This window comes from Gymnogyps californianus, chromosome 3 (assembly GCF_018139145.2).
Source record: "Gymnogyps californianus isolate 813 chromosome 3, ASM1813914v2, whole genome shotgun sequence".
Lineage (NCBI taxonomy): Eukaryota > Metazoa > Chordata > Aves > Accipitriformes > Cathartidae > Gymnogyps > Gymnogyps californianus.
Window position 1 is genome coordinate 65,108,793 of NC_059473.1, and position 72,089 is coordinate 65,180,881.

The 72,089-nt window shown below is 38.7% G+C and overlaps 1 protein-coding gene across 1 annotated transcript; it reads right to left on the reverse strand.

Annotated features, from left to right (window-relative positions):
- Positions 1 to 8,005: 8,005 nt before the first annotated feature.
- Positions 8,006 to 57,941, reverse strand: EYA4 (EYA transcriptional coactivator and phosphatase 4). The gene is given in 18 exon segments (XM_050893554.1): positions 8,006 to 8,104; positions 9,730 to 9,830; positions 12,153 to 12,274; positions 14,065 to 14,179; positions 16,625 to 16,785; positions 16,893 to 16,951; positions 23,234 to 23,323; positions 32,256 to 32,339; positions 33,924 to 33,946; positions 33,949 to 34,059; positions 41,226 to 41,409; positions 41,789 to 41,868; positions 42,860 to 43,003; positions 43,146 to 43,288; positions 44,319 to 44,321; positions 45,217 to 45,283; positions 51,201 to 51,278; positions 57,821 to 57,941. Coding segments are annotated over 18 exon segments (1,767 nt in total). The 3' UTR covers positions 8,006 to 8,023.
- Between the last annotated feature and the right edge of the window lie 14,148 nt (positions 57,942 to 72,089).

The window sequence follows — 72,089 nt, forward strand, 5'->3', positions numbered from 1 at the left end:
TGCTACTAAGTGCCAGGAGTTTGCTTGGCTATCCAGGAGGCTCACAATACTAGACACAATCTCCTACACTAACCCAGCAAGCTGTACTCAATGCGTCACCCCCAACTCCGTCAAGGGACACATTCATTCTGTGTGCTTCTTCCACAAACCCTTTATGTTTATCTTTGTGCACAAGCCTTTGCTGCCAGTTTTCTGCTTCTGCTCCCACCTTGGAAGGACAACTCTGCTTGCCTTGCATCTTGCTGCTCTGCAAAAGCACATGGTATCTCCTGCCTGCCTGCTCTTACAAGAGTGACAGTTGCTCCCTATCGTGCTGGCAGAAGGAAGCATTTGCAGCCCTGCCCACCAAGGGAAGAGTGGCACGTCTGGCTGCGCTGCTGCTTATGGCTGGTCCTGTGTGTGCACCTTGTTCTCCTACAACCCCATTATCCCATGTGGGCAGGGAGGCAGGGCTGCAGAGACTTGCTTGTCTCTGTGGCCCATGTAGCATAACACGGCTGGAGCCCTCTTTCTTTTTCCTGCAAAAGCTGTAAGGAGCTGCTACACTTGAAAGGCTATTTGGGATCCTAGCAAATTCACAGACAGTGAAGGGCTGCAGCTGCAATGAGGTAACAAAAGTGTCAAACCAGAAAGAAACAAGGAAGCAAAGGGATCAGCCTGCAAAAACCCATGGACCAGAGTTGGTGGGACAGTTGGAGGGGGTAGCTGTACGGGGTAGGAGTTCAGAGCACAAAGAACACAAATGAGGCTGTGTTGTAAAACAGGAGAGATCCACACACACTGTCCAGGGAAAATGCCCTTTCTGATTGCTGGTCTTTTCCCATGTCTTGTCTGCCTCTCCTCACCCTGCAGCCAACTGACCAACTAACCACAGCTTCTCAGTTGCTAAATCCTTTACGGGAAGATATCTTTTTCCAGAACCCTTCACAATGGGCATAGTGGTTTTAGTGCTGGGTAAGGGGGGAGATTTTTTTTTTTTTCATTTATTCTTCCCTTATCTTTCACTCTCATTTTTTTTCTATTTTCAGAAACATTCCTCTTCACTATTGGACCAAACTAGGACCTGTTCGAGTCAGAAAGCTGGAAACCAAGATCCTAATCCAGACAAGCTGAAAGCAAAGAACAGGGGCTTGATATGCCAGCTGATATACCAGACTCCTGCAATGGCTCAGACTTTTTTTCTGGCTGATCTGGTGGGCTCCTGATTCACCCTTTCTCTAAACAGGACTAGAAATGTTCCATTCATTGACATTGGTGTGCACAGTCCCAAAACACATTTTGGTTTCAATGAGTCAACAATTTCTAATATTTTCTAAATAGCTCCAGTTGTTTTTTTTCACGTAGAAAAAGTGTGCTTCTTGGTGAAGGGCACAGTAGGTTGTATAGTAGCCTAGGAAACATGAAGCACTTCCCATTTGCCACTCCTCCGCAGCACTTAATTTTCCCAGACACTGAGAGCACAGCAGAAGAATCAAGTCTAATTAACCTCCATTCTCAGCCTGACTCCTTGATATGATATAGTTCATTTAAATCCTGTCTGTCGTGGTTTAACCCCAGCCAGCAGCTAAGCACCACACAGCCGCTTCCCCGTTCCCCCTCCCAGTGGGGTGAGGAGGAGGAAAGCAAAGGAAAAAAAAAGTAAAACTCATGGGTTGAGATAAGAACAGTTTAATAACTAAAGTAAAATATAATACTAACAATAGTAATAATGAAATATAATAATAATAATACTAATGAAAAGGAATATAACAAAAAAAGGAGGGGGAGGAAGGGAAAAAAAAACCCAACCAACAAACAAAAAAACCCAACCACCAGTGATGCACAATGCAATTGCTCACCACCCGCTGACCGATGCCCAGTTAGTTCCTGAGCCACGATCCGCGCTGCCCGGCCAACTCCCCCCTGTTTATATACTGGGCATGACGTTCCATGGTATGGAATACCCCTTTGGCTAGTTCAAGTCAGCTGCCCCGGCTGTGCTCCCTCCCAGCTTCTTGCACACCTGCTTGCTGGCAGAGCACAGGAAACTGAAAAGTCCTTGGCTTAAGATAAGCGCTACTTAGCAACAACTAAAACATCAGAGTGTTATCAACATCATTCTCACACTAAATCCAAAACACAGCACTGTACCAGCTACTAAGAAGAAAATTAACTCTGTCCCAGCCGAAACTAGGACACTGTCCTTCATGCTTCTCTGCTCTCTTGCTTCATCTTTATTGAAGTGTATATGTGAATTTCTAATAACCCATGTTTAGATGGATGTTTGACGACTAATTCATCCAGCAAATTTGAGAAATGGTGCTTTGTGCAACAAAGGATTTTCTTTGGTTATCCACTTAAAAATCAATTTGTGAAACTTTCGGGTGTTTTCTCCTTTCTCCCTTTTCTTCCCAACCAGAAAAAAAAAAAAAAATTCCTTCTTCATTTTTTATTAGTGGTTTCAAATCAGAGATTCAGTTCTTGGAAAATCAAGCCTTGAAATTGGTAAAGAAACTAACATGCAAAAACAAACTATTGAGATGTTTTGACTTTCTCAGCATTCCTCCTACTACCTGGGCTTTTGGCAACTGAAACAATTCCCCCAAATTTATAAACATTTGCAAAATGTTTCTGAATCCATTTTTTGTTTGGAAAAAGAAAATGGATCAAACAAGTCAACCCATGTGCATCCCCTAGAGATAATAATACATCAGCAAACAACGGAAGAGAAACATAAATAATTCCATTCTGAATTTTTGCTTGGTTTTCCTTGGGGATTCTGTATAGGTAATGGATAAGGAGGAAGAGGTGTTTTTGCACCCAAATGAGGAAGAGTTATTTCTCCACCCATAAATGCTCTCAGTATAATGTTTTTACTTTCATTCAGTGCTGTTAATTGTCATGTGCAGGACATATTGACAGCCATTTAGAGCACTGAGTTTCTCAGCAATCAGAAATGAAGCTAACGCTGTGCTATAACTCAGACAAAAGCTTTTAAATAAAAGCCCCCAATATCTCATTTTTATCCTGATGTGAAAAGGGAAAAGTTCTGAAATGGGGAAGAAAACCGTTTTCTGACTACCTTTTATCTCACTCTCCTGAAATGGTACTGAATGGTTCCTCTTCTCTAGAGTCACATGCAAACTCATCTGTGAGACAATGTTAAAACCACTGTTTACTATGGGTCCGTCTGCTCAGTAGATGGGCCTCCTTTATATTTTGTCCACGCTAATTCTAATATATCTTCCTTTTCGTTCCTAAAATTGGAGTAGAAGGCAGATGTACATACAGAACAGTTATATTTGTAACAGACGTGCTTTAATCTCACTCCTGGGAAAAAAAACCCACTATTTACAAACTATCTCTTGTGGTTGAAGCACTGTGGTTACCAAGGCTCTGCCACTTGCTATGTTGTTCCCAAGATCATCATGTCACGTCTAAGTGTGCTGGTAGTCCTGCGGTCCCACTTTTGCCTTAAAGCCTGTGCAAGCAGACTGGGGGGGACTGCCTCCTTCAAACCAAGGTCAGCACCTCAGTAAGACATGAAGCACTGCTCCCAAAGACGTTTAAAAAGTTTCATGAGGCTGGGCTTCAACTGGAATGGCTGCTTGCCCTTCAGTAGCCCAGTCTGTCTCCTGAACAACCCATGTCCATAAAAAGGATATTAGCATAACATTAGTAAGTGAATTGGTATGGGAATTTAAATGAATACTCTATGTGTCTACACGATCAAATTGGTTTGTTCTGTATTTTTCCCCAAGGACACCGCAACAAAGGTGTTAGTGGTCACTCAGGCTGCATCTGGAGGCACCTGGAGTTCTTTGCGAGGAAACCTCAGTGCAGAGCAGAGGGATGTTCCCTCTAGAGGCTGCACCCTGCAAACAGTATGCAGGTGAGCCAGTCTCTACCAGACGACATGGGCACAGGGTTGCTCCAGGCATGAACCACAAAGGCAGCACGGACATACTTAAAAAGAGTCCAAGGTCACACTCAGTTGCTCTAAGAGACAGTGTGTATGGAGGGTTTCAACCACAAACCACAAATCTTACAACGTCATATAGTGCAGAAAATGACATTTCCAGGTGTATTTATTGAGAAATGGTAAAGATGTACATAATTTTACAAGCTTTTAATTTTAATTTACATTTTCTTAAATTATGTAGGCCCTAATAAACTATAATCTGCTAATACATGACAGAGACCCTTGGCTTCAATTATACTTCCAAAATGCTGCTATTGCTGGGATTTTGGCTTATGTCACTTCAGCTCCTCTTCAGAGATACTAAATACCATATTCATTTAGAGCATATGCCTGGTGTCAATCCTGTAAAGCAGAGATGACTTGAACCGAAACCCTGGATCCAGATACAACCTCACAGCTAAAATCTAGTCTTCCTATCATGGGCCAAGTCCATATTCTCTGTAAACTCTGCAATTCCAATTGGTGGCAGGTTTTCATCTGCCCCGAGATGAAGTGTGCTTGTACACAGGATTTTGATTTGGCCTCATCTCCCTTGTCAGTGCTGACACTGGAACATACTCCACATCTGCTTTAGATGCAAACACTGCTGCTCACACGGGATTCTAATGAAAACACATCTGGGAGCTAGCTGCCACCTATCTCTTTGTGCACAATCTCCATAGGCATCTAAAAATAAGCATCATTTTTAGTTTTTCCTGTCCTCCTTTACTGATATACTGAACTGCACAGTTATATCTATTTAAGATACTATCTTGTGACTGCAATCACACAGTATTTGTATTCTGCAAGCTGACTACTCAAATGCCTAATGAATGTTCAAGTTCTGTACTGACTGAGAACTGCTAGAGTATCAGCAAAAGGCATTATATTCTATACTTCATTTGCCCCAAATACTTGCAAACATGACATCGTGCTCAATCTTGGTTGTTGAGGAGAGGCTGAAGGGAAGGCAGTTTCTGATTAATATGCTGTTGAATTAAAATGCACTCAATGTCAAAATGACCAGCCTTCAGCTTAATCTACTTAGGCCCATCGGGAACAGTCTGGCGTGACTATGTCTCTGCCTTGGTTATTTTCTCCTCTGTATTGTTCATGCAGGAAAATGTATCAGAGTAATTTCTCTCTACAAGGCAGGCATGTACTACACACTTTTTATTTAAAGATAGATAACAATTTTTGCTTAGCAAGAGAGTATTTGTGCTTTGAAATTTTGTTTTAGAATTTTAGTATTGCGAAGGCTTTTGAGCTAAATCTTTCAATTTTCTTTGGATGTACATTTTTGTGGATTATTTATTTTTATAATTAACTTCTACTGTGGTAGCACACAGAATCCAAGTTAAAATCAGAACTTTGTCATGCTCTGTAAAACTTCCCTCCTTTTGCCTCCGTCTCCTCTCTAGAAGTCCAGTATATTAATTGAGCCATACCTGCCACAGAGAGCTAAGCACAACTCCAATGAAGGCACTGCAAACCTTTTATAAGAACCGATGGTTGTTGCTGGGCTATTTTTTGTTCTTATGTCTGATCAGGAAAAGAACACTGAAAAGCTGAACAAATAACTTGAGAAATAATATTGCTTCATGCATTTAAATAACACTATGACTTGTCCAAAAAAAAAAAAAAAAGAAAAGAAAAAGAAGCTAGTTCACCATACCAATTTTTTGTTTTATAAAGGCTTTTACGTTGAGATTCTCATGCAATGTTATGATGCTGGAACTTGAGAAGGGCTTTGTTTGAACTTTTTTCCTATTCCGGTAGAAACACTTTTTTCCCATCTGAAAAACTACAGAAAGCTGGTACTACAGCTTTTTATGAAAAATGTACTTCCAGGCCAAATTTGACTAGACAGGTACTGTAAATATAAAGAAGGTATGCATCATTTTTACTTTTTGGACACACAAATCTATCACCCAAATAGCTAGTGTATAATGATTTCATATGTGGCAAGTCTCATGTGATAACTTTAAACTGCCCAGTGATAACAAATTATCATTAGTTTGTTGTGTGGTGACTTGTATATCCAATTCCAACACAGCAAAGAAATCCCATTTTTATGAATTTATTATAGAGGATTTTTGCCTTGGACTTTTAGTGGCTCCAGGCTTTCACCTACCAACTAACTTCCATATAACACAAAGTTTAAATCAACGAAGTTACTACCTGGTAACTAGACATATGGTGGCTTCATAGCACAGAGAGGGGAAGATCTTCACCTCAGTGCTGACTACTGTGTTTGTGTAGGCATCCTGGAGTTTACATTTAACATCTTCTTTTGCAAACACCTCTTCACGCAGTCAGAGCACAGGCAACCTCAGGTGTCTCCATGTACAGTGTTAAAAATCAAAAAGCAGTTTCCATCTTCTGCCATGAGAGATGAACCACTTGCTGTTGTTTCAGAGTGCTCAAGCTGCACATGGAGTGCTAGGGACCTTGTGTGCAATATGGACCTTGCTCATTTTCCAAAGCTGAAAGGTAGCATGTTCAAAACTTGCAAGGTAATTATCACTGTATGGACCGTAATTTTTAATAGAAATGATGAAAATTAAGGTAATCTATTTCTCAATATTTCTTCATAAAAATCCCCTCCTTATCCTCTTCTCAGATGCCTGACATGCTATTGAAATTTCTGATTCAAAAACATTTAGGGTTGTTCCTGTTTAATATTGTTGTGAAATAAAAAATGGGTGACGAAAATCATGTTGACCCAAAACAGAAGACACATAAATGTGGAACAGAATGGAAAAGCTACCAAAATGCTGTTATATTTACCAAAGTGGACTGTGTTCCTGAAATGGCCAATGTCATCATGCCAGCAATTTCAGCAGCTTGTGTTGATTCTGAATATGCTAAATGTAGCATCATTTGTGCATCTGACTGGTGAGAGATTCTTTAGTAATTTTCACTCCTAACGAACTTGTGTTTTATTCCCCATCTAGGCTTAACTCCACATTTTCACCTTCCAGTAATGCGACCTGCACACTTTGTCTGCTGGGTGGAAATTTGTTCTTTTATACACAGCAGATGCACTCACTGTATGGCTTTCAGTGGACTAAGTAATTCATGAATATGGCTCTTAGTTCTCTTGTTGGAGAATCAAGAAATGATGCTGAAGGTGTTAAACACTTTTTTTTTAGCTTTCAAGGTAGCGGTCCCCAGTATCAACCTCCCAACATACTCTTTAACTTTCCTCAAACAATCAGTGGAATTATTCAGAATCCAAATAAAAACACAAACTTTCCTTTATTATTTTTTCTTACTGCAACAAATACTTAAATGCTTTGGTGCAGCCCTGCTCTTTGATTTCTTTGAATTTCAAATTTGGTCATGTCAAAAATTATCACAAAGGTTTTTTTGTTTATCTACATAGTTTTTAACCAAAATTACATTATAACACACGAACACAGTCTTCTCTTTAAGGCACAACACATCATTATGCACATTCTGTTTGCCAAACTTATAAAAGAGACAATATTATATAACCCTCTCCCTCCCCTGCCCCCCCAAAAGAAAGAAAAATTGCATCCACTTCCAAAATCAGCTGCTAATAAAGTCACAGTAAATTATTTTCATCAATAATTTACACAAATTACAGGTCTAGACAGGATTGTCATTATACAGTCTGAGTGCATTCCAATTCAGATTTTCTGGGTTAGGTAGGCTAAAGTCTGGTTCAAACCTCAGTGCTGAGAATATATCCCACTTTGAGGAATGTTGTTGAACACCACCTTGTCGGCTGGAAAACGCGTGTTGGTGCTTTGCCAGTTCGAGTCCTTTGTTCACTCCTGTCAGGGCTCACTCGGTGTGTACCAGCAACCTCCACAGTTTTAATTCATTTAAAAACGTTGCATATATAAGACCATAGAGCTTCCTTACGTAGCACTAACGTTTTAACTCCATTCAGCAATCTGAATTCTTCAATTTGGAATTTTTAATTCCAAATATTTCTTCCCTTCTTAAGACAATTCATATGTGTAAAGCCAGAGGCATTGAATCACACATAAAAATTCAGTGTACTTGAAATATATATATAAAAAAAAAAGGATCGCCAACTTTAGAACACAGTTACAAATACTCTAGTTCCAGTGCTTGATGGAGAGCCAAGAGGTCCGAATGACTGGATATCCTCCAGAAAGGCATGTTGTGCTGTGTTTGTTAGAGGGGGGAAAAGGTCAGGAAAGATGAACACTGTGACACAGGGCGGTACATGACACACGAGGCTAGGCAGACTACCACCACGGATTTTATACCACTGTGTTTCTGGATTGATTTTTGCTAGTGAAGTACTGACAAAAATCAGACCAAAATAGATCTGAGCTTAATAGTTCAACTGAAGTTAAAATAATTAGACAGTCTTTCTTAATAGTTTCTTTGGAAAGAGCCTGTTACTTAGTAAGGGCTATTTGCTTATTGTTAGCATGCAAACCCATACAAAGGAGCATTAACAGGAAATCCCTTTCTGCTCCACTTAGTAGACTTTGCAAAATACTGAATGACCATTTAAAGGCCTATAAGACTTTCATTAGAAGAGGCTTCACACACAACACTTTGAAACAGAGTTGAATTACATTTTTTTCCATCTAGGGGGAAAAAAGAGATCTTTTTGGATACGAAAATAAGACATTTCTGGTTTAAAAAAAGGTAATTTGTGTTGCAGAAAGCATCAGTGTCTGTGAGAGATGCAGATATATGCACTATTCTCCTTCAGTAATGCATCAGAATAGAAAAAAACCCATACTTTCATGTTGTGTTCAGATCTATTTGTAATGTGCTATATTCATCCATCTCTCTGAATTCTGTATCTATCCATGCAATATAGCCAACGTTAAGAAAAAAGCATGCCAAACTGGAAAGTACACAATCCAACCACCTTTGTTTAGCACAAACTATAAAAGACCCATCACCAGTACTGCACCTATATTAAGGAACCATTTGGAACGAGCATTTTGGTTATTTTCATTCTGTTTCCATTCCAGCTACAAAACTAAAAGGGCACTTTATTTTGCTGCTCCTAGCACAATGATACTTACATCACTTGTCCTGTGATGGCAAAAATTGTGAGGCAAAAATTTTCAGTTTCTGCATACTTCCAAGGTTATACTGGGAAGTATGGTGCAAATTAGCAAATTTGATCTGTTTCTGAACAGTGCAAACTTATCTGGTGAAGTTTAGATTCAAATTATTGTCATGATAAAATTGAGTATTTCTAAAGAAACAGTTCTCTTTTAGAAACAGATTTGGTGCACAATCTCTATGTTGTGTTTTTTTTTTCCTTTTGCAGATATGTCTCTCTTGAAGCAAATTATATGTTCATCATATTTGCTCCAGTAAACTACAGACTTCATCTATGTTAGCAAAAAATTTGCACAGTCCTTTAGAAGTTTTTCCACATTCTCTGTAACACTTGAAACCTTGCTGATTTCACCATTTAAAGAAAACCACCACCCAACCATCATGTCATAGCCCTTTCTATCTCTTCTGTTTATCTTTGATTTGCTTGAAGCTAGTCAGACATTTTTGCTGCAATAATTTTTCATTTATTTTTAAAATAATTTTGCATTTTTTTTCTTTCCAAACTGAAGTGAAACAAATGCTAGAATCCAAATGGTTCATTTTATTCTAAGTTTTGATCTCATCATGCTCTTGTCGCCTTGCATCTGTGGACTGAAATTATTTGTCATTCTGCCATTGCGCAACACTGACAGAAATGCAAACAGAAAGGCTTGCATTAGTCGCTATGTATCACACCAACATTTCAGGAGACAGGTTACCTTTTTTGCTGCCTGTTCTTCTTCTACACCATCCCCAATTACAACATATACTACTTTTCTGCCAAACCTTTGCATTATTCGTTCAAAGCAACTTTCTTTTCCTGGAAGATAAATGAGATAAGAGTTCAGAGTGAAGTTACCTGATTAGCTGCATGTTCCTCATCTCGGCCATCTCCAATCACAACATAAGTTATGTTAGTGCCAAATCTGGACACTATACGCTCAAAACAGCTCTCTTTGCCTGAAAAACAATGCACTACTTATTCAAGCTATCATGTGAGTTATGGTGAAACCCTACAAAGGATAATTGCAGTGGTAAGACATTGTTACTACAAGTTCCCAGCCTTGGGATTTAGAGCTAAAACTGGTGAGAAGCAATTAATTCTCTTAGTGACATTAAGCTGCTCCAGGTAAAACTAAAAGAGTTACAGGAAAGCCACTAAGATAAAGGAATTAGCAGTGCTGCAAAAATGAATAGGTCAGTGAATTAATAATTGAATTTAAACATTTCCCTATTATTGTAATAATTTTTTTTTTTCAAGGAAAGCAGCAATTTTAATTCTAATGTATCTGCAACAATGAGTGATGTAGCAATGGAAAAAGTGTTCACAGAACAATGGACAAGCAAAATAAAATTAGACGAGAGGTTCCTGGGAGAACTTCCATGAAGCATTTGGCTCTTTTGAAGAAATGTGGAAGCAAGCAGGCTAAGCCAGTAACAACAACAAACAGGATCGAAAAGCACCAAGCAAAGTCATCTACCGATCTTCTCATTGTACTGCGGGTTCAGTTTTACCAACAAATGCCTGTGCTATCGATCCTAAAACTGTCCTAATATGATGATTTCACTGTTTCCACAGGTAATCTCCATATTTAATTAACCCTTTCCATTAGCAAGTTTCTCTTTGACATGCAACCTACATGTGCCCTATTGCAAAGAATCATCACCTATTGTCATACCTCCCATCAACGTAGAGAAAGATTATTTCTTTGCTCTCCGCAATAGCTTTTTACCTTGTTTGTTATTATGTCTATCCCCACCCTAGGTTTTTCAGTGTCTTCTCACAAGCTCATGATTTCTAGATTTCTGATTCTTACTGCTCTCCTCTCATTTTTTTTCAGCTGGCCCACAAAAAAGGGCTTATGATTAGGAAAAGCATCGTGTGTACTAACTGTTGAGTGAGGACCAGATTTCAGTGTGTGCAAGCAAAAGCTGCAATTATAGTCCTGTGCTCAGCACAGTGCAGGGATCATTGAGATGAAAAGTAGAGACGGATCTTGTACCCAACAGAGTTTGCTGTGCTCCTGACAGAGGTGTTAACAGCGGCCACACTGTTCCCAGAAGGAATTCCTGGTGCAGAATTACTTCGACAGAGCCTCCAGAGACTGTGCTTCACTTCACCACCCCCTTCTGTGCTGTCAGCACAATTTCTTAATGAGCCTTCCTTTGGTCCGAGTGCAATCTCAGTGACTGAATCCAACATGTACAGGCTGTATGACAGATGACATTCATTCCAGAGGCTGCTCAGTACCATGCGGTATTTGGGATACTTTGTGCCTTGACTTAAGTTTTTAAAGTATTTGAAGCATTTCTCTCTAGAGGACAGCTACAGCTAATTAAAGGATGACTGAGGTAATATTTTTTCCCGACACTGTTAGAATATGCATTGTTTTTTCACTTGTGAAAATCATTTAGGAAATATATTGTAATGCTTTTGTCAATGAAGTGTCACACTCCCTGTTATATAAGGTGTCATAGGTATAGAAATTAAGCATTCCTGAATTAATAATTGGTAAATCATGAAATCTGCCAAAATTATCAGTCATTGTAGGCTGTGTCACATTTCACAGGAATGATAACTTGTCTTGGTTTACAAGAACGAACATTTTGGATGCCATTTCCAAAACCCATGAATTTCCAAACTGTAATACACAAGAGGTACACAGTTATCAACAGAATAGGGAAGTGCCCTTGTGGCATCCATCAACACCGCTTCTGTTGGTAACAGTTGTCATTACCATTGCTGATGTACTATGCTTCCAGAAAAAGCTTGTGAAGCAGTGGCCTAACTTACATAGAGCTGGAGGTCGGAGCAGAGACTATTTTAACACAAGTTCTGCTTAGATGCGAATTCACAAAACACTTTTCTTCATTCTTTTCTGCACATTTTATGTTTTCTGCACGATACTTAGGAGTTTCTGATGCTCTTAATCAGTATGGGGACCTTTATTCCTTCAGGCATCATTGAAAATAAGCTGAATTTGGAATTTATTGACATAAACACATCTAAAAATATGCAATGCCTAACTCTTATAACTAACACTGTAAGTGTCAGGGAAATGGCGTAGAATCCATCCACTATTGGCAAAAAAATATTGGTAATTCAGTGTAGTCAGAATGGATGAAAGAATAATTTTCTTACCTATTTTGGTTGCACTGTAAATATTTTCAATAGGAAAAGCTCCTCCTAAGCTGTATAGCAGAACTTTTGCAAGTGCTGGGATAAGCTGGGTTGTTGTTACCAACACGTTTACACAGTTACTCCTAAAATGAGAGAAATAGTTTAAGTTTAAATAGCTTAAAACCATTACCCAAACGCTGATGAGGTGAACCAGCTGTGGAGAGCATATTCAAGATTCCTCATCATTTACTTTCACTCACACAGCAGTGCTGCTCAGCACCATCACTGCCAGAAAAATGCACATAAACCTTTTGGCAAAATCCTTTTAAAAAAAAATGCAGGCCTGATTTGTAGGAAATATTCCACACTGGTTTATAAAAAACAGGTCCTTGAAGATGCATTCACTAAAATACAGACGTTTAAGATCACCAACTACCTCCAAAAATAGGCATTCTAATGCTTTGAAAGCATCATTTTCATGCAGGCAATTACTTGGCAGTAGCTACCAGCCACATAGAAGTGTTAGGAGAAAGCGAAAACATCATTTGTTACTCCTGTCTTGAGGGGAAATAAACAGCCAATACACATTTCTGCACAATGACATCACTTTCTTCATGTTTCAAGAGTAAGAATATTTCTGAGAAGAGGGAGAGATAAGAATAATCATGTTAATGAGCTAGCATCGAATGGTGAGGATGAAAACTTGAATGGAGAAGTTGTGCTAGCAGTTACACAACAGAAAACTCAGAGCCAGGCTACTTTAGGCTGGAACATGAGCATGACCGTGTGAACATGGAGCTGAGAGCAAATAGTTGTGATTTTTCCTCCTGGTTCTTCCACAAACTCCAAGCAAGACCTTAGACTACTATTTCTGCCTTAATGTGTCTCAATTTCCTGTCAGCAACATATAGGTGACGTTTAGCTGCCTCACGGGTAGCTTCTGAAGATTTATAGCTGTACAGTTCTTTGAAGACAAGACAAAAGACTATTATTTAACAGTCCTGAGTAACTGATAACAGTTTTCCAGACTCATCCACCAATGCTCAACTGGCCTTCATTACCAAATGTCTTTTTGAAGACTAGCAATTTGGAAAGAAATGCAGAGCTAAACACAATGGCTTATACAATTTTTTAACTTTTCTTCTCTTGAAGTGCTTAAGACACTGTTAAATAAACAATTAAGAGATAAACATATTGCAAAAGTTGTTACATTTAAAATAAGTTTTTCACATCTTTCCAAGTTTGTTCTTTCCACCTGATGCTGAATCTTTTCCCAGACATGTTCAGAAGGTGAGATGGCTTAACATGGTTCTTTTTCATGGTTTAAAACCAGAATTTTTGAGGATTTCTGATAAGATACATATTGCAGGGCTGACTAAGCAGCAGCAGTGTTCGCAGTTTTATTATTTCAAAGGAACAAGACATTTTATGTCTCATTACTGGGAACCCAAACTTTTAACTCAGTTAAAACAGATTTTTGCTCTTCTGAAAACTTAGATATATGCTTAAGCATACTGATTTGTCTGGAAGGACAGATGGAAAATGTTTTTGTGTTCTGGGATCTATACAGTATTTAGATAGCACTGTGAATAGGCACAAACATTGAAGGACAGAACAGAGAGACGTGGAGTTCAGAGGATACTGCCCAGAAGATAATAAATTAAAGGCTGGCTCAGAATTCTACAATACCCTTTCAATGTACACAGGGACATTTATCACATTTTAGAAGACACTTCACGCTATCTTAAGTAAATGGTGGAATCACTGAAAATGAAATCACTTTCCATGGAATTTTTCTTATGTCCTATTCAAAAGTTGTATTAGACCTGTTCTGTTCCTTAAAGGCACTAATTTATTGTAACTTAAAATGTCAAAAAATAGCCATTACAAGTCCAAAACTAGAAACTTTTTTACAGTAGACTCAAATACATACCTTGTGCTGATAATTGATAACGATTTAAGTGCATTTGTTAGCCAGGAGTCTGTCAGAGCTTCAATCTCTGCTCTTAATTGCAACCATGCATCTCTTTTAGCGGGACCTAGGAGTCCTTTTAAGTAAAAAAGCAAGAAAAGAAAAAAAAAGACAAATTAAATTGTGTATTAGCTGGAACATATAGATGTTATGGTCATTGTTTCTATTTTAAATTCCACTAGAACTTGAAAAAACACCAGAGAGAAAATCTGTTGTCTTCAAGGCTCAGTAAATTGCTCTCTTTTTATTTGCATTCCACTATATCAAGCAATGTCAATGAGTATTGCAGAAACTAATAATTAGTTGTCTGATTTTTTTTCATCTATTCAGGCTACTTTACTACATTTCAAAGTATATCTTTCAGAAATGCATATTTTTAAAACCAACTCCTCACATGCATCTTACTCTCTAATTATCAGAGGCAGTGACAAGGAGATCCATGCCATCGGGATCATAGGCAGAGACACTCACAAAAGAAGAGACTTCAGAATAAACTTGCCTTTGCAGTATCTGCATATGATTAAAACTGCCCTGCTTATGACTCTATATAGGTGAACCTCAGGTTATGCATATGGAAATACATTTGTTTGCTGATGGCTTGCTCTTCATGTCCTGTTGTGGTTAGTAATGATAGCTCCTTTTATAGCATTTACAGCCCTGAAATGGCTGTACATCTTATGTTCTCATATCTCAGTCAGTCCTTAAAAGCACCTTAAAATCTCCTTTTGGGTATAAATGGTCAGATTTTAAAAAATACCCAGCCTATTGAATGTTCAGACATGAATTCTTTGGAACCAAGCTATTTTAAATTTAGATTTGGTCCTGGAAGAGCAGGGAAGCAGGCTTCATGACCTTTAGTATCCCTCTGCTCTTTCACACCCTATGTTCCCTAGAAGTGGTGATGACTGGCTTCAAAAATCTGAAATGAAGCAATCTGAAAATACCTAGTTTGATCTAGCTTTCTGTTGCCTTCTAACAGCTATTTTGAAATAAATAGATACATATGTGATAAAAAGATTATTAAAAAAGCTAAGAAGTAGAGGATGAATGAAGGAACTTGCCTGCTAAGGATGGAATATATTTCAGAAGCAGGATTTGTGGGGGAGAATAAAAACCTTAATACAATGCACCATATATCTGCACTTTGCCTTTGTTACAATGATTGTTCCTCTTAGTGTGTTTCCCTATGCCTGCTCTTGGACTTAAGCTCTTTCTAGTGTTAAAGGTTTTACGAAATGCAACAGCTTTAGACTCTTAGATGCATTAGGAGATATAAGAAAAACCAGTAAACTTTTGGATAATACTGTTTCAAGTATTATTAATACATAAAAACTCTATTCATGACACCATTGAAGGGCAAGGCATGGCAGGTGAAAGCCAACCATCTACTATCACCCTTTGGTCCTATTGCTTCTTCCTGTGGCAAGTAAAGACTCTGAAGTACTAAGAGTGAAAATATATATTCCAGATTTATATAATTTAGAAAACGATTAAGGTAACGACTAATTCACTGTCCGTATTAGTTGTACTGTTTCCTATTTCTGAGAGACTGCAGTAAGTGCTAAAAGGACACCAGACTGGTTTTGCTGAAGGTGAGCTTTACTTTAAGTTTCAGGTTCCTTTGAAATAAATTTCAGATGAGTTGAAAAAGCCCATGCTATAGAATGGGAGAGTGTTCACTTGGACTCCTTCCTGGTTGGACTGGCCTCATCTTATCCTCAACTGTGGCTGTAGCAATGCCTGAAGACTTGTACATATTCCCTGTTCTCACAGTCTCTTCTTGAGGGAGTCGGCTGACATATTCACCTCCTCAGAAGAGGGCTGGCTGTCTCTGCAAGTCACATAGGACTCTCCAGAACAGATTCTTTCAGTTCTGCTGCTTGATTTCCTCCTACAAGCCCGCTGGCACGGACATGAGTGAGTCCATGAATGGAAACAATAACAGGAAAGCTCTTGGCCCAAATGAGACTTGGATTTCTTGCTAACACAATTAACTGCATAAGCTACAGAGTCAACAAAAGGGGCTAGTGGCATGGCAGTGCTAGAGTTTTCTTGCATCCACTGGTGAAAACAGACTAGCAGATACCCAGCAGAGAGTTTAGCAGACAGCGTGTTGTTACCAACCAGATCATGAAAATGTAGGATGGAAGAGGCCAGCCACAACCAATTTGTGCTGTGGAAACTATACAACTTCCTTCCTAGAATAACAGCATATTTGAGGTAGAATAAGTGGCTCAACCAATCAGTAAGGTAAGTATAGCCGAGCTGGGTCTGAAGGAGAAAAACGGGCTCTGTGGAAGCTAAATGGAAGCCTGCTCGGTTTCCTCATCTCTGGTTCTCCTGCACAACAGCACAATGTTGGCTCTGCCATTACGGTCAGTAGCTTTCAATAGCCCAAGGTCCAGTCACATCACTTTCCATTCACTCTGTGGCTTCCAAGGCACATACCCTCGGCAGGAGTTCATTGCCACGCAGTTTACCCTGATCAGCATTCTAAATTGGTTTTGACAATTAAACTCACCTCCTATGTTGTTCTTGTAAGTATTATACAACTCTTTTACTCTTCTGTAACGGAAAGCCAGCTTCCTCATCCAGTCAACCCCTCCTCTTACACCTGTTGGCAGACAAAGGTTTGCACTACTTGCAGCTGCATGGAAGCCATCAGTTGCAAAACTGTAGGTACTGCAAACACCCAAAATACAGTAAAAATAAATACAATGTATTCCTGTAAATGCTCAATTTATTTAATCTTTGAAGAAAAAAAAAAAGAAACAAATGCTGTATCTTACCTTAGGTCTTGTCCATTATCATCAGAAGAAACATCATCTATATGAACCTGATCACACTCCTGTTGAAAAAAAAACCACATGATAAATTATCTTATAAGAGAGTATGCTCACCGTATGCTTAGTAGATGTTGAAGAAATGATCGGTGCAGGCCACTAACTGCACCAGAAGATGGCAGCATATGTACACCTACAGCTTCCTACCACCATCAATTTCTTTAAAATGATACAACCTTCAACTCCTACACTGTGTAAATTATTAGTTAAAATAGGCCTTTAGAAAAGCGATATGTAATTTTAGTGTGATTTTAGATTAAAATTATTTTAATTGAAAAAACCCAAAAATTGCAAGTCTCATTTATAGTCTCTCTAGCATACCAATATTCCAAAATCACCTAAACCTTATTTCCCCACTTCCTAAAAGGTAGTGAAGATGAACCTCAACAGGCATATAACTTCTGTTAAGTCTCTAGGAGTTTGGATGCTTATCAGATTCTTTTATTGATTTATCCAAATGCCTTTGGCTGGAAAATCACAGATAATCAGGCAGTCCTGGAGAACTTCATTATTTCCTGGTTTCAGAAGGGATGGATGGAAGTAACTCCAGGGAACTTAGGTATATTGGAAAACTGAACTCCCCTCCAAGCTGGTTTTATAATTGGATAGCTATCAAATATCCTTTTCTGCACAGTGGTTATGGCAGAAAGATAGGAAAATGCAGGGGAAGCACAAATAAATAAGTCAGTCAAGCCATCACGCAACAGTAAATATGAACAGGCATCATATTACTGTTTTCTGTAGTTGCTAGAATTAACATCTTAACCCAAAGACGCACCTCAAATTCAGTGTCCGGAGATTTTACTGTCCTGTATGTAAGTAATTTTGTAATATTTAAAATAGCTGTTGTTAACATAATCCTAATATAATTTAGGAAAATGTTCAAGGACATATTTAAAAATTACTCCTCAACTAATGTTTGCTGATAATTTAATCTCAACACTAAGACAAAATGAGGCTGAGCTTTCAAAATGCCCCGTTCTGTGCCTCAAATAAAGAGTTGTCTGAGTCATTGTGTCAAATAACGTTGCTGACAAGCACCACTTAATTCAGACTCTCTGTGACATGCAGGAGTACACAGTTCTCAGTTTCCAATCTCAGTTTCATACCAACGCTAAGTTGTCCAGATAAAGGATAAATCTGAACAGAGGAGCGATTTCCAAATGTGTATGCCACAAGTTCCCAGAGTGTGAATTTGGGGAATTACCATTTCTTCTTTCTGTTTTGTTTGCTTTGCACCGAATGAAAATTTGACAGACTTTTACCCACATGAAGTAAGTTGTTAAAAAAAATGAATTAGCAATTTTTGTGTAAAATAAATACATATAATCTCGTTTTCAAATACATAATTTCATTGCGTCATACAAGCAATCATAATTTAAAATTTTGTGTCAAGACTAAAAGAATGAGTGGCCAAACTCTGCTCATCTCGCTTAATCCATTAAGACAGGCATCAAAGAACTGCATTCAAGGAACAGAAATGAAGCATTCTTTTCCCCACCGGAGAAATAAAATTTTTTGGTTCTGTCTGAGGAGATTATCGTGAGCTGTAGAATATTTTAAAGAAGCTGGTTTTGGATGTAAATAGCTGATGAAAAGAGAAAGACAAGGGGAAGTGGCAGCTGAAATAAAAGATTAATTTCTTTATCCTTATTTATTATTTACACTCCAGGAAAAAAATGCAACTATACTCCACCCAGTGTAGGACAGGAACTCAAAAATCAGACAGAAAGCCCCACTGGGACAAATTCTAACTCTGTATTTTGCAATATCTGAGCAATATCTGGCTTCCTAATCACCTTCACAGATTTCCCTGGAACTGGTCAAAGCATAAGATAATTTTAAAAGTTTAAAAATCAGTCCTGTGGATTTGAAGGTGTACTAATTAAATGGAAGGCACACAGAAGCCCTGATGGACAAGAAGGAGGGTCTGCTGCTGTTTGGGTTTTGTTAAGCCTTTCAGCTACGTTGTTCCAACCTTGAAAATTCCAGATAACTGTTCTGCTGATAATTTCATTATTAAGTTAAATATGAGTGGGTGGCAAAGGCTCAGCTGTTTACTTTTATTTTTTTATCTCACAGTCTGTTCATTGACTCCAGGAATAGGAGATGAGAGGAACATGCAGTTTTCTGATTACTTGCCTGCCCTGCAAGAAGGTTGTTAAGTTTATAAGGGGATCAAACCCAACAGCAGTCTCCAGCTTCCTCCTTTTCCCCCTTCCTCTTCTCCTCTTGGATCTATGGCTCACCTCCCCAGCGTACTGGCAATACACATTTGCTGACCAACAACAAACTCATGTGCCCACCACTCCTTGCTTCGTTTTACTTTGTTTTCTCATTTACTTATCTACGTCATCGAAAATGTTTACATTATACAAATTCACTTCCATGGTGTGAAAAAACTTTCTGGAACAAAAGAAAAAGCAGACGGTTTGAGCAGATTTGAGATAGTTCTCTACTTTTCCCCAAAGAAACGGGAAACTGGTGGCACAACACTACCTCTGAGTTTGCTTGTAAAAGATACCAAACAGTTGTGTTGAGGAAGGAAAGAAAGCAAGCTCTCTGTCACTTTAAATGTTAAGGTGAAATACTTTTCACATCAGCTACAGTACTGGCTACACTCAAGTCACAGTGGCTCACTGTCAATGCAAGGTCAAAACTAAGAAAGATAAAATATATTTCCTATTACTAAGACTACAGGAAAGGAATCTAGGTACAATAACTGGCTTTTGCTTGAAGCAATACTAATTTAAATTATATCTAAGTGCAGTCAATTCTTCGCAGCAATTTTTAGAGCCTGAAAATTTGAGAGTACAGAATCAACAAATCATCCATAAAAATTATCCTCCTGGAATGGACAGTAATTTCATTATCCAGTAAAAACACTGACTCACCACACTGAACACAAAAATGTTATTACTGAGGGGATATTCAGCACTATGCTTTCTCAGGCTATACAGAACACCCCTTTTTATGTATATGCTTCAGTCTCTGTTAAAAATAGTTTGACCTGCCTCTCAAATTCTGAGACTTACCTAAATCCTATTTTTTTTTCTCATTTCTATTTCTAATGAGAAAAAAATGATGACGAAATCTTAATTAAAATATGGTAGGATTATCATAAAAATGTTAATGTAATTCAGTTTGTTTGAAATAAATACTCTTTTTTTCTTCATCTTCCTGAGAGTGGAGGAGGATAATGGAGTTGGAAGATTCATGTCCAAATTCCTGCTTGCAATTTGTAGAAATTGGGGTTTTTGTGTGCATAGTGAGCCCTACCAACATTTCTAAAAGCTCTCTTAAAATTAATACTGAGACAGGGAGAAAAACTTCATTTTATTCCTTACCTGGTTGAGAACAGAATGCATTAGTCTGGATATTATTACAGAACTGAGTCCCATCTCTAAGCATTGTTTAGGCACATGAACTTTCTAGAGCACCAGACTCCTATGTTCATGGCAAAACACCAACTGCCCTCCCAAGCGATACTTCTCAAGGAGTGATACTTCTCAAGCTAACTAAAATTTATACACTGAGAATGAAATAGCTGGAGAACAGCCTAGCCTGAAATAAAAGTGCAGCTTGGCTGATTAGAACATGGGTTACTGGGTCAGCAGGGAACGCCTCAACAGATCGGAATTTCTGCATCAGCAGTCATTGTAGTGAGATAGATTTGCATAGAGGAAGGAAAGCTTTATTTTTGTATGTGATAACTTTCAGTAACTCGATTATTATTACTAGACCTTGGTATGTGGTGTTTGCAACCAAGAAAGACACAGAAAAAAGATTTCTTAGTGACTGGAGTCAATATTACAGGAATACAGATTCATTAGTACATTACAGTTGTCATGTCTGGAGCCACAAGGTTTATTGTGGGATGAAGATGAAAGCAAGACAGAAGGTATGGGACCTGGGGGCTCAGCTTTAAAAAAGTGAGATGATGAAAGGATAAGTAATCTGTCTAGTGAATAAAGGCCTATCTCACTTCCTCCAGTAAGAACTGAAGGTCTTCTGTCTTGATGGCCATGACCATCAGCAGCTCAGCACTCACCTCCCCTCTCCTGGAGGAGGATGGAGCGAGGAAGACAGAGAAAGAGAGATAGAGAGAGGGGGAGAGATGAGAGAGAGACTCCAAGTCAGAATTGGGGAATTCTCAGAATTCATTACACAGTCATCATGCAGATGCACCGTAATATTCAGTAATGGCCATGTGCTCTGCAAACATATTTAAACAGATTTATTCATCTGCATATTAAAGGATGCCTCTATGTACTTTGGCACAGGATGCCATGGAATTATATCTTATTTGCTAAGAAGATAGAAAATTGTTGGTCTTGCACATGCCAGAATGTGTGCATACAGCTCATTTTAGAACAAGAAGTTTGGAATTTTGGTAATCTTATAAGAGAGTTGGTTTTGAAACAAAGATGAATTCTGGGCTAGAAAATACTTAATTGCATAGAGAAATTGGTTTTAATGAAATCAAACTGATTGAGTTATGAGCTTCTCCAAGAGAGTCCCCAAGTAGTATTTTTTGATTCATCTAAAACTGAAAACTGTTTGGATACTGTTCAGGCTCTGGAATGAGCTGAAGTATGAATTTTTGGACAGGATATTAAAACCACCCTATGAAGAAGAATATACAAAATGTGATGATCCACCTATGACAGCTGAACCTGAGTTCTACAAAGAAAATAAATAACGAGAGAAAGGAATGAAGCTTCAATGGCCATAAGCAAGAATAAAGACGTATGGAAAGAGGACAAAGATCCATTTTGCTGAACTCTTCCAACTGAACTCAGCACAAGATTGAAGAACTTTGGGCATATGCTACTGAATGGCTTAAAGTTCATTGGGTGCCACATGAAATCTGAACATGCAGGGGCAAAGGTCTGCTAAAAAGAAATTTAAGCAATGCTTTGAAAAATTGATTTGGAATCTATCCCCGGTACGGGGCACCAGAAGGAGAACATTCACCAAACGCACTTGCATTGTCAAGCGATGACTCACTAGGACTGCAATAAAACACCGACTGGTAAAGGCATGTCCAGGGCTTTACTTTCTTACGTTTCTGCTGCTGGAAGGAGGAAGCGCAGCTCAGGTATAGGGTGAAGTAGATCCCAGTTTCTTGACTTAAAAAGAGCTAAGAATAAATGAGGACTGCAAGGGATGACAGACAACTGCAGCCTGGTACCTTCTGCTTTTCTTATTGCCTACAGTCGACAAAGGAACAAAAGAAGTGCACACTAGGAAAATCAACGTCCCAGTGAATGGAAAAATCTCACTTACTTATCCTCATTTTTCCTATTCACTCACCAGAGACCTTTCTCTGGCATTTTAAACAAAACCTCAGTCTTCCAGCTGCCATTAGTGGCAAAATATCTGTCCACAGAGGGAACTCTGGGATCCACTCCGAGTAAGAAAACAACTGATTTAGACCAGGGGAAGGTCTGAAAAGCCCATAGTTTAATTTGAGAACTGTTTTTCACCCCCTGTCTCTTGACACACATGGTTGTAAGACTGCCACTTTCCACGTTAACAGATCCGGACTCCTGGAGTGAACCGAAAAGTCTGTGAAGCCCAGCTGATGAGCCTGCTTCCCAGACCACTGTCCCTGCCGCAGTCCATCTGGGTGCTTCTGACAGGTGAGCGGTCCACAGCGGTCAGTCCCTAGGAAGAGGTCTCTCCCTTTTCTGACCGGATACCACCTGGGTGGCACACCCTGGGTACATCATGACAAAACATGTGGTCGCCTGGCTACCTCGGGAAGAGACACCACTGATGAGTACATCTATCATAGTCCCAGCTCCCTGATGCTGTGGTCTTTGAGGTAAATGAAGAATATTCTACCTTTGAGCAAGAAAGGGGGGCCTGTGGCCAAAAGGCTACTCAGGTATGTGAAGAGAAGAACACAGTTTCTTGTGGTCAGATGATGGCACCCACTGAAAGCGAATGTGGAGAACTTCAAGAGAAAGAATGGAAGGCACATACGTCCCCCTCCTGGAAGTGACTGCAGACAGCTATAAATCCATGGAAGCTGAAAAGATGGCCATAGGACAAAGAGAGGAAAGGGTAGTTTGCAGATTCCCTCTCTCACCCAGTTTCATGGAAGGACTCTGGTGCCATGGGAAGTCACTGCCACTTGGCTAACCTCTCTCTGATTAGAGTATGCCAAATCCAAAGTCTAGATACGCAGAAAATGTCACACACAACAAACACTAATGCACAGCAAAACCACTATGTTAAAAACCCAGGAGTAATGGTGTTTATGTTCCTTTGATTCTTACCTCTAAATCATTAAAAAATAAATGTGTGTCAGCAAGATTAAAAATCATTTCTTCCATTCGCAGTCCAAGGGTCACTGCCATCGGTGGATCCTTAAAAAACAGAAAGCAAGGTTAACTACTTAAATACCTTTAAGTTATATCAGAATTACTTTAAAAACTGCTGTATACAAAGTGTTTTGAAAAATTAACACTGCAAGAAATTTCTCTAAAATCCTTTCAGTATTAAGCTATTTTAATATAACGCTACAAGAAGACACTGCTGAACCTGTGTGAGAACATTTGGGGAGCTGGGGATGTTGAAACATCAAGTTTTTTGAAAGTCAAGGCATTTGTAACCTGGCTAAACTGACAGGGGAAAACCTGGTGGCCATATGTAAACCTGCATAAAGAAGGCTGTAAATAGGGAAGGAACTTTTCTCAAAAGATCTATGTAAGAAAAACAATATTTATTATTATAAGAATACACTAAATTTTTCATCCCTGAGCCTTTTATAACAATATGTAAGTATCTTGCCTGTCAATTCATGGGCAGAAAAAAGCTGAGTCATGGAGCAGTAACTAATTTTTCTGACCCAATGCACTGAGTCGGCAGCAGAGGCAGGAACGAAGTTACTTCATGTGACACCCAGTCCACTGCACAGTTCCTCTGATCTCTTGGCTTTTCTTCCCCATTTTTGGGCACACAGAAGTCCTCACCAAGGTCATGCTAAACTGGACTAGAAAAGGTAGTCATCTCTACCGAATGACTACTTTGTAAGCAATTATCCTACACTGTGATAGGAAGGTGTGAGTTAAGAGGCCTTTTCAATTTCTAATGTCTTTGCTTTATCAAAATACAAAAGGTAGTCTGAATCTATGCCCATTTCCCCAAACTGAGTTTCACTTTGAATAAATCATCACTGCCTTGCCTACGCTTAGGCCTATATCACTTCTTTCCCACACTTTCTGCTGCTCCAGTATGTATCTTCAAACCCTGCACTTGGTCCTTCTCCACCTCAATATTTACCCTTCTTCCACGCAGGCACTCACTGATGAATTTCTGGGCTCTCCTTTATGATTTTATTGCAGGTATTCATTCAACAAAGTGCCTGTAAGTGTTCTTCTAAGTGTTCTTCAGCATGCCTACAACCTATGGCATAATTCTTTAGGTGGTCCACAGGAATGGGAAAGCATATGTAAGTATGTTTGTTTGCTACATATCATCCCTTCATTTCTGATGAAATACAGGATTCCTGTCCCTGGATGAGATTCATTCAAAATGTTCCATTTGTTTGTAAGTCAGCTTTCACACTATCAAATCACTCTACCTCAGCAAGGTACCACGAATCTACTGATCTGCAATAACAGTTTGTCTGAGAGCATTTCGTGTACAGTAAATGTGAGATAATTAATTTAACTTTGCTAGGTTTGCTAAGAAAGAGGTTAAGCCAATTTGCATTACCTTACATTTGTTTTAGAATAAGAATGCACACGGACAGTTCCTGATGCTTCACTGACACCTGGTAGCTAGTTTTATCATTGCCTTAGTCATCTGCCTCAGTCTGTGGGGTTCAGTTAACTTCTTTATGCTTAATGTACTGCAATGGACTTTTAAAATAGATGTGATCCTTTTCTCATTAAAATAAGAAAAAAATCTATAGTTCGTCATTTAAACTCTGATTGACACTAGCAAGTTTTCAGAAATCCCTTCTTAAATACCTTGAGATTAAAAGTCTAAAAGTTTACTAGCATCTGGCAACAAAATCACAGAAAACCTCAAATGATCATTTGTTAGTGTTAGTATCAAAGGCTTCCCAATCAGGATCAGACGTCCGCTACTCCAGGGCTTTGCAACGACAGAATAAAAGATGGCTTCTGCCCTCAAGCACTTAAAAAGTAATAGTAAAATCTGAAACACAGACATGTTTTAACCCTTGCTCATGAAAAAGTCAGACTCAAAGAGGAGAACAGTGTACAAGAAATTGTAATGATCCAAAGTTAGACCCAATTCTCTGGCAGTAAAAGGAAATATTTTTATGTTGACCCTTGGACTGGTCTAGACTACCTTTCAGAAGTAAAAACCAAATGCAGTGCCTAGTAACATAACTTCATCCCCTACATCTTCTGCAGTCATGTTCACTGGATCTGAAAGTCACGTGCCTGAAGGCAGCAGCAAGTGCAAAGGTCAGTTTTCCAAGGGGATGATTAAGGAACATACGTTAACAGATTTGCAAAAACTCATGTAAGATACTTAGAACACAAATCATCAAAATGCTCTGGACTCATGACATTCCTCATCAAGCCATAATGCTTTTATCAAAATGTCACCACATATAAACATGTGTTTCTCTCTCCTTTCTCTTGCGTTTTTTTCTGTGCACAGTAAATTATAAATTTTTCTTCCTAGATACAATATAATAAAGAGTATTTGCAATATGCTTCTCTACCTCAATCCTACGAACACTAAGGCATGAGCATAACTTTATGCACAGGTGGTAACTCATTATTATTTATGTGAGTTAAGTTATTCACTGGAGTGCTTCCAAGACTGGAATCTCAGACTTTTGATTCTCAGCCTCTTTTTTCCCCTTCCTGGGTAGAAGCAGACTTAAATGCGGAAATTTGCTATAACATATTCCATTATAATCCAATTTATTTTTACAGAAACTACCAACTATGTATCACAATTTCCTGCCTTGCCTAGTATAGTTGAAAGACGTAAATGTGACAAAGCTTTTATGAATTTCTTATTAGTAGCATTTTTGTAACCAACTATGCCTGACTTTATTACTGTTAAAATGAGATTTCCTATGTTCCTGTTTTGACAAAGGCATGTGTAGGATATTGGTCAGTACTATATGTAAAATAAAATAAAGCAAAGAGAATTCATTTCAGCTTAGCATGAAATCAGTCTGGGATCTCCCCGTAACAACTTCTGCTAAGAAGAGTCACTGGAATTGAATTCTCAAGACGTGAACAATTCTTCCTTTAATAAATTGGCCAAAAATTGCACTGCAACTGTTTAACAAGAATTAAACATCACATTCCAGCTCTTGCCATGTTAAGTTCATTCCTTCACATACAAAAATAGACAGAGAAAGCAGATTTGTCAGGGTCTTGTGGTTTTCTAATGTTTGCACAATGTGGAGGAACATCCCAATCATCGTTTTACTGTCTCTCAACTTGAAGCAGAAGTTGCAGACTGACTCAAGTGGCACAAAGAACTGAGTGTTGAAAAGAAAGCAAGAAACATGCGCAGCTGATACAGATTTGAGCACAGTAAATTGAGAAACTGAATAGGAGGCAGACTGAACTTCTGCCAAAATGGTATTTTGTGCTACTCTGCACAAGCATACACAAAAGAGGAAACAATAATAAAAAAAAATCTGGAAATTTTCCCCAGATAATTTGCAGAATAAAGAACAACTCTTTGGCCCTCAGAGGCATGATTTTAGCCAGATATCATTAGCGTGCAAAAGAATCAAGGCAGCTACAGCACTTCTGTACACCAAAATACAAATGACTTTAGTTACGTTAGTATGAAGCACTAAACTGGAGCCAGACTGTCTGCCTGTGGACTTCTGTACTAGACCAGTCCATCCACTGGAATGCCTCCTGGGAGACTAGAAAAAAATATCCTGGGAGGACCAATATTTAAACGTTTTGACCAAGAGGAAAGGGACTGGAATAAAGCCCCAAAAGCTCAGCGTCCATTAGTGGAAGAAATCTATTTAATATTGCCTTGGAAGGTCAGGTTTCAGCACAAGATGTTCAAAATCATTTCATTTCTTGGAAAAAAAAATACAAACACACTAAATGGGGTTTTATAAAACCTCAGAAAACAAATAGATAAATAGACTGTCAGGTAAATTCATTGTGACAGGAATTTGTATGCATGAAGCCTTAAAAATAAGCAAGAAAACAAGCAAAATATATGAATAATACTGTAAGAATAGATTTTCAGTGGGTGGCTGTCCTGAACAGACTTACAACAAAATCGACCTCTGGAAAAAGTGGAAATGCTTAAGTTAAGTACCAATATTTTTAGCTTAAAGACACTTCTCTACATTATGTAGGAATCTCAGATTTAAGTTCAGCTCTCACTCTCTCATAGGGGACACTTGTTTCCAGGAGAGCTTCATGTGGGTGGCAAGGGAGGAAGAGAATACATCTCTTCTTAATAACCATATCTGGTGGCTGATGAAGGAAAACTCCCATACTCCATAGGAAGTTTCTGTTCCACACTCCCTAGAAGGAGGTAGGAAAATGGACTCGGAGGTCTCAGACAATGAGGGAGTGAATGGAGAGGACAACATCCTCATGACATGGAGGTCATGAGAAATACACCATTAATACAGGCAGACAAAAGCATATTTATGAGGGAATTTGGGAATGTCATCACGGGTGCTAATGGTGACAAAGTTTTTCTGTTTAATGACTGGACAAGCAGAGAATGAGCAATAAAAAGCTTCTGAGCCCTTTCCAGAGAAGCGTACAAGGTTAATGGGGCCTCCCCAACAACTTTCTGTCATTGGCAATGCTATCAACAATGTCCAAATGTGATCATCAAGTCTGGATTTGTTTTGATTTTTGCACTTGGAAATCACATTCTCCCCCTTCTAAGGTCAGAAGGGACTTTCATTCCTTTTTAACCAGTTGCACCTGGAGTCACAGCATTTATCTGGGCATCCTTGCCCTCTGGATTGACCTGGGAGAAATGAATGAAATATAAATGCTTGGAGGTAGACAAAACTCCAGCTTAATCAGCCTTAGATGAGCAAGAATAACTGGAATGCAATGGAACAAAGAATACACACTGTTCACAGGGAATAAGAATGTACCTCATAGACTTTTAACAGATGATGACATCTCCTAACACATGTCCTGTCACATCAACAAATCCTCACTTAAGAGCTCAGCATTGTAGAAAACTGTATCTGCCAACTGGTGCTCAGCTGCAAAAACCATCATCAGCCACACAAGTCATAATATAACAGCTCAAATGCCAATGTTCATAATTTGCTAGTGCAGTAAATAATTAAAAATAGAAATGAACTAGTTTTATGAAGTACGAAGCAGATGAGCAAACGAGCTGAATATCGAGAGGTACTCTCACTGCTGGAAGGCAGCACGTTTTCCCTGAAACCTAACAGAGGTGTAGTGCAGTTTTTATTCTCTTTTTATGTTAGCTCTGACCAGCCCAATAAAATAACCACTACACCAGAAGTCAGACAGAAACACCCACAGGTAGAAAACAGCAAGCCACAGAATATTCCTCTGGGTAAGTTTTATGTTTTAAATATCAAAGTGATGCATTGACCAACCTCTGGCCAAATCTCTCCCACTTCAGTGGAGTTGAAAGCTATACTCTACTGGTGCCCAGATAAGAAGCAGCAATTTGCCCTGTGTTTTAAATGAGATGCTTACAGCTGCATCCAACAAGTTAAACCTTTCAGCAAATCCCTAGTTTTGTTTTTAACATGGTTATTATAACAGCCCTATATAACCATGCAAAGTACTGGACAAGTATATACCAAGGAGAGTGTCCATTCTCAACTTCAGAAATGCTCAGGCATAAGTCAGAAATCTGTTGTTCTCTTGACAAATGTATAACCTGAAACTTGCCTACTGGATCCAGGCCTTCCCACATAATCTCTGCCAACGATGCCCCCGTTGCCTATGGGGATGTTGGTTTGCCTTTCCTTTTTCTCTTCTACTCCAACCGCTTGTTAAACTGTAGAAATCTTTTGAAAGACAAACTGTTTGTCTCCTAGTTTGTCTCAAGCACTCCTGCTCTCATACATTGGTCCCTCCGCCTGACCATAACAGCGTGATGGCCACCTCCACATGCTGTACCTCCCCTCACTGCATTCCCTGAGCAGCCTGAATTGCAGCAGAGCAGAGGGAGTAAAAGACTAATTTCTGAATGTTTTGGTTTCGCCTGTTACTGCAAGAAATCGGGTAAAGAGCTAGTGGAAAAGGGGAATGAACATTTACATGTCAAGGAGTAGATGGGAAAGAACTGAAGGCGAATATCCTTGCCTGTCTGTATAATCACACTAGCTCTAAACCCAGCATCTCACCCCTTGAAAGTACGAAGTGAGCACACTTGGTATAAGAAGATGCCTTCCCTTAAAGCAATGTTCACATTAAAGACTCACTAATCTCATTTAGAATATTTAAATATGAGGGAAGGGGAAAACTCTGCTTTTCCTGTGATATTTCTTTTTTTTTTTTTTTTTGTGGCTTCTTTTTTGGGAGTGACCTGATTATATTATACAAAATGGGCTCACAAAATACATACAGAAGAACATAGTATGCACAGCTGAGCATCTGTGTAACATTACATGCCTTTATTTTTTTAAATCAGATAGCAAATCACCACAATTCAATAATTTAGTATCACCATTATTTTACACTACTCTGAAATTTTTTTTATTGTGAAGTAACAATTTTATACCACCTTTCCAGGATAAACAGCTCTCTCAACACTTTTGAAAGACCTATGTACTCACAAGACTTCCACTGAGAACCTCACAATTCATGGCGTATTTACTCCCATAGCAACCCAATTCTCATAACAATCCAGACTTCAGTCTGGATTAAGACCTTGCTTACAGATGGAAATCATACGCAGAAAAGATAAGGGCCACATCTGCTAAAGAGGTCATGCACCGGAGACTGACTGAGGTTCAGCTGTGCTATCTTTCCCTTCTCCCATGTCTAACTTCTTAGGCACTTAGGCTCAGACACATCCCATCTTAAGTTTAGGCAACACTTCAATGACATGCAAAAGTTAAAGCCTACTCATGATAAGCTCTCCTTGTATTCCCTTTCCTATTGCTCTAGCCTCCTTGCAGTCAACAATATGTATGTATTTGAGTTTCATTGGCAATTGCCTTCCCAATGAGTTCTCTCTATATATGGCAAAAGTAGTCACTGCAGGAACGAAAAGGTCTACTACTTTTATTTTACAGTCTCTGGAAATGAACATATTTCCCTACTTGTATGGATGACAGCTATCAGTACAAAAAAGAAAAGGATTATACTTAAGAATTCCTCTCCTTTTGCTTCATGGTTGTTCATGACATTTGTTTACCGATGCTCATCTCAGTAGCATAACTACATTAATTTCACTTGCCCTTGAGATACTCTTGGCTTATACAAGCCGACTTTATCTGCTGTCAGTACTACTGGCTGTTAATATGCCATTACTGTTTCTAAGGACTCTGTATGGATTCTTAAAGAACAGTAGTACTGGGATTTTTTAAAATAACCCTACTCATAACACAGTGAGAAACCAAGAAGAATTATTTTGTATTTCTGTCTCTAAGACAATTTTAAAAGTTATCCATAGAAGTTTGCGAGCTACAAAATGTGCTCTGATTTTTAAAACTTTGTATTAAAGTTGACTTGGACTTCAGTCATATATTATGTGAGATGGCGCAGGAGATGTAAACATCCTAAGGGCACAATCAAAAAAGGATGAAAGGAATGACTGCCTCACTGGGCAAATTCAGCAAGTTCTGTGGCAGTCTATGGGCTACACTCAAAAGTGATACAAATGTTCATGTTCAGCTAGGTTTCTCTCTTGTTTTGATAACTGTAAGTTAGAAATGGTTCTGACAAAGTCACTGTTGTTACAGTGCTTGAAAAAGAGCAGAAGAGGAGTTTTTGACAGAGTATTGAAATGTGCACTGATTTGGCACTGTGAAGCTGCAAATCAAACAAGGCTGTTTTTTACAAGACATGAATAACTACCCTTATCTTAGCATTCCAAAAATTCAGATTTTTTCCTGAGCCTGTGAGTTTTTCTATTAGCTTTCTCTTTTAATAACCACAAACAGATGTCTCAAAACACGGAGGACTGGCCCATCTGTGGTTATAATCCACAGGTTCTGGTTTTGGACATTTATAACCCACTGGCTGGGGAGGTGGGTGTGGATAGCATTTATCTAATGTACTGTTTCTCACATCTTTTTCTTGAGCATCTGATTCTGGCTGGGATAAAGAGGCAGGAAACTTATGCTAAACAAGCCCTTCGTCTGACCTAGCATGGACATGGTTATGTTCTTAAAAAGAAATACCTTTGTATTAATTACACTTGAATGGCACAACACCTGGAAAACCTACATCCACGTATGTACATACCAATATTCTCCCTGTCCATTTTCTTCCCTTCCATACATTTGCCCTAATTTTTTGTTTTATCCAGGCCTTTAGCTCTATCCCTCCCAGCAGTCTGTTCCTGCTGCTACACACTGGTCTTCCCACCAGTCCCTTCTCCCCATGCCCGAGCACCATTCCCTGGGCTCCCACCACCAGCACAGCGGGGCTCGCTGCTGACTCAGCAGGGATCTCCTGCTCCTGCTCCTGCAGGATGCAGCTGCCTCTCTCTGCCTCCTTCGCTCTTCCTCCTGCTCTCCTGCTCACTGTTCCATGACCTGAACTCCTTTTGGATCTCATCGGAGGGGAGAGGATGAGTAAAACTGTCTGCTTGGGAGAGGGATTCACTCCCCAGCATTACTCACCACAGAGCCAGCCAAGGGAACCAAAGATTCAACGGAAAAGCTGGGGAGTCAAAGAATAAAATCTACAGCTGGCGTTGAAACAGGTTAGTTTCTTACTTACTCATCCTGATTCATCAATTTCCCCGTAAATTCACTCGTCGCTCCAGTTTATTTCTTATTTCTTCCTCTATGCATCCAGATACTGTCAGTTATTGCCATTTGCCCACTACATCTATTATCTCCCTGCAACGTCTCTTCCAATGTACGTCAGAAACCTTATCCTTGCTCTTCTATAAACTCTTCCCTCATTTTCAGCATCTACTTCAGCCCTGCCTCATATATTGTGCTTAGGGTCTGTGTCTCATTTCTCTCCTTGACTTTTTCACATTAACCCTCTGAAAATGGGGTTTACTGTACACTTTCCCTCTAACTTCACTCAAGCCATGATGAACACAGAAGGTGAGAAACACATACATGTGCAGGCCAGATAGCTCTGACACAGTGAATCGACGCAGAATTCACGGCTCACATACCTTGCCATACTTCTGTGCATAGGATCCTGTAAGCAGCGAATGAAAAACTATGATTGTTTCATCCAAATCCCAAACAAATACACGCTGAAAACAGAAGTGAGGATAATATTATTAAACAAATAAAATCAAAGTCCCACCACCATCCCACCCAGGGGGGCTAAAAGTCAACTGAGTCCTAAAGTTTAACCAATCACTTAACCGAGCAGGTTTTCTCTGAAAATCAGCAAGAACAGTGGTGTATCATGCATGGTTAAAAGTCAGAAGGAGAATAACTTTTGAACTCTTCAACCATTTCTTATTTGTCCTCTAAAAAGCTTTTCAAAAAAGCTGTATAACATAGATTTCAGAAACATGATGGGAGTCAAACACAACTGTTAACTTAATTTAAGGATAAACAGTACTCTCAGATACTTCTCTGCAAGTCTTATTGATTCAAGGTTCTTCTTTATTGCTACTGTATAGCTAAAATTAAATCTTGGGCAAAACTGCTATATGCCACATATAATGTCATACAGAATTTAAACAATAGCGTAGGATAAAACGGATTATTCTAACTCAAAAAAAAAAAAGGAAAGAAACTCCTTATATTGATAAGGGGTTTGTTTTCACTGGTAAACTATAAAAGAGACAGGAAAACTGAAATGTAAGAAGTTAGAGTCTTTTCACTGGAAAAGTTAAATCCTTTGAAAAGCAAAAAATTTGTAAGTTTCTGCATAAAAGCAACGGCATTTACATTCAGCGCCTAGCACTGCAGCCCACCCTGACACCCCAGAGGTGGCTGTGTGGCCAGCCAAGTCCCAGCAACAGTCTTGTCTTCTGCTGTACCCGGAGCTGGTCAGCGAAAGCACAGCAGCGGGGCTGGCCAGGGCTGCTCGCTCCCAGTGCCGGTCTGCTGGCAGCAGGGGACACACCGCGCTGGCGGGCAGCACGTTCCCCTGATGCCAGAGCTGGAGTGTTTCACACACACACACAGGCACTCCACTTCCTCCTCCTCCTCCTCCTCCTGTCACTGTAAGGCAGCGCGCTGCTAACACAGGAGTAATAAGACTATAATTACTCCGTTGTTAAGAGGTTATCTGTGTTTTAAATTTTCACTCCATATATTAGGCAGATACATTTCTTCACTAAGGCACTAATCTTGCACATACTTAAGTACAGCCATAACTTCACTGATGTAAGCTGCCTCATTGAAATCCACTGACATTACTTACAAGCACAAGGACAAACCTGTGCATAAGTATTTCAAACGCTATGGCCAGATGATCCTGCATATTTACACTGCATTCATAAATACATGTAATTAAGCTGAGCAATATATTTGAGATTTCCTATTCAAAAAACTAAAAGAAAATGTGACAATTTTGAATACAGAAGTCTCACAATTTTGTGGTTCTATTGCATGAGAAACTGAAAGAAGCAATCTTAGAGCTAAAAAGTGCAAGGCTGAATCACATTTACTTTTCTGCCTAACTGTCATAATGAACAGTAATGTCTCATTGTACGTGTATGTTAAAACAGCAGCTAATATCTGTTATATTCAGTTAGTGAGACTGAGTCCATGATGTTTTCTAAAATGCCTTAAGCTATTTCCACAGCTGTAGTTTTCAGAATTTACTTTTCATCAGAAGAAACCTCCACATTACCATTCATCAAGTACCACAGGCATACCTCCAAGTCACTGTCCGGAGGGGTGATGGATTATTCTTCCGCCCTCTACCCCGAGACTTTGACCCAGAACTCCTACATGTTCTCTCATCAAGATCTTTGATTGGCGTGGAGGGGCTCTGCACTGTGTCAAACTCCCCTGTAAAGTCAACCATTCATGGCAAAATTAGTGCTGGATTTTTAAATAATAAACTTTTTTTCCTCATAGCTAGACATGTCTGTATGCAAACTCAACCACAAGATGCACCTAAGAAGTTGTATAAAACGAGTGATAACATGGTTTGTCTTATGTAGATGGAATCTGCAGATGCCACAAACACTTTTGACTTTACCAAGGAAACGTTATAAACCTTAGCGGAGTAAGAGAAAGATTAAAATGACACATATGTATGTGCAGACATATATACAAATACACATGAGCACATGCAAAATATTGATAGATCCAAGGAAGATGTATTTTAAAAGTCACACTAATGACTTCTCAAAAAATGAGGTGCCTTTTAGTTGAAGTAGTTCATTTCCCACGTTTGGAGTTCAGCTAGACTTATTTCCAAGTCCTGTGTTACTTTTACCAGAACACCCTTTGGCACACACTCATGCACCAGAAAAGCCAGTCAGCCTCCTGCTTCATCTCCTCCTCCCATGTCACCTGCTCTTTAGTAGAGTTCACTTTTTTTTTTCCACCTTAACTCTGCCCATAAATTGGCAGAGGAAATTCATAATATTAAATGCAATATTCCAGTTACTACCAGAAAGAGGGTGAAGTCATACTTGTATTCTGATCATCTTTCTCTAAGTATCACCTATTGTCTGCTGTCAGAGAGAAGATGTGCTAGAAGGACCTTTGATCTGGCATGGCATAGTTGCTCTTAAGACTCAGGCCTATCCCTGACTTACCCATTTAATCTACTTTGCCCCTGCTGGTAACAAAGGGCTTTAGAGGTGATCACAAACCAGTAGCTATGTAAGACAGACAGACTGCAGGATGGATGTCATGGAACTTCCCCTTACAAAGTACTTTTATGCCACAGCTCAGTAAACGTAAAATATCCTTTTCTTCATAACACAGTGCCTTCAGTGCCCTTTTAGAACTGCTAGCAATAAATGCAGTTTGGCTAGGTTCCTGAGTGCTAAACAACATAAATCCTCCTTCATCCTCTATCCTATTAATGATTTGATTTTTCTCCATTAAAGAAGGAAAGGGTACAGCTTAGATCTGACATTTACTACAGAGTTTGATTCAAGGGAGTCCTTGTGCTGCATGTAATTGTGCGTTTCTGGGCCACTTTGGCAATATTTGTTGAAAGTGCTCATGATGGCACATCTGCAGAATAAATTAACACTTGGTACAAACATTTCCCAAGAATCATCTATGATGCATCTGATTTTGAGCTGGAATCTGAACATTATTCATTTTTACAAAGGAGCATCACGAAGGTCACTAAAGTCCACCAGGCAACAGAGAAAGTGGCCAGCAGATCAAGGAGAGTGATTTTTCTGCTCCGTTCTGAACTTGCAAGACCACGTCTGGAAAAACGTCTAGTTGTGGGTCCCCAAATACAACAGAGATATTGACAAACTGGAGTTAGCCCAGGTGAGGGCCACCAAGACAGTTAAGGGGCTGCGCACATAGGAGGAAAGGCTGAGTGACTCTTCACAGAGGTATCCAGAGAAAGGACAAGAAGCAACAGACAGAAATCACAGCAAGGGATATTCCTGTTAGATACAAGATAAAATTCCTTCACTGTGAGAGTGGTCTGGCCCTGGGACAGGTGCCCAGAGAGGCTGTGCATTCTCCATCCTTGGAGATACTCAAAACTCGACTGGACACAGCCCTGAGCAACATGATCTAAGTTGGCTCGTCCATGAGCGGGTTGGATCAAAAGACCCGCAGAGGTCCCTTCCAACGTGAATGATTGAATGTTTCTGTGATCTTCGCTAAGTCATTCACCTCATTCTCCCTCCACAACAAAAAAGAAAACAATTCTAGTCTAGCAGGCTCTAAGAAGAAAAAATAGACTGCAGTCTCAATTAAGAGTCTGTGCGTAATGTAAAACAATAGTTAAATTCTTAATCTCTTCCATCATTTATTTATACCTTACAGTGAACTACATACAGAAGATTATTAAAATAAACACACTGGGAAGATATATTTATATATCTTGACTGGGAAAATACCGGTGTATTTCTTGGAAGAATAAGATTTAAGCCCATAATGTCACATTCCTGAATGGGAGTTCTAGACATTGTGAGGAAAGAATTCAAGATTCAAGGAAAGGAGAGAACAAGAAGAATGTTAGTTCCTGAGCCTATTGATTAGGACATTTACCTGGAGAAGCACATATCTAGGTTCCACTGCCTCTTCCAGGGCACGCTGGTTTATTTGACTGAATGACTGATATACATGAAGTATAAAGACATATTTTCATGACCAAGAATCCACATCCCTGTGCCCTCAAGTGGAAGGTGATGAATCCTCCATGAAACAGGAGGAAATCAAATCTGTCTCTCTCACTTCCTGGGAAAGTACTCAAATTATTCTGCTATCGACTGGAAGAAGATACTACTGCTTTTTTCTCGAACTAGGTGATGACTGCTTCAATATTGCGAAACCAATGTGCTTCTCTGCTTGTGCAGAACAGAGACGAACTTTCAGGCAGCAGGTAAGAAGAGATTTTCAAAACTGCAATTTGAGAATTTATTCCAGATATCATTTTAGGTAGGTCTGTCCTGATTTGGATAAGGATCATATGCATTCTATAATAGTTTCTCTTCAGCCAAAACTCTCATTTGCCAACAAATGAGCAGCAATAATAATATCTAATGAATAATGTCCCCATGCTGTTTTTACTTTGTCCCTACAGAACCGAGAGAGAGTTCTTGTTGACTAATCATTTCTATTCCCAGCACAGTGTTGATGTCAGTAAGGACACTGCAGGCAGCGGAGCGATCAATAAGGTCACATTATCTTAGTTCTTTCTCCATAAGAAGAACAGCAAAATATACTTTGGTAAATGTACAAATGTACAAAAAGATGCTTCATAACCAGAATCCTCATGCAGCAAAAACCTACACTGACTTCAAAAGAAGTTCTGAGTATGCCAGAGTTCTGTACGAAAATATAATTTCCTAAATTTTTCTGACAGAGTGGAAAAAATATCCCAAAACAAAACCCCAGAAATGAAAAGGCAAAAATTAAATAAGTGAAGATGAATGTTTACATTCTTACCACAAAAGTCTTCATATTTATAACATTTCAACATTTCACAACAAAATCAAGACTCAGTTCTGCAGTAATGTATTAAAACATCTGTTCTCAATGACTGTGTTTACTCTAATCTACCAAAAATAAAATATATAAAAAAGCCCTGTTCTAAATCTTTTCTGAAAGTAACTAACAACTGAAGTAAATAACTTCAATTTTCATTTAGCATTAGCCATTACCAGTTGCCCCAGGCTTCTGCTTGGGTCAACACTGTACATGATTGCATAACTATCCATTAATCAGTACTGTAACTAATCACTGTACCTTGTAAGTTCTAGATATTTAAAGCCAACTTTATTTCATTACACTAATCTCTAAATCAGAATGAGCAGCTGTCTCTTACTTGAACGCAAGGTATGCATCTATTTTAGAACTGCAGAAGTCAGTAGTGCATGGTTTTTTGAACAACTGTAGGCTTAATTGCTTGATTTGCTTTTTACCAACAGCAGGCTAAAGGAGCAACTGCATTTTCTTGTCCTCCGTTTGCTTTAGAAATGAGGTCAATGCTGATAAAAGGAAAACTTATTAAAAATTCAGCCATGTAAAATAAAAGAATGTGAGAAATTCTAGTACCAAAGAATACTGAAAACCTTACTCTCATGAAGAGTTCCTACTGCAGCTCATATTAGACAGTAATTTTTATCGCAACGTTTGAAATTTTTTAGCTTTTCCAATATTCAACACATGCCTAATAAATATACTTCATAGCTTTTTCCCACTGGAACTATGAGCAGCATCAGAGATCCAGTAAAGCAAGAGGAAAATATTAAAACCAGAACATCGAACGACCACTTTATCACAGATGTTCATATGCTGGTTCATGTCCAGCATGAAGCCTTCCATGCCGTGGAGACTTTGCAGCAGCTCCAGTTAGAGGACAGGGAGCTACAGCACCACTGTTACAAAAAGAGGTGGTCTTTCATATCCAGAACAGTGTTTCCCACCTGTAGTTTGATGTGAACATCCACTCCTCCCTGTTAAAACACAGTTGTGCCACTTAACCAGGAGAAAAGAGGTGTGGGCACAGTCTGCATATAGACCTTTGCGCTGTTTGTCATAACGCCATCTCCTGGAGAAGCTGCAAAGGGTGACTTCACTGTGGGTACCAAATGAAGAGAGACCAAGCTCTGCTGCATCCCAGTAACCGAATTGGAGCTAATATCCTACGATATCACCTCGCCTAACTCTGGACATATGGAAGTGAGGTGCCTAAACATGAGGCTTTTACTCAGGCTCCCTACAGACCTATTTCCTCTGCTAGAATTTTATCCACCCTAGATTAAATGTACTCATGTACTCATCGAATATACTCAAATGTACTCATCTCCTGAGGCAGAATCCTTTAAGGATTCTCCTGGCTTATCCCAATATGAGATGAAGTGCCCCCGTAGATACCTATTTGTCTCACAGATACTCTGTGGTAACGAGTGCATTTTGAAAAATCTTAATGTAGAGCAGGCACAATACAAACACAGAAGCCAAGTCCATGGGAAGGGTAAGGAGCTGAGCCTTACACAGATGTGGGATGGATGAACTTCTGAGCCCCTTCAAACTCTCCTTATGGATTGACTTTTGTTACATATTCTTAGCAGAAGGAGCAGCCAGAAGATGGCTTCAACATTACAAACCTCTTTTTTCCTGGCTCATTAATGTGTTACTGCTTGTTATGAGTAGCAGAAAGAGCTAAGTCTACTTCAATTTTCATCTCATTTTCTTTACTTGGTCAATAAATAAAATTGTAACTGATATTAACTCTTGATCTGATGGGGCTTTATTATGAAAACAAGAAATCCTGTATGTGTGGAGAGTACTAGAGGCTTTGATTAGTTATTTGAATTAATAGCTAGCAGAGATGGCAGAAGATTGAATTGCCTTGCTGTGTTTAATCTTAGGTTTTAGTTGGAGTAAGTCTTAAGAACTGAGCAATAAAGGCCTGTTAGACAGCAAGTGAACACGGTGAGTGCTGACGCTCTGCAGTATGATCTACTGTATCTGAAGTGATCTCTAAGACACTGCACCTCACTGATGGAAATTTATTTTTACAATGACACAGAAGGGCACAGGCATGTCATGTATTCGCAAAGTGGGTGTTGCACTCTTAGCAGAGGGTCGCATGATCAGTGCAACGCTTCACAGAAATAAGGAGTGTGTGGGCAGATTTGTAAGTTCAGATTCACAACCTACTTAACAGGAAAACAAGTTCATATGCTTAAACAATTCACAAACAAGAAAAATCCTTACTGCTTCATAGATGTGAAGCCTTCAATATTTTTTCAACCTGTTCAAGCTGTGTAAGATTCCTTTCTTTTGTCAATGTTATTCAATACTAAGGGAGTTTGTAATACATGATAAATTTATACAGCATTTCTAGGAAACACAGATACACAAGGCACAGACAATATGTCTGATTTTCTCAAATAAAAATATGGAGGAATAACAAAGGAACAAAGAGAAGTACACAGAACATGCACATTATCAAAACATTAGCTGTGAGTACTCTTCCCACTCTTTTAAAAATACTTTACATATGATTTGTGTCTGTTATGGATGTCCTGCAACTGTTGAAATTTCCGTTGATTTCAAGTTACCTCTTAGCTTTTTCTTCCTAAATTTGCATTCTGAGACTACTGAATAACATTTTTTACTTTCATCAAAAACCAAGGGAATGTGTATCTCCCCATATCCATTCCATACCATACTATATCATGCTATACCACAAACATGCATGTGCACACGCGCGTGCATGCGTGCACACACACTTTAAAAATCAGCCTGAGGAAAACAGCCGGCAAGGAAAAATTTCAACTAATGCAATTAAAATTCCAATGTTTTTAATGAATTTAAGCAGCTTACATGAAGTATGAGGCCTTGCCTATACTTTTCTACACAGTATTACCCTTAGCCTTAGTAGGCTATTTAGGTTATGAATACATGACATAATACTGAGCTAGATCTTTAAGAACTTCCTATATAATAGAAACAATACAGGAAAGTGAGCATGAAAAAGCAGGCTCTGTTCACCCAGTAAGGTTACCACACTCGTCTCACAGTGGCTGTGAATTCCTAAACTAGCCCACCAAGATCTTCATAGCTCTGCACTTTACTATGCGTAATTTCAAGTACATAGTTTTAATTTTTCTTTACTTTAGTCCCATTTATGTGAAATGGGGGAAAATAAATAGGTGAGATGTTCAGGAACTTAGAAATCTAGCATGGAAAAAAAAAAAAGAAATCCATATTAACATTTGTGTTTGCAGAACACATAGAATGGAGCAGGTGGATGACTGTGAACTGGGTTATAACGATAATGAGAAAAAATGAAGAGCTGCCATTATCCAGCACCGGTGCCCTAAGAACAGAACTGTGCAACAAAATACTGTGCTGCAGTGGATGCGCACAAGGGGGCAGAGTTGGGCAGGCAAATCGAGTCTCCTGACGGCTCCTGAAAACGTTCTTTTTGCAAGTTCAACTACTTCAATGCTATTTTTTTAAAGGCACTTGTGCTAGTAACCGATTGCTCTATTCTTAGTTACCTAAACTTGTGAATTAGCAAGCACGGCTGGTATACATTTGAATAAAGCCCATGTACTCTTGCTAGCATGATTGGGGCATAATTAAATGAACAACAGCACCTTGTTTTAAATTCTTTACAGCAATACTTCAGAACGTGTAGGTGGATACAGGAATGTTCCACTGTCAGTAATAGGAGAGCTCACTGAATTTTTATTTCAAAATTTACTAAAAGTTTGTTACTGTACGGTTGTTTTCAGTACTAACAGATCCCGACCAGACTGTTGTAACTTTTTTCAGGCCTTCTCCTTCCACAGACAACCATCTCAGTCTGCAAAGAGCTTTATTTAACTAACAAACAAACTAGACAGGTTTCCTAACTAAACAAAAAAAAAAAAGCCTATTTTGGCTAGTTTGCATGATAAAGTTTTCTGAAAGGCATGAGCTTAAAATGTCAATATTCATACAAGGTGGATATGGAAATCTTGTCTTTATACAAGTACAGAATAAAATACAAAAATTGTTTTCACCTGAATGTAGATCTGTACCTGGTTGACTAGTCAGGCCAGGGAGAGAGTCCTGTAACTGGTAGGTTGATGATGATGATGAAGTGCCATCAGCCGTGTTGTTTGAGGTCATATATGCACCATATGTTGATGCTGAGTAATACTGTGCATATTGATTTTGGCCAAAAGCTGTGTATGATGGATAATCCTAAAACAGCAAATGCAGCAGAGTACTTAATTAAGCAGAGTAACAAGTGATTTTCCATTAGGTATTTCTAAGTGTGCACCCATATGACTTTTGCAAGAGTTTTGGGGATTTAGTTTAGATTTTTTTAAAATTAAGGATATTTAACATTTTTTTAATTTAAGGATATTTACTAAAAGACTACAGGGAGGTTGCTGAAGTATTTAAGCGCCAAAAGACGCAACTAGGCTTCCACTGGGATTTTGATCGCTTTCCACAGAAAATAGCATCAAACCACAGTGAGTCTAATGCAACATAACAGATCTAAATTAAAATAATGTGCTATCATTGGAGTTATATAAATCCTTTTGTAATTGACAAACAAAAATGTTAATGTTCATACCTGTTGTGAACTACTGAAGTTTGTAGAATTTGAAACAGAATTGTTTGCATAAATAGTGGACGATGGTGTAAAACTAGAACCTAAAATTAAAAAACACAATGAACTGTGAGAACTTGCTTGTGAATCAAAATAAAATTCTAAACACAATATTCCATTTTAAGATATAGACGAATCAGAAGAACAAACAACTTTTATTTTCTGTTTAAACAATAAAATATTGTAATGAAACTTTAAAAGAAATGAAATGCTACTTCCACACATACAGGCACACATTCTTCTTCACACCATGCAAGGAAACTATTGGCAGTAAGTCATTACACGTATCAAGAAAGCATTTTTCAATTTATTGCAGTGTCTCACCTCTCCTTAAATATTGTTTTTCTCTTTTGCCTTCATTTCTAACACTTTAGTGTATGTTCACTTATGAAACAAAAAACTTTTCAAAGACTATTTTAATGATACAAGTGTTTTTAATCGATCTGTAATGAGGCATGTCCTTGTTTTCAACGTAAGTCAGACAATTCATATTGTAGTTGTAATATTTAAAAGATTAACCATTGTATAAGAAGCTTAGAAATTATCCAAATAAAACAGGTTATCAATGATCAAAGGATAATAAGTGAATTAATAATTGAATAATAAATGAAAGAATAAATATGAATTAAGGAGAAATTCTAACAAATTATGTTAATCCAAAGAGAAACAACTATCAAATGAAGTCATACTCAGAAACATGGAAACAAGGAAAAGTGAGTTGTGTACACTAATAAATGCAACAAATGCTTCCAGTCCTGCCATGTGATTTCACCCCATAAAAAAATGAAGGTGCAAACAGGGGTGGCATTGCATGACCAGATTTAGTTAACAGATGACCAAAATGAATACATATATGTGTATTAGTACTGGAAAAAATACTCAGCTTTAAATTTTAGAGGTAAAAGTAGCTGCCAATGATAAGTGTACTTGATGGAGTTCGCAAAAATGAATGGAAAATTTATCATGAATATGAGGGAAGAGGGGGCCGTTGGCAGCAGCGGGATGGGGTGAGCCCTGACGGTGGTGGCTACTCACCTGGCATCTGATAAGAGTAGGGTGTTTGGCCTGGCTGTGGGGTGGAAAACCCTGGGCTGTAACTGAGGCACCCGCTCTGCAGTGGTGATTGGGTCTGCGAGAGCCCACTTTCCGTCTTGATGCCTGGCAACATTACACCCAAATCTGTGTAAGAAATTAATTTTCAACTGATTCTTTAAAGTATTTTCTTACAGTTGGGAAAATAAAATAAAAAAGAAAGCAAAAAACATTCACGTCAGCATTGCTCTTACTTCTACATAAGGTGAAGTAATAAGAGGTCAAATACCGTAAGTGGGTAAGCTGTACGGCTGTCCTGTCTGTGAGTAGGCTGTATAGACCGCTGGTTGCTGCATTCCTGAATACTGAGTTTGTCCGGCATAGGCAGACATTGTTTGAGCTGCTGGTGTAGAAAGAATGTGTGGATAGGGCCTAAATATTAGGAAAAATAGCATTACTGTGGCAACAAATACTTTGTATGTTGATTCAAGCAATAAAGTAAAGAAAAAGCTTTAAAGATGTCCAAAGGCAGTTCATTATTCTGCCAACTGTTCCTCTTCTGGGTTTTATTCCATCCCCCACTGAAATAAGCTGAAAACCACTCCAGTTCACATTCTCCAGGGCGTGGTGAATATTTTGTGCTGTCCCATCACTACAATTTAATTCTCAAGCTACTGTGTCCAGCTCTAGGTGGACTGTGCCACTGCTATATGGCTTTATATGGATTTGACCCCTTTCAGCCAAGATCAGCACGCCTAAATCAGAAAAGCCCCCATGCTTTTTTAATCCAGTGGAGGGAAACTTGGACTAGAAGAATAAAGGAAATATAGAGGTGAACATTAAAGCTACTACATTATGTCCTCTGTGTACAGTTCTGCTTCAACAGACATCTAGCCTCTGGCTTCAGTGGGAGATGGATCGTGCCCATTGAGAGCAGCATGAAAAATATTGACAGCAATACTTTGGTAACCAGATGGGCTTGAAACGTTTGGAAAATATGGGCTGGGAAATAGAATGGAAATAAAAATGGTCTTTTATTTATGAATACTGGGGTTTTATAGAGAGATTGAATAAAATCAAGTTTAAAATTTTTGCCCTCCAGAGTTGCAAAAACATACAGAGAAACATTTGTCTTGGATTGTTTTGTAAGTCAAATAAGACTTTATGGACCAAGAGTTGAATAAACACACTCTGCAGAATTATGCTAACTGAAACCTGGCCGTTAAAAGCCATGACTAAATTTCAGATTCTAATTTTTTTAAATGTTTTCTTTCTAATTAGTTCAGTACAGTTGGCAGCAGTTACTATCAGAAAAGGATTACTCATTAATTTAGATGCCAATAAATTATAACAGTAGAGTAAAAATTCTATTAAACTTTGTAATGTATTTGGCCAAAAGTATCTGATATAGTTTGCCAAATCCTGTTTTAAGTGGAATGAGGGCTGTTCTTAGTTCAGGCACCTACTTTCTGTATCAATAAATATTGGCTACCATGATATGAATGCAAATTTGTTAAAGAAACTTGAAAAAGCCTAATCAGCTACAATTTCCAGGTTTTCTCTATATCAGTCACACAGGTAGCTGTATCAAATACACGGAAACAAATAGACGGCATACTGGAATCAAGCACCCTTGTGCACAAAGAACACTGATCGTAGGACAGGCAAACTAACAGACTGCCATCTGCAGCAGTTTCATGTAACATCTTCAGTGCTTTTTCCTAAACTTCCCACTCCTGGATTCGTGTGATTGCCCAAGAGTCTGTTTTCCTCAAAAAAAAGTGAAAGAAATTTTCTATTCCTAACAACGCCTGTTGGCTTAAAAATTAAAAAAAAAGAGATTAAACAGTAATCCAATTTATTTGATTTTTTAAATCTTATGATATCGGAGAAGGAGGAGGAAAGGGTGGTTCATGACTGTGGAATGTTTGGAAGCATTTGGCAATGCTGGCACTGGGAGGGTCTGTGACAGGGTTACCCCTCAGTACACATCTTGCACATGCAATTGTGATCTCTAAATATAAACTGTCTTCTTCAAAGTATGTCTGTATACATTGCCAGCACTTTTAAGATGCTGATGTCTGAGAACATAATGGTCCGAATTTTTCCTTCTGTTGTGTGCAGATATCCAAGGGTATTTCTTGTGCAGCAATACTGCACAGAGCAGGATCTTACTCTGCAGCCACGTGAGGAAAAAAAGAGTTGGAGAGCGAGCTATAATGGAGGCAGTACTGAGGCTTAAGTATTTTCCTTTCTCTCTGTTTCTTCTGCTGATTAACACTTGTTTGCAACAAGCCACAGAACTGCCTACAGCCAAGGTCAATTCCCTATAAAAGACTAGAAGAGGTGCAGACACTAACTTGGAGGGATATATCTGTGGAGAGTACTGGTGCGCTGATCTTGGGCTGTAGCCACTACTTGTTATTACTGCAAAACAGAAAACAAGAGTAGAGCAGTTAGAAACATCATGAGACCAATACAGCCAAACAGTCTGAATACTAATGCAGCAACATTAGCAGAGAAGCTTATTGCAATGGACAGCTTTTCAACAAAGTAGATGTCACCTGAACTGCAACATCTTAATACAAAATTAAAAAACTCCTAAATCATTCATCGTTGTAGAGAACTCTTTAGTTGGTATGGGTGTGTCATGCTTTTTCAGCTTGACTGACATCTTTCTGAGTATATTGCAGAGGCATATATTTCGTACATCATCTGTGATCCACACACCACAGGTCTTTCAAATTTGCAAGCTGTATTAAAATTGGTAGTTAAAAAGAATCTTGTGATTTAACATATAGTATTGTACGGGATTGAAATAACGTACACATACTTTTAAAGTCTCACAGTAACAAGCTTAATTTTAATACTGTATAGGAAAAATACATTTTATATGGTGTGGCTAATTTTAGTCAGTTTAGGTGATGGAAGATACAGGATTAACTACTAGAAAACGAATACAATGATTGCTTATCAACACGGAGATTAGAACACATCCACTAACAACAATATTTTTATTTCAAAAGTAAGCCTAAACAGTCCTGTCCAGCAGCCATCAAAATTGTGTATGTCTACAATATTCAGAGCTGCATTCTTCCAAGAAAGGTAACAGAACAATAGTCATATCCCATTAAAATTTCATTCAGAAGCAGTGCTCACACTGGATTAATTCCAAGTGTTTGGAAGTTTCTCTTTCCTTTAGCCATCTGTCTTGACTAAGACAGATGTATTCCAAATATATGTACTCTAAAGTGTTGAACCAATCTCTTCAGAGCAAATCCATACTGGGCAAACATACAGAGTGTCTTTATTAGGCCATCTGCTGTTCATTCACTTTTCAAAAGATTAAAGTAGTACACAACGAAGCACTGGAATTTCTTTAGTCTAATCAATCATAGTTGTACTTCAAAGCGTACCCTCTTCCTGAGTTGTTCGTAATGGTAGTGGAAATGAACTTTCAGAATTATATGTGACAAATAGGTTTAGGTTCCTAACTATTTTATGAAACATGATATATTTCTACATCCAGGCCTAATTAACATCTTTGAGATCTATTGCTTTGAACATATGCAGAACTTCATATTTTTAAAGCTAGTTTAAATGCGTTTAGAACACGTAGGACTTAAAAGGAAAATACAGTAGAAGAAAAACAATTAGCTGCTTTTTTAAATGTGCAGTTGAGTATGGCTTGAAAATAAAGAAGAATTGGATAATAATTTTTGGAACATGTGCCACTAGATTTCATAAAAGAGTTGCTGATTGAAAAGATATTGAGGGTTTGCCTGTGATGGAAATCTGCTGAATTTAATTTTGTGTGGATATTCTTTTTTTTTTTTGAGAATGCCTTTCCATGGTTTAAGTTCAATCCACAGAGTGATCCACTAGGTATGCATACAGCTATTCCCAGAGTTAGACGAACCTATATCTGTATATATCAACATAATCAGTTCATAGAACTCTAAAGGATGCTCTTAGTTATTTAAGGCTCAAAGAGTAATTAGTCTTCCTTGTTGTATCCCTATGACCTTTCTAAAGATAAGCAATAGCTAACAGAGTGACCTTGGTGATTCTCAGGACGAGGATCTTTCATGATCTGTTATTGGCTTATTGGATGTTTTTGCTGGTACTGCTCCACTTTTTGTCTGATCATTTGCTGGATGACAGCTCACTTGATTAATCAGTTTGGTTAAAGCACATTTACCATTCCACCACACCTGACATAAACTACAAAAAATGAATTACTGTTAATTTAAATCACTTGAGCTATCAAAACCTAATGTTTTTCAGCAAAAACTGTACTGCTTGCTTTTTTATTCTTTCTGCATATACCTTATTTTATAAATTCAGACAAGAAAATAAAATACTTTTGGAATGTGTCTGGTTTTAAATATTTTTTTTTTTTCAACTTCTCTGATGACACTACCAGTTGTAGCGAAGAGAGAGAAAAAGAGGCAAGCGCCCCCCAAGTAAATTGTGTACCTTTCAAACTAAAAAGTCTGTTCCTTTCACTCCTTCCCTGGTAGCTTGTCCCATCGATTTGTGCACTACATTTTAGACTGTGAGATGTTTGAGAAACACAGGGTGTAAGACGTACCATATGAGAATGTTATGACCGAGTAGAGCCTGTGGACTATGCCTGCATCTCATAGATCAGATATTGCTGATTCTAAGGGTTATCAAACTTAAACAACTTTCACTGCTGGATAGCCTCCTAACCCTACTTCTGAGCACTGTTGGCAATGGAGGAGATGGGGGAGGCAGGTTGTTACGGTTTTTATAACTGCGCTGCTTTATATAGCCATTTATATGAATGGGGCTAAACACTGTTTTATGTTGCTTATATTAAAAACAAAATCAAAACTGTTTCTTCTCTGAAAAACTCAAATACTTCTAAGACTTCGCTACTTGAATTTACCAGAGGAATGCTCTTCAGGGCAGGTATAAGACCCTTGATTTCTCAAGTCTCACTACGGCGCTGAGGGCATATTCCAGTCCTGACTAACGATTCACAGAGGGGACAAGTAGCTGACAGTCAACTCTTACCAGTTACCCTGTTAGCTCAACTGGCCAAGGTGGCTGTGGAGAATTTAAATGACCATAAACAGTTCTGATAGCATGTGTTGCGTTCAGTATATTAACACAGGCTGGAATTTTGTATTTTTTCATTACGCATCTGGAAAATTCTGTGCAAAGAGGTTAGGTTAAAAGGATCTCATTTAAATAACAAATCACAATGTCTACACACAAGGGGACCAAGCGTAGGTATTACAGCAGTGGCGTTTCCTAACTTCACCTTCATAGCCTTCAGAAATTGTTTTCTATCTTTTTTGTGTGTAATAAATACTAAGTAAAAAGGATGATGAGAACTTCAAATGTCTCTCTCTCCACTCCATTAAAATGATAAACAGTTCTCAAATTAATCCAGTATTGTAAACGATGTAAACACATGAATGCATGCACTCACAGTACAGCAGCTGCAGCAAATTCACAGAGTATGAAAATGCTCAGTTCAAGGCTGTTCAGCTCTCCACATCCTGTGAATACCCACCCCAATGGGAGTCTGCTGCAGGACCACAAAGCTTCAAATCGAGTATACCAATATTAATTACCGACTGTCATTCTTTGAAGAAAAAGGAGGAGGAAGAGGGGTGCGCAACATGACTCTCCACCTGGCTAACCTTTGCTAAGAGGCACAGCTTCTCCCAGGGGCAGCTCTGCAGGACAGAGGAGCCGGAGCCCTGAGCGTGAGCTGCAACACGTGAGCTGCAGCCCTGAGCGGGAGCTTGCCCAATGGCCTGGGCAAGGCCACTGTGGCAACTGTCACTCTAAATTCAAGAGATCTATGTATGTGCTTTGTTTTTCAACTTTTCAATCAAAAATTGGGGTTCATCACAGTTACCTGTGAAACCTCATCTGTCTCTCCTGCCCTACACCTCGCACAGTCTGTTTGACCATCACTTTCTGGGTTACAGCCGGTCATTAGGGACAGAGCTGGCTACTTTACACCCCACAGGACTTGTTCAGCCTTCTGCTCAGCTCCAGGACATGTCACGGGTTTTGATTGCCCCTGAAGCATGGAAATCGATTTTAATGGATAGAGTATTTGAAGGAGAGGATTTCTGCAGGGCAGACTCGCAAAGGGTTCTCAGCACCAGGAGTTCTCTTTTCACCCATGTCTCATTTCATAAAATATTTAATAATATACCTAAATCCTTCCCTACTCAACAAAGGATGCTTGAGTCCTTCGGACCTATGTTTGTATAAGACAGAGTAGGTGATATCCCTGCTAGCGGCCTATATGTCTAGGCATCCTCATGAAATGAGCTCACAGGTGCTCTGAAAGCTGCAGGGAAGTACTAGCATCATCATTTTGTCATAGTTGGGAATAACACATGTATGTAACTCATTATTAGGAAAAAACGTACTGTTTGGTGTTGGGCTTTGTTGTGCATTGTTTTCAATTGCAGCTGGTTTGTCTGAAATGACATCTTTCTACTACTCAGTATCTATTGTCTTTGGCAACCCATTAAACTTCCCAAATAACCAGTTAGGTTAAAAAGTCAGAGAAATACTTTTTTCGTGAGTTTTTATTGTTCTTTAGCACTTTTTGCACAAAACTGAGCCAACCAAATTGTCCAATTTGCAAGTACCAGTAAAAGGCAAGTGTGAAAGTAATGCATTTAGTCTTTATGAAAGACTCAGTGCATTATCAAGGCAGCTCTGCATCTCACTCTGATGATGAAGACTGCACATCACCCAGACAGGCAGACTATTGATTTCCTGCTGTGAATGACCATACTCATTTAATACTTGAGTTTGTGGCCTAAACTGAGAATCACTTCCGTATTTCTTTTGAGTATGCAGGTGGCTAACAGACAAAAATGTGTAAGGCTCAAATTCCTGCCTTTTTTTTTGGAGGCACCGATTGTTTCCAAATCTCCAAAGTGTAGAGATCTCAACACTTCTTTTGAAGTCAGTGGAAGCTAACGGGTGAGTGGCACCTGGGGAAATCAAGCTGTTACTTAGCTATCTAAACCTGAACTTGAGGCTGCAATTTTTGGCACCTCTTCATGAAAATGTTGCCTTAGCCGTGTTTTACACATGGAATCCAACTCAGATGTCTTAAATACATGGCAGAAGCTGATAAAATTTCACCAACGATGACAAAATCATATATATGGTTGGACATTTTATAATCTGCAATCATTACTAATAAAATTTTAGGATAGAGTAACAACAGAGTGAAAAAGAAAAGCTAATTTTTAGCCAAGACTATTAATTTTTTTATGGAACTTGTTAGACTTTAAGTTGATGGGGTTCCTTTCAGTATAATCATGAGGACAATGTTTTCATTTTTTCTAATCAGAAATAGTATATGCTTGCTTTACATCTCACAAAAGACCCTTTCTTCAGGCACTAAATTTGTTACACTTTTCTGAATAACCAACTTCAGAGTATATCTGCATTTACTGATGCCTAAAAAACAATTCCAGAAACATACACTCAATTTTTAAACCGTTTTCCTTACACAGAAACATGATTTCCAAAATATTTTAAATAGGGCTTGACTACCTAATTCTACCAAAGTAATAGTAGTATCAGTGTGGAGTGGCAATTCCTGGCTTCAGTGACATTTCAGTCAGGCCATCACTGAACTGGTATTTTCAGATGCAGAATTTATTCTCCCCCCTCTCCTTGTTAAAATTATTATTAGCAGGATTCAGCTTAATGATTAGAAGGCAGATTATCTGTACTTTTCCACAATTCATCACCTTTTAATAATTTATAGGAATCTACTTAAAAATTGCTGTTTGTCTGCATTTTTAAAGAAGAAGTAACTGAAACTTATGATTATTTAAAGTAAAATATAGAGTTTATTTTCATGGAGAGAAGTAGCTTATGGCAATCTAGTCAGTGTTTAAACTAACACACTGCTCATAGGAATAAAAAGATTAGTACTGAAATATAACCCTTAAGATTTTAAATTTTACAAATTAGAATGGCTGTTACAAATACAATCCATTTTTTTCTTCCTAAGATCGCACAAGACTAACACTGAGAAAAATCTACAGTACAATAATAGCACTATTACTATAAGATTTTTGCATACAGTAATTGTCTTAGGCATCATGAAAGCTTCTTTAAGATCATAGCTCATGAAAATTGTAGATTTTCATTTACAAAAATGAAAAAGCTATTATTATTATTATTATTAGGTATTAAAATGTTACTTTATGGTAGTTTTTTAAAGATTGTTTCCATGCAGCGAAATGTTCATTAGTGAAGGTTATTAAATGCTATATTAATGTGCATCTAACAATACGTGATCTTATTATGGCTTTACCTGACCCAGTAAAAGTGTCAAGCGATCCTTCTCCAGTTGTTGTTGTTGTTTCACTGCTGTTCATGGGTTCTGTTTTGACTGCAAGAAGAGACACTACATAGAAGAATAAGTAGACATGAGATTTTACTTCTAAATTTATACTGGAGTCCTCATGCCAGTCTCACTAGTGATAGTCCAGCTAGAGCACGCATGCGGTGCAACAGCTTCGACCTTCGCTCTACCACCATATTAAGACAATCTACGCTTCCTCCGTCCGGAATGGTCGTGCATCTACATCTACATAGCTTTTTATCTGTGCATTCATCTATCTATTGGTTTTAGCAACTGTAATATCTTCTGGGGAGATTTCAACCTAAATCTAATTGATTCTAACAATTCCCTAAGAGTAGCAGAGAGGAAGGAAACATTAGCTGTCAAGGGATGTAGCACATAACAAAAATAGTTTTCCCTGACAAGTGAAACAATAATAATATGGTTTCATGCTCATATAGAAGCAAATTACTTTCACAGTGCCAGCATTCTGCCTTTCCCCTTCCTCTTTTACAGAGTCTGCGGGGGGCTTTTTGAGCTAGGTCACCAGCAAGCAATTTTCCATAAATGAAGAGAGAAGTTTAAAAGAAAAAAAAGCAAAAGAACTGGAGTAGGACACAAACGACAGCCATGACAAGTCAGCTTCTAACTCAGAGGTTACCAAACATTTGGGTCCACTCTGAACTCAAACTATTTCTTATGGATCATCATGCACTCTTACCACCCAAGCTACAACTGAAAGCACCACAGAGGCAATCTATATTTTATAGTTTAATATGTTACCTGAACAGACCATCTGGCATGGATGTTTGTAATGGAGTTTGGGAACCACGCTTCTAATTGATGTGGTAAGAAACAGTGGTACAGAATACACTGCAGCTTTTATTAGATGTTTGACTGGCAAATGTGGAAACCCTCAACATATTATCACAATTGCTTTGCAAAGGTCAGTTAGGTGTGTGTGGGAGCATTTATCACATATATATCAGCAACTTGCTTATAGATACCACAGGACCGGTTGCTGCCCAGGGGCGCAGAGCAAAGTGGCAATGAGGACCTGCACGGGCCACTACTGTGGTCGTACGCCAGGTATTGAATTTCCAAGGACACGGCCTGGGATTTGTGGAGAAGCCCTTGCTGTGACAGCCGTGCTGGCAGAGCCCCTCCCCGCAGGTCTAACATATGCCAAGCAAAGGCATTTTCTGACGCCTCTGAGGGACATCAGCTAAGCTGACCAAAGCTCCCGTCTGTCAACATCACTGCCTCCACGTTTGACTTCACTGGCAATAGTAAGGGGAGGGGGCGAATTTCATGTTCTGAGCTGGCAATGTATTTACAAACTATGGCTCAGATTCAAGTCACCTAACTTAGGCATATAAAAGGTGCATACTAATCTCCCTTTATGTTCAGTCAAGAAAGAGAGGTACAGCCTGAGCTGCCTTCGAGTTCACCATCCCTCTTACACTCTGTAGAGGAAAAGGTAGTGGATGAGCTAAATAAAGGATTTGGTCTCCTCGTGGGAAAAATGTCCAGAACAACACCTATAGAACCATTCTGCTATTCCTCCCTGTGTCTGTGAGCACGACAAGGAGCTCACTGGGAATTGCACAGCTACCAATACAGCTGCCTGTGACAGGCCCCACGTGAGTTACCTCTCCTACAATATCACACCCAATTTCCAGTCACACTGCTTAACGGATCTTACTTCAGTAAGTCGTATGGGATGCTGCAGATGTCTACAATTGCACAAGTGACCTACGCTGAATTCAAAGGGATGCCTGTTTAGATCAAGTAGGGAACATTTGAGAAATTGGGCTGTATTTGTCTCTGTGACAGGGAGAGTGCCCTGCAGTGTCGCCAGTGCCCCAGTGCAAGTAGCACCTTCTTACACAAGTTATATAGTTGTATCTTTCCATTTACCATGTGAGATCAAAAAATATTTGAACGTGTGTTTTTTAAATGAAAACTTATTTTCATTATCATTTCTCTTTAATAAAACTGCCACCCCCATATATTCTCCCTGCAAGCAGCAGGATATTAATTCAATATGAAATCATCAGGGAAGAATTTTAGCCACATTTTTTCAAGCTGTTGTGCACTCCTTGTATTTTGCTGGCTATTATCTTCTGATTTAAAAAAAAAGCTGTGACAAAAATTAGACATAATGAACAAAGTCATTCATAAGAGTAATCAATCATTCCCATTTCTCTATTTAAATGAGAAAGATGTGGGTTTTTTTTCATCAGATCAATAAAATATACATCAAGAAAAAGCTTAAGGGTCATTTGTCACAAAATGATTGCCTCCACTGAACCTCAGGCCTCTTAGTCATGTGGAACATGTATTGTTGCCTGAAGCATGAAAAGTAACTAAATTTGTTTTCTGATTACTATATACAGATGTCTCCATGTACTTCAGTAGGAGAATGAAAAATCATACTACGTTGGAAAGATCTGCATTTTCCCCTCTGAAGATCTTTGGTCATATTTTACTTTATAAGATGCATGTCTTTTCTCTGCAGAGTGTGGACATTTACCTACATGAAAAAACCTACTTTTTAGTACCTTTATGTCTTTCTATTCAAGAAGGTATTCCACTATTGCCCATACCGAGCTACAAACCTATGTTCAGTATCGCATCCAGAAAGACACTCCAGTATGTGCCTAACTGTTTTATTTAACAAAAACTTCAGTAATGAATTGAAATGTTTACTTTAGGGTTGTGTCTAGTTCTGGTTAATGCCAGCTGCAGTGCACTTCCATCAGCACCGACAGTCACCATCTTTTTCTCTCCCTGTCAAGCAGAAAAGGATCTAAAACAAAAGAAACTCTCATGTACTTAACTTGAGGAAAAACATCATATTGGCACTGTGTTTTGTTGAAAAATACATGTAGAAAGTATTTTTATATGTGCTTGATTTTAAACAGTTTTACTTTGTTACATTCAGATTTTATCACAGTAAGGAATTCATCAAGGTCTTTCCTCAGTGTAGCTAGAGATTTGGACTATTACCTTTCTTTCTTTATGTTGCATGTCATTAAACCAAGAGGGGAAAAAGCACAAAGCTAATAAAAAGAAAAAAAAAAAGAAAGAATTCTAACATCAGATCAAAACCCCAGGAACATTTAAAGCTGAAATCAAAATAAAAGCTGACACCAATTAAAAACACAGAATCATCCCTATGTTTCCCACATACGAGATAAAGCGTGGTTCTGATACTATTATGGCAACTGCTCTAGACATAATGCAAAGACTAAGAGTTTGAACCAGCATTTTGGACAAATACTTTAAAGACTATGCATTTAATATTCTATTTTTTAAAGTGTGGATTAGTTTTAATTTTTTTTTACATATTGAAAGAGTAAAAATAAAATGAAAAGCAATCTCAAGCTGGAAATACATTTGAGTGTTGCTAACAGTGAAGACTGCATATGCTAACAGAGCAGAGCTACCACGATCGTCAGGGACTGGGGCATATGATGTACAAGGACAGACAGAAGAAGCTGGGCTGCTTCTGTCCTAAGAAGAGAAGGCTGAGGGGAGAGCTAATTGCTGCCTGCAGCTATCTAATGGGAAGGTGCAAAGATGACAAAGAACAATGGCACACTCTTCTCAAAAGGTACCCTGTGACATGACAGGAGGCAACAAACACAAGCTGCAGCAAGGGAAAAATCCAATTAGATGTAAGAGGAAAATTCTTTGCCATGAGAGTAGTCAGGCCCTGGGACAGGTGCCCAGAGAGGCTGTGGCACCTCCACCCTGTAGATATTCAACATGCTACTAGACGCTGCCTTGAGCAACTTGATCTAACAGCAAAGTTGGCCCTGCTCTGAGCAGGGGTTGGCCCAGCTGACCTCCAGGGATCCCTTCCAAACTTAATTATTCTAAGACAAACTCAGAATACAGCTGCCAACAGGCAATAGCTTCTACCATATAAGTTCTTTACTTGATGAAAGGACTTAGCAGACCAACATGACTACTACTCTGCCAACCTCTCTTTTTCCTAAAGAACCTCTCTACATTAAGGACTGAAATTGAACACAAGAGTTTTAGGGGCAAGAGATGTTACTACTATGCATGAAGCAGGACAAGCAAGTGCAATAGCTACCAGAGCAAACGAGTCTGACTAAAAGCTCACGTAAAACGATAAACCACACAGCTTGTCACAGGAATGATTTTCCTCTTTCTTTTAGCAAGCCTTAAGGGTTTTCCTAGGAATATACTCAACCAGAAGCACAGATCTAAACGTTCTACAGCTTATGGAAAATCAGATTTAATGCAAGTAATGCAAATACTTTCACATTATATTTCCCTACTACTGATAATTAGTACTTAAATTATTACTTTCCACATTTATCTGAACATGCTGAACAGTTAACTGAGGTGACAGACTAAGTTAGCTCAGTCCTTCCTTAAACTTAAATTCTTGTAACTGAGCAGGAGCATTCACATGGAATCAGTTATTCTAGTGCAAACGATCTTTTGTGCTCAAGTTTGAACTTTTTTTTTGATAAATTCTCTCTGGATATGTGGCTTACAAATGTCAGGCTAATTCTGAGGGTTTTTTTAAAAGGAAAGTTTTTGAGATCTTCCTAACTTTAGTCCAAACCCGCACAGCTTAAGCACCTGTTTAATGGCTTGTAGTGAGTCATGGTGACGCATGTTTACACCTATGATTAATCCCATATGTACTGCAACAGTGTCACATATATAATTATTATTAATCATTATAACTCATAACAATTAACAATATATGAGAGGAAACTCATAAATGAAAACAACAGCTTGGAAAATTTGGCCGAATGTTTGTAAAGTGGCAAGTTACATGTAGTAGCACACTAGACATAAGCTTTAATTAATAATGAAAGTAGGAGGAGGAGTAGTAACAATAATGTCAACCTTGATTTGTGCTCAGGTAATCATGCAATGTTGTACCTACATATAAAAGAAAAACAAATGGGCATTCTGTGGAAAATCCATTGGTCTGACTTCCAGCAATGCTGACTACTGGCAGTTCCCAGCAATGTTGATCACTGTGGGGCTCTCCCAGTCGCTCAGAGCATGTAGACAGTTAAGCTAATTTGAAGTGGGTTAAATTCTCCTTGCTCATCAAATGACTTTCAAAGTACGGTAAGATAACTATTTATTGCAACTTCCTACCAGTTTTCTGGCTGTGGGAAAGGCCTCTGAGAAGGGGTGGAAAAAAAGGCGGGGGGGGGGGGAACCCCATGAAAATGCTCAAACCGCATAACAAAAGAACAGAGCAAACCAAGAGAGATGTTACACAGCAGTCACAGAGGCACACCACCACACACATGCACTGTACCAGGGTCTCTCATACTTGTTGCAGAAGAGGGAGTACTGCAACTCAGCAACCAGTCTGCAGTATTTAACACAGTCATGTTGTCTCCTGAGAACAGGAATGGTATAACGGTTTATTCTCCCAATGTCTGTTCAGTGTACGTGAATAGTCTTCAAGGCAAGTAAGTGCTCTTGCACTTTCAGCCAAGTCTTTTAACTGCATTGTATTGTTTTTATGAGTATCATTTTAACTGTTTTTTTTATGCAAGTACAATATAGAGGCACCTAGTTATTAGTGTTCTTTAATGGTATGCTTGAAGTTTTCCCTTCTCTTTATGCTGGAATAAGGATTCTATTTAAAAATACAAATAGGTTGAACCTTAACAGTTCAGCCCTTCTCTGCAGAGCTCTATTACCCTCACAGGCACATACACTTTTTATTGACATTGACAGATTTTTTTTTTTTAAAATAGGGATAAGTGAATAAAATGCTTTCCATTGTGGCCAGAAAGAACAAACTAAAAAAATTTTCTTGGTGCCAACTGTTAAAACAGACAGCAACATATAAACTCCAAAAAAGAGGGCTGAAACTCTAGCTTCACTCGTATCCATGGCATCACTCTCATGGACAGTAACGGGAACAGGACTCCATCTCAGAATGTGGTACCCTGCCTCCCACCGCTCCAATTCAGCTATGGCAGAATCTATTATCTGAAAGCATTGAAACATCTACATGCATGGTAGTGCTGTCCCTACAGTAATATATACAGCAGTAATAACCAGTTACTTTTGAGGAAAATCTAAAAATCTCTTTATGACAAACTTTCATTACCTGCCAAGAAATGGAATTAGCATGTTCATCATGTAAAAAAATTACCTAAGCGTGATTTTGATGCACTTCTTTTGACAGAGCTTTTAAATTAACCTAAATGGGTGTAGCTCAGGGAATAAAAGTAAATTATTACTCAGCAATGAAGTACGATGCAGAAAATGCAATCTATTTCAAGTTACCAACAGGTATAACCAAACCTTTAACACTTTGTTCAAATCAACCATTCCAAGATTTTCCTTGTTTCACCTTTGCACAGTTCTGCCTCTTACTTCAATTGGTGCAAATTGAAGAAGTGCTGTTGGAATTAGTAGATTTACACTGGTATGACTGCCATTTTTTCACAATTCTTGCTGGGTTTATAAATGGGTTTATGCTCACCCTGGAAATTATGATAAAAAATGTATATGACTAAAAAATAGCCAAAACTTTCTATGTGCCAGCAGTGTCTTACACTTACCTCCTGTTCCATTTGTTGTAACTGATGTGCTACTGAGATTAGGTTTATCCAGTTTGGAACTACCCGGCGCATCACTACTTCCAACAAGATTATGAGGACTGGCTAGATCTTGCATTTCCATAGACCTGTTAAAGAAGAAGGTGACAGTATTTAAATGCATTGTGATACTATCTATAATAATCTGCTTTTCCTATAACAACTTTTTTTACATGGAGAGTTTGTAATGCAGCCAGATTAACAAATCAATACAGGTTCCTTTAAGGTCTTCTTTGCTTTTTACCAAACCTAGGGAAGTAGCTAATAATTTGATGTGAACAGCAACAACGCCAGTATTTTTCACTTTTCCTTTAGGTATTATGAAGTAAATGACACAGGCTTATGAAACTGCTCAAAGAGCTTGTAAAAGATGTGCATGAGGGAGTGCATACATATGGATGGACGGAGGGATAAATGCACGTATATAGGTATTTCTTAGAAGAAAAGTGAAAAGTCAGTCATTACACAAAAAGTCAGAATAGGAACTTCTGCCTCCCATTAGCTGTATTCCAACCACCAGCAGTCACTGCATCCACACTGAATCATAGGAACAGACCATACAGGTGAATGAATAGAACTTTTACGTACAGCTGGAAGATTCTTCTCTCTTACAAATGCATATATTCTTACTAGCTCACTTGGTTTTTTTTTTCTTCTGAGTCATTTCTAGGAAACCTGCAAAATTTCAAGAGGATTTAGACTGCAATGGATTTCAGCGTCACAGTTATACTGGGGGACTGTGGATGGCTTTCATTCAGTGACAACAGATCTGCCTTTCTCAGACAAAGCAGAAAAAGCAGACAAGGAGCATTTCTTCTTAGACCGGTAATTGCAATCCAATTTGCAGTGTGTGCTCACCTATTCCTTGCTTCATTTATAAATTAATTACACAGATTTTTTCCACAAAGAAACATTTTTGCTATGTATAAGCAAAGTTGCCAGCCCATGTGCAACAGGAGAATCATTTACCATGTGCATACTACAAAGGCCAACAGAAAGATTGTCTTACAGAGCTGTAAAAGCCCAATTACATTGTAGAAGACTGAAATGGCTAGGAAAGAGATGAACAGTTGTGACAGATAGTTCAGTAAGAATAACTGCTCCTGTATATTCATATTCTGACCAGGAAAATCAGTGGCAAATCGTTAAGGCAACACCCAGCATCTTAATTATTTATTGCAAGTTTCACTTTGAAATTGCCTATCTTCTGTGCTCCACTCATCCACCTCTGGGGAAAAAAAAAAAACCAAACAAAACCCCACCATCTTTCCATCCAATATGGGCCTGCTGTCTGAATGTATTTTTTTCCTCCAAGATAAGGAAAAGAAAAAAACCCCACAGAACGAAAATGTCTCCCATTTTGTGCTCCTAATTCTGTTGATCTCCTGGATGCTTTAGCTTGCCTCTCAGTGCATTCATTTAACCCAAGACACAGATTCAGAGCCTTCATGTCTTGAATACGTTCCAGAAAATGTAGGAAATACTACATCTCAACTGGGAAAATGCACCAAGGCCTTACCCAAAAGCACATGAAGCAAAGAATCTCATTTACTCCAGTAAATGCTCAAATCAGCCCTGAGATGCATTGATACTCCACTGACAGGGCAGCCTCCCCAGCAGCAGTCTGGATGAGCAGGGGAAAACTGATATTGGAGGAGGCCATGCATCAGCAGGTAAGAATTTTATAGCCATATTCAAGGAAATGCAAAGGCATAAACTGAGATTTGAACTGCCTTGACCTGGATTTCTTCATCTAATTATACAGACATCTCTACACATCTGTCAGCAGTGCATTATATGTATTGTCTACTGGAAATGTGATCAGTGTTAGATGAAATAAAATGAACTCAAGTGGTTTACTAGTCCGTCAGGTTTTGTTTAGTAGTTTCTGTACAAGGATAGCAGCTAAAGGTTAAAAAAAGTCTGTGAGTTTTCATCTTGTATGTATTTAAGGGAGCAGGAGAATGCTACACAAAATAAACAATGCGTGTTTCATTGCATATACAGTGTAATACTCCCCACGTGTTCACTTAGCAGCTTAAGTGTCATGATTTCCTGTTCCAGTATGATCAGCCCACAGATACCTAATGGGCAGTTCTAGCTTAGAAAGTTCACATGTGGTTTTTTTCTTGTTTAGCATGAAAATTACAATAATTTCTTTTCAGACAGGCATATATCATGGCCACAAATGCAAATGCTTCAGCAATATTTCATAAGCAAAATCATTGATTTACCTAGGGAGTGTATTTAAGAAGTATCCATCTTAAGCACTTTTCACTCTCAAATGAATCAGATTTTCTTAAGCGAATCAGATTTTCTTAATCAGAAAACTAAGTCCACTGATTTCATTTGCTTGGCAAAGAATATAAACAATCAAACTTTGTAAAAGGAATAGTTTTGTTCCATACCAGTATGAAACCTCTTGTGCAGAAAAGTATTTTATTCGCCTTATATTTGTTTTCTATAGCAAATGGCATCCCAGTCCACAGACACGGCAAGTTAATTAACTATTTTAAAAGTAGTGCATTTACAAATAGGCATTTTCTCTGCATGAGTAAAAGACATCTTGCACTTATTGGTAGTCTATTAAGGATAAAAAGGATATCCAAACCAATAAAAAGTTTTACAAAACCATGTGTATACATTATACTTATCCTGGGTGCTCTATCCTGTGTGAACAAGTAAGGGGATTATTTTAATATATCCCTATGTGATTTATTTATTGAAGTGCACGTTACCTTCTGTGTAACAGATGTCATTCAATTCACCTTTCTGGATGCATTTAGTTTACCTTTAGCCTAAAAAATTCTCAGGAAGATACAACAGACCTACTAAAATCTTACAGTTTCAGTGAATGGAGGATTCAGGAAAAATGCTTAATAAAATGGATGAAATAATTCCAACATCTTGAATTCATTTTGTCAAACTAAATGTTTATCAGAGTCCTGCTTTCACTGACTTAATCAGAAGCAGGTTCGGGTTCAGTATGTGTTTTCCTGCACTAAAAAAAGTAAAAAAGAGTGATCTCCAAAGGACCAATTAATACTTCTAAGTTTATGCAGTTATTTATTAAAGACTGTTTTCTAGTAAATGCAGAGTGTTTCAATTTAGACAGAATAAAGCCTATTGTTACAGCTGCTTAAAAAACTACATCGTACAACTTTATTTTCATTTTTTGTTTCTCTGCCAGGCACGTAACTGTTTGAGCTTTAGTTTTCCCTCTCTTGCATTGCCTCAGACTACTTTTTAGAGTAATTAAGTAAAATGCTAAACTGTATCAAAAGATAAATTTTGAGAGGGAACAGATTACTTGGTGAGAAGATGTTTTAATTTTCTGTTGACTGTTTGAAGAACGTTAGCGTGATTCCAAGCTCCTGAGTGAAAACCTGAAATCTGGCAAGACGGATTTGTCTTTTATTCTGCTTTGGCTACGCTTTAAGTCTTTGAAAATTGGTATTTGCACATGCTTAGTGGATCATTTTAGAGGCTTACTGGAAAAGTCTCTAAAACATCCCATTTCACAGAACAGTCTCCCAGATCCCCATGGGCTTTAACTCCAACCTGGACGTGGACAATCCTACCAAATTGGAGCAGTAGGTAGCCATCAAAAAGATGGCTGTGCATGAATCCTGGGCCTTCCACATTAGAGCACATTTTGTTCCCTGGCTTGAAGCGACATCTTTTCAAGGGTTAACCTATGTTCAGAAGCGGGTTAAGGAACAGCATCCCAAGAGAGAAACTCCCCCCGAGTCTTTACAAGGGCAGCCAACAGAACTTGTGATGCACCCCAGACCACTGAAGTGCACAGCCCAGCACCATAACTCAACTGTGCATAGGAAGGTGTAAGTATGGCTAATTATGATTGCCGAATTTGACAACTGCATCGCTGTATTTCTCTATAGCTTTTGCTTGTATTATTTTAAATGTAAAAAGCTCAAGCCTTGCTTCTAGGGTTGTGTTTTTAAAATTCCTGCATTTTTTTTCTTTCATTACAATCATTTGTGCACTGCTTTTCTTCAGCAGAATTAAAACCTATTTCCAGAAAATCTGGGTTGTTATAACTGTTATCCATTTGCATTTTCAGTTAAACTACTATAAACATGGACTAAGAGCTGGGTCCTTCCACAAGTCGAAACTCCATTGATTATTCATGAATTCTACAAGCAGATCCTATTTAGATAATTTTCTTCTTTAAAGAGATCATGTTTTAAAGTGTAAACTTTTTGCTACATAATCTACTTTTACTATATTTCAAACTTTTTTCCTAACAAGATTGGAAGTATGACATCATTTATCAAAGATGTATAAAACAATAAATATTCTAATGTGAAAACAAAGTACTTCAAATCCTAGTCTAACCAGAACATTTTACAAATACTAATTCCTCACTGTGCAGAATTTGCAGTAAATCCAAAATAAAAGAGAATTGAAAGAAGGACTAGCTAAAGGCTATTAAAAATTATTAATTTCATTTAGTTTATAAATTAATCAGAACAAAAATTTTTAAAAGAATTTTAAAGGATTTTTCTCTTTAAAATTCTTTGATAGGAAATTCTCTACATAATTTCCTTTAGCAGTATCTTTACTAAACTTCACTGTGGCAAAAATCCACGTTATCTGGGGTTTTTTTGGTTAGTCCCCCCCTGCTTTTCTTACATCCCTCCTGTTGTAACCCCAGTTCTTACATATCCCAAACTTTCTCACAGAAACCTGGAGCCTTGTCCAATTAAGATGTCAGCTACCTTGGAGCTTCTGAAATTAAACAAACAGGGAAATTCCCTTTATTTAAAATTAACTTTTAGAGCAATATGAAAGTTGGGTAAAACAGAGCTGTTCAGACTCAGCTAAATCTGTTTCCTACTGCTGTCAGCTCAGCTTTCTGACCAACTACACAGTTTTGAAGACAAGTGGGGTGGGTTTTTTTCTATTATTTCCCACAGAAATTTTTTTAGCCAGATCTTTCAGCCATGTTCTGAACATGAGTAGCGAGCCCACCGCTATTCCATAGGCAGTCTGAACTAGCTCATACAAGCCTTTCACTTTGACAAAAAAATTAGAATGGATGCACATACACAAATGTCATTAGTCCAATAAAATCTACATAAAATCTGCAAAAAATTTTAAAACAATCAATAACAATAGATACATCATATTTATAGAGTTTTTTTCTACTTTTTTTTTTTTTTTAGAAAACTGTATTTTACACATTACATTCACAGTTAGGCCAGGGATTATTCATGTTTACTTGCACCTACACTAACTGTAAATAATGCAATTAAAAAGAAGTTACACCAAGCCTTTAACAGTCCTCAAAGACTACAGTGGGCAGTAAGAAAGAAGGCGGAGAGAGAGGGATTCTGGATGATGGACAGGTTTCCAGGGAATATACACGTGCATACAAATACACGTACACTAACACACAGCTACATGCAATAATTCTTTGGTGCTAAATATGCACACATACAGGTGTATAAGCGTATAAATACACAACAAAAAACTTTCCAACATCTTTCCACCAAAGACTTCCACAAATAGTGCAACACACAGCCTAAGAACACTCCTCAAATGAGTAACATTTCCAATTGTTACACTACCCCTAAAATACAGGTTAATAATGTTTTCTTTTCCAGGTGCTTTTATGCTGTGTATGGCAGCCTTTGTCATTTTTTGCCACTGTAAAAGGTAATGAAGAAACAGCAAAACCGATGAGGTAGATTTGCCCCATTGAAATGACTGCCCCTCTTGTTTTCCCAGGCTCATCAACCCTCCTGTATATCTTCTCAAGCTTAATAGATGGCCAAAATAGCAGATCTTTTGCTATTCTAGGCACAATCTCGCAAAACCATGCCCCTCCATCATGCGAGTTCTGGGAGCTTGCCAGAGAGTTAAAAACAAATAATACTGCTGGACACTAGCAAGATCTCCTTTCCACTCTCCTTGAGGCCTCATTTCTTAACTTGTAAAGTGATCTGATACAGTGCTAAGAAGCAATAAAAAATGTCATGTTATAGGGATAAAACCAGCAAATGCTATTCAGAGTTTTATTTTATTACTTTTTTTTTAACAATCCAGAAAACAAGTGCTAAACTTTTTGCAACCATTTGGGGATGGAAGGTGGATTCTAGCTGTATAATTTCTATTTCTCATGGTTTTGCAAGTAGGGTGTCAACTTTCATATTAAAAAAGTAAGAGAAAGAAGCAAAACTAATGCCACATTGATATTCCAAAAAAATACTTCTCTGTCAATCTACAACCAATGTCAGGTAGAGGGTATCAAAGGGAGGGAACCTTAGTGAAACAAAGAATTAAAACATTAGAGTTTTTCTACCATGTTAAAAAATACCACATAGGTAATAAATAATAAAAATATCATGAGGTTCAGCTTTGTAGAACTATGTACAGTAAGGACCGTAGTAGACTCCTTATGAACACATGGATGATTCATTACGAGCTTGAATATTGTCATGCAGCTTCCCAGTGCATGAGTTTAAGCTCACGGGGAAATAACCTCTACCCAGGGATTGCAATAACCACGCTGTGGAGAGGGTCCTTCTAGTACAAAGCGACAATAATTTGAGAAAAACTCAAAACTGCCTGATTTTGTTTAATAACCTTTTCGATCTCAACAATACTGCTTATCTTGCAGAGGATGGGACTCCTTAGATGATCCTTTGGGGCATAACGTGGCACTGGTTGTGATTGTATCTCAGTTTTGCTTTCATGCCTATTGTCCTTCTCTTGGCTATTCAAGCTCTAATTCCAGGAGAAAAAACCCTCATACAGGCAGTATTACTTTACAGGAGCTGTCTGACAGGCAGCCAGTGTCAGTGCTTGGGATGCACTTGGTGCAGAGGCCTCAGCTGAGAACGTGGGCAAGCAGGTTCGGTGACAAAGGCCAGCATTGTAGTGTGCCTCCTTACGCGATTCACAGCTAGAGAAAAAGGACATTTCTTTTAACAGCATTGCAGCTTCTTCTCCTGTCCCCCTTCCCATTTCCCCAGTTAAACTTTTGCTATCACCCTCCCTTTCTGACCCTGTGCCACCTTGAGATTCTCTGTGCTTCCTGACAACTAGGTGTCAGATATTTTTTGTCTTCATTAAATCTATGCTTCCCGCTTTTCTCACCACATGAGCAGATGCCAAAGGCCATAGCTTTTGTTAATCTAGCATACAGCTACTGCTATAGAATAAGCAGATATTGTTTTACTGAAAGGGATATATGGATTTCTTCTTTGTGGGTCTAGTAACAAAATATGACTAAATACTGTGAAAAATAATTGCTTACAAATTCAAGTTTATTTTTGCGGGACAAGAAAAACTGACATTTTCTTTTCCTGCCTGAGGAATAAAACGGAGGTGAAAAGGTTAGGTTTGCTCTGGTGATGACTAAACACAGCAATGAATTTAGAAAGCTTGGATTGTCATGCTGTATAATTGCTGAAAACTATTATTTGCTTAAAAGTCAGTAACTGTATGGTTTCCCTGGTTTCTGATTGACTGAGACATTTTACTTCAGTTTAATGTCATTTAATGTGGTTTCCAGAAAACCACAGAAAACTGTCTATTCTAGCGCAGTTCAGTTGGCCACAAATCCACATTACATTATTTTCTCACTGCTTTCTGACTTTTATTGAGAATGAATGTCATTTCCCTGACATAATTAAAGGACAATGTAAAATTAATTTGGATTTCTACGCTTGTGGATAAAACACAGAATAATTTCTAGGAGCCATTTCTGGATTCTCCTGTTGGACATGTAGTCCCTTTGTCCAAAGCCAACAAGTATTAAAATGAATAGATAAAAATCAAGACAAATTGGGGGGGCAACATATTACATTATTTACCTCAGCATAAACTTCCTGCTCACCCTCTCTATGCTCAGGAGATTTCTTCAGTTACAAAACACAGGTCTACGCTCGTGAAATGGGCAGGCTGTCACTGAAAAGGTAGATAAAGGGAAGCCTTTTTTTCCGTATGGCTCCCCTTCCACCTCCCCTCCCCACCCTGCAGTTTGGGATTGGTTTGATTTGACGAAGGCAAATGATAGTTTTATATGGGAAACTATTATATTCTGATGTAATAAACTGATGCACACACAAAAAGCAAAGCTACGCAGAGCAATACCTTCCGGCCAGCTGGATCCCAGCCTTTGAGATCTCTTTTCTGGGCTATCCAAATGTGACAGCCACAAGTTTGATGTGATACGATTTTAGCTCAGGGTCTATGCTCCAGGCACTGGAGGAAGTATCTGGAAAGAGGTAATATGGTGTCTGAACAGATATTTCCCATCTTCTCAAAGAAAAAGGCAGCTGGTTGGAGAAAACGACTCCAGGAGCCAGACAGAGAACATCTAAACTAGTAAGCAGCGAGGACCAGGGACTGATGGAATAGAAGAGAGAACGGTAGGGAGCTCAGTTCTCGTACTCCAGGTACAGGCTGGCCCATCCTGAACCTGGGCTGCACCGGAGCGTGCCTGAGCACCAGCTGGCACGCACCAAACCCGTGCCTGGCACAGCCCCAACAGTGTGGCAATGATCCCGTGCCACAGCTCGGGCTCAGGAAGGGGCACATTCCACACGCTGCCACAAGCTTGGCCACGCAGCCTGCAGCCCGCAGGCTGCATTACACGGTTCCTAGTCCTGGTGTGAATAGAAAATACGTAAAGGTACACAGGAAGTTAAACTCATGTTTAACCTGTTACTTAAAAAAAGGTGACAAAAGTAGGTTTTGAAGTCATTATGTGAGCATTTAAATAAATCAAAAGCAATAATAACACTGCGGTCCACGGGGAGCTGTCAAGTATCCAACTTACATGAAATACAGACTACTGGTGTACAGATACATAAGATTTAAATGCAAGTCTTTGGATCACAGGGCCACATTTTCAAAGAGTAGTTCACCCAACAGCTCCCATTTCCACTTCTGATCACTTCCAGATGGGACTGGCACTTGCAAATTCTGTGGTTCTTACAACATGATGAGCTGTGTCATAAACAAATAACAAACACTTCTGTAGAGATGGCTGAAACGCAAACAGCAAGCCTTCCCTCCTACGCCACAACTTCTGCAGAACAACTGCTCAGAGTCCTATCTGAAGAGTCTGCTGGGAATGTCAGTCCTTTCTGCATCTCGGACAGGTGACCTGGTCAGAGGTAAGGAACAGGTAACAAACCCAATGACTGGAGAATCTCACTAAGACTTTCTTTGGTTTTTAAGTCTAATTTGAGCAACAAAGACTATTTCTTATATATACAGAGGAACGTGGAGATGATCAGCTCTGCCAATTACTGGCCTGTTGCTAATCTGTCCTTTGTAAGACAGCCTTCGAAGCCACACTGCTTACTGCACAGAATTTCAAAACATCTCAGGGAAAACACAAGGCAGCGTTCCTCATGGCATGACAGTCTAATTTTAAGTGGAATGATGAGAGGAGTTTTGAAAGGGCTGTTTGAAGCCCTGATTTCCTATGGACAATGAACAGGGGATGCTCTAGCACCTTTGCTCTTTAATGAGAGGAAATGCCCTCTTCCAAACCACATTAATGGCAGACTGAGATGGAAAGAAGCATCAAAGCACAGAAGGTCCTCCAAATCCCTGGTACTCACCCACACACAAGAAAGAGGAATTTCTAGGGATAACTTCATCACTATGTTATCTTCCAACTACCTTTTTCAGAGAGAAAGTGATATAATTCCTCATACCCTTTCCTAGGGTGCTGGAGACCTGCTTTTGCAATGGGGTAGCTCTTCCATTTAGATCTGATGTACCTCTCAAGTACCCTTCATTCTGGGCTTGTCTGTGCAGTAGCTGGAGGTACGCTTTCAGCAAGGGGGCACATACTTCCTTCCCTTGACCTGCCGCATAAACACCACCACCAGGGAAGACGGGACAGCTGGGATGCCTGGGTCCAGATATTGGGGCCTGATCCATATCTACATTATTAATTGAAATATAGTAATAACATTATTAATTGCAATCTAATAATGTCAACTTTATTCACGTAAGACAATATTTAAGCAAATCTAAAATTGGGAAATCAAGGATGAATTTTGCTGTTGGCTTCAACGGAGCCTGGACTGCATGATGTAAGTATGAACTCATATTTTCATAACAAGAGAGCAGAGGGTGGGTTGTGTCTGACTTACCCTGAATTGAAATGTCTGTTATATTTCAAACTAGTTATTGAAACGTGGTTCTTCTTCGTCAGGGATTGCCCAAGGGAAAAGAAGCTCTTTCAGGTGTGCTGTATTAGAGTGATCATACCTCAATTCAATGTAATTTTTTTAGCCACCAGTACAGGGGCCTTGCAAGAACTTCATCCACCTCCAGAAAGGATGAATTATGATGACAGACCAGGCAGAATACAGGAGTTGCCAAAAACTTGTAGTTTTCATGCTCCATTCAAGCTTCACATTTTAATGTAAACATTCTGAATCTTCTCTGGGTTTTGGTTTTTTTTTTTGGTAAATATAAAATACAGAGAGTTACTGGCAAGCAGTCTTAACATGGGAAACATTAACGCATCTCACTTTTAACAGTGAAGTTCCCCTTAAAAGTTAAACCTGATCTGAACCTTGGCTCTCAAGACAAATATTCTGTAGTTTACCTCATGTAGAGCATATTATGTTTGGCTCCAAAGCAGTTTGTGTCAAAAGCAGTTATTTCTGTTCTCTAATCGCAGTCACAACAACGAGGTAGGTTTAGAATATAAATATATGCAACTTTCTGACTGCCTGATGCATTAACTGCTTCAGCATCTGATCATTCCTGTTAAGTCCAGGAGACTTTACTACCTGTACACCTGAAAGAACGGGGAGATTATTGCATTCATTTTTCGTAACTAATTACATTCAAAACAATTTCTATTATTCTGAGCAAGAGAGAGAATGATGCCCTGATAAACGTACTCATGCTGGCTGCCCTTTACAATTGATATCAAATGATTACATTTCATTTTGCTTCGCTGTTTGATTTCCCCAAGTCATTTTATAATTTGAGACTTAAAGCTTACACACAGTTTTTATGTACCTTTTTAATTTGGGGTGAAGTAGGTGATTTTTCTAAGAGTCAATAAATATGTGTCGCTGAGGACTCTGGGGCACAATCCCCCCGAATTATCCCCTTGAGCCACAAGAAGGGGCAGGTACCAGCTGCAAATCTGTAACACCTCCAGTTCCAGCTCAGCCCGCATGCCGATACCCCAGCCGGGCGGGGGGATACCTGCCTGCCTGGGCAGAGCCATGGGAGCAGGGCACGGGCAGAGCCACGGCTCCAGCCCCTCGCTGCCCCCCCACACACACGGCAGCACTGGAAACCAGCCTGTCCAGTGGAAACTGTCCTTTATAGCTCCCTCTGCTAAAAGCCCGGCTTACACCAAATGGTTTGACCTCGCTATGACTTCTGACATACCGCCTAGCCTTTAAGAATCATTAAATATCCACTTGTGTCCAAGTCCTGAGGAAAAAGCAGGGCAGGAGGAAACAAAACCTAGTGTTGTTGGTTTTTAAGTTCACGCACATCTATATTGCAGACTTAAGACTGTAACTTTACTGCATTTAGCACAGGTTCCCCAGCGGTTAAGAACGAGGTTTGTGAGACAGGGCGCTAGGGTAGGAGATGTTAATAATACCATGATTGCTTTTTAAAATTCAATTATTTTTGTTTCTCAGCAAATTTTAAAATATTACTGTTGTGAAACATGGTATAATAATGAAACGCTAAGGGGGATGAATATGATTCTCTAGTACTATTTTGAGAAAGTCATGAAAAGCACTGCATCTTTGAGAGCACAGGAGTTTTTTTCTGTTTAATTTAATCTACCTAATTAGAAGGAAAATAAGACATAAGCCTGAAATAACATAGGAATAAAACATGATCTTATGTCTAGTCACCTGCCAATTACTTCTACACCGAAAAGCAAATAAAATCCCCAAACCCCTTAAAAATTAAAGTGACAGAGATTCAGCTGTAAATTGAAACAGAACTAAAATGAAATTCACCAAACAGGATGTTCTCCCTCTCTGCCCTCTTCTGTATTCGCGCCACACAATAAATAATTCTGCTAAAAAGTCAATCCGTGGAATTGCTTTATTTATTTGGGCACTGCGTATGCCTTTCTCCATAGATCTGCCAAACACACCTTCCCACAGACTTGCTGCTTCAGTCCCGGGCCTCTCTTAAACGGCAGACAAGAATCCCCTATGCATTAGATTGAGACCATCATACTCATTTTCACATTTAACCAAATCCAGATTTGAACTTAGATTTTCAAAGGTGGACGGCTAGTGGAAGGCAAGTATATTTCATGCTTCAAGGGAAGGTAAAGTTACCTCTGCTCTACAAATGACATAAAGTAATTCCCAAAGAAATTTGACAATAATACAGACTCAGATCACAGTAAATTATATCATTTGGCAGCTAAACTGGAGAACTAAGTCCAGAATTGCCAACAAAACTCAAGACACACGTTTGGATATATGGAAAGCTTTGCGATTTCTAACAGAAAGGAGCCTGCGCAGGCATCTTATGAGACCCATAAAGAACCTTATCAGCTGGAAAGAAGTGTGTAAATTCTGAGGATCAGATGAAAGTTTTTTGCCTTTTTTTTTTTTTTTAAATAAAAGCATTCAAAAGGAGAAGATAGAACAGACAGACCATCTGCAATGTAACCACATAAAAGACCCCTGGGCAAATCCAAACCCATTAGCAGAAGTGCTTGACAAATCTGCCAAAGAGCCAGATGCTGCTTATGGAGGAGTCTCTTTTCCCTACTTGTCATCTGGATCCTCTGACTTCTGTTCCCAGAGGAGGACAACAATGACTCGTGCTCAGACTAAGCTGTGTGTGGAGAAAGCTGAGGCAGAGTCACTCTCTGATAAGGCTACCTTAACATAAAGAGAGGAGACCAAGTCTGTAATATTAAAACAGTTTTAACACGCATGTGTATAACGTGTGGAAGATGTAGATGTTAGAAAATAGAAAGCAAACTTGCAGTTAGTTTATTTGCATGTGGTCTCTTTTTATATGGATTTTTTTGCTTCATTCTATTCTTGTTTCCTACATTTTTTTTTCTAATGACTGATCAGGATCTAGTAGGATGGCAAAGAGGTGATTTTTGGCATGTTAAATACTAGCACAGCGTAATAACTGCATGGTGTTAGTTAAATGCTTACTGAGTACATAGACTGACTGATGGTATTTAAAATGTGTCTGAAGAGGTTGTGAAATTTCTAGCCAAGAACTTACACTTCAAAATATTTAAGGAAAAAAGTGATTCATTTAAAAAGTAACTTGTACCAATCTCAGATTAGGGGATTTGGATCTAAATGGCCAGTTTTTTTAATGTCTGCATTTTTCTAGGAATCTATTCAAATAGATTTGAAGTGCAAAGTAGGTGGAACCAAGTACTTTTACTATTCAGACTCACCAATGGTAAAATATATTTGGGGTATCCAAGAGGTCAAAGAAGTTGGAACACAGTCTGAATTAGTTCTCCTGTGTACTGCTGTAATGTGATATGACAGAGCAAAAAATAGACCAAGGGAGAAAGAAAGAAACAGAGCTCCTTCTCATTGTGATTACATGTGCTGCACTTGAAGAACCAACCCTGTCATTTTATGGCTCAAAATCCAGTTCAATTTTAGGACAAGGCTCTAAGAAACTACTGGATTAAGTAAAAACACTTGCAGGTATAATCTTAGGTTATCTTCTTTTACTCAAAAATAGTATTTACCCTGTCCCAAGACATTCCTGAAGGTTCAAAAATATTAAATTCTGATTGCTACATTAATTAATACAGAAATACATGCACTCCTTTTCCCTCCCTTTGAAATTCAGGCAGACTAGGTGTACCAAAAAGTACCACGACTTAGCAGATCAACAGATTCAGTATAAACTAGTCAAAATGGGAGTGAATGTGTAGGGAGGAAGAACAGAGAGGGAAAGGGAAATACAACAAATGCTCGTCTTTTAAAGGTCAATCACTTGGACCTTGCCCACCCACTTTGCAGAGCAGTAATATACTCACCTTACACAGAAATTAATTTCAGCCAGCGCAGTGACTGCCAGACTGATACCTTGGAACTGCTGGCAATCCAAGGGCACTTCGCAGTGAGCTAACAAACACTGGCTGGTCTATAATGCAGCATGAAGAACAGATGTAAAAGTGAACTTAAATACTATCTATCTATGCAACTGGTTATAGCTCAGGCTGTATGTTGGGCTACCAGTGCCC